At 50.8% G+C, this 70,688-nt stretch overlaps 1 protein-coding gene across 1 annotated transcript; it reads right to left on the bottom strand.

Annotated features, from left to right (window-relative positions):
- Nucleotides 1–14,138: 14,138 nt before the first annotated feature.
- Nucleotides 14,139–46,664, bottom strand: RSPO4 (R-spondin 4). The gene is made up of 5 exons (XM_027623869.1): nt 46,580–46,664; nt 17,530–17,718; nt 16,683–16,823; nt 15,113–15,298; nt 14,139–14,239 (listed from the first exon to the last, which is right to left on the bottom strand). The coding sequence occupies exons 1-5, from the start codon at nt 46,656–46,658 to the stop codon at nt 14,139–14,141; spliced, it is 696 nt and encodes a 231-aa protein (XP_027479670.1). The 5' UTR covers nt 46,659–46,664.
- Nucleotides 46,665–70,688: the final 24,024 nt, after the last annotated feature.

The raw sequence follows: 70,688 nt of genomic DNA, 5'->3' as shown, positions 1-70,688 counted from the left end.
TGATGAGGAACAGATGCACACAGAGTCGGGGGCCCCACCCACCCCTCCTCTGCAGCCCAGGATGAGGGGCGGCAATAGCTTCCAGATGGGCCTGGCTCTGAGCAGCACCTCGAGCGATCCCATCTGGTTTCCCCATGGGGCGGCGCTACGGGTCTCCCTCCTCCCTGGCTCTCAGCCCCTCTGGTCCTGGCAGGTGACCTGGGGAACATCCGTTTTGCTCAGAGGTTCAGTTTCCCCATCTGAGAAACCAGCATTCTCCATCAGCCTGGTCCGGCAGAGCTGTTGCATACTGAGAAAGCTGAGGAGGAGCAGGAGAGGATTTCCCAAACTGTGGAGGGCTGTGCACTTGGGACCGAATCTCCCAGATCAGGCACCCCTGGAAAGGTGGGGCTTTTTAAGTTGATTTTACTTTTCTATTTGTATTTGTTTTCAGACTTTGCAATACATAGCCATAGTACAAAATCTCAAAGGTACAAAAGGGGACATAATGAAAAGTGAGTCTCTCTCCTACCCCTGTCCAACCAGACACCCAGACCCACCCCCTTCCCTGAGGCAACTCTTGTCACTAATTCCTTGTGAATCTGTCCAGAGATATTTTATGTGCATGCTGGAAATACACATCGGAATTTTTTACCCAATGATGGCAAACGTCACACCCTATTCTGTACTCTTTTTGTTATTTAATAATACACTTTAGAGATCGTTCTACTTCACTCCATAAAGAGTGCTGCCTTCTTTCTGACGCCCATCCGAGATGAGAGCCAAACATCAGACAACTGCTCAGCATGGACACCGACCAATCAGGATGGATCCCAGCGGTGGCACGGCGCGTGTTTGCATTGCACGAATGTGCCGACTCGTACTTCACCAGTCTTCGAGTGATGGCATGTGGGCTGTTTCCAATGTTTTACTTTTTTCAATCAGGGTTGCAAGGAATACCCATTTTGCACGCTTGTAGGAGGATAGAAGGTAGGAGGATTTTCTAGAAGTGAAATGGCATTCTACATCCATATGTTAAAAAAAATTATTTTAGCTCATATCTCACACCATACATAAGAATTAACTCGAAAAGGACCATAGAGCTAAATGTCAAACCGAAAACCGTAAAACATCCAGACAAAAACCTTAGATCAGGCAAAGATATTTTAGATAAGACACAAAAAGCCCAAACCATGAGAGACACAAGAAGTCTGAACCATGAAAGAAAAAAAAATGATACATTTGACTTTATCGAAATGTAAAACTTCTTCTCTTCTCATGGCACTCTTAAGAAAATGACAAGACAAGCCACGGATCGGGAGAAAATATTTGCAAAGGTCATGCCTGATAAAAGACTCATGTCCAGAATATATATAAAGAACTTCCACTACTCAATAAGAAGACAGATAATCCAATAAGAAGTGAGCGAAAGATTTAAGAAGACACTTCACCAAAAAATAGATACGGCTAATGAGCACAGGAAAAGATATTTAACAGTTACCAGGAAAACAGCTGATAATACCCAGTGCCGGGGAAGGGTGCACGGCAACCGGAACTTAGGAAACAATTTGGCAATGTAGAAAGTTAAACATGTCGGTTAAAGCGTCTGCCTTCGGCTCGGGTCATGATCCCAGGATCCTGGGATCGAGTCCCGCATCGGGCTCCCTGCTCCGCGGGGAGCCTGCTTTTCCCTCTGCCTCTGCATTTCTCTCTCTGTCTCTCATGAATAAATAAATAAAATCTAAAAAAAAAAAAAGAAAAGAAAGTTAAACATGTACTTACCACACGACCCAGCCATCCCACACCAACGCATTTGCCCAGTCCAAACGAAAACTGTGTCCACACAAAACAATCATACGCAGATGCTTAGAGCGGCTGTTCTCATAATCACCAAACACTGTAAACAATTGTCCAGTAGGTAAATGGATACATGACGGAATACTAACTGGACAATAAAAAGAGAGGAAGTATTGATACACACAAAAATAGAGATGCATCTCAAAGGCATGGTGTGCGAGGAAAGAAGGCAGACTCAAAAGGCATCATACTGTAGGATTCCACGTACAGGACTTTCTGGAAAAGGCAAAACCATATGGACAGAGAGCAAGCCGGTTGGTGTTCCCCGGGGGCGCGTGGGGGCGTGGGGGAGACCAAGTGCAAAAGGGTGTGATGGAAAGTTTTGGGGTGACGGGATTGCTCTAGAGCATGATTGTGGGGGTGGGTACCCGGCGGTCCAGTTGACCTTGAACAACACAGGCTCGAACTGCCCAGGGCCGCTCATACATGTGGGGTTTTTTGATAAATACAGTGCAACCCTATAAGTGTATTTTCTCTCCCTTATGATTTTGTTAGTAACATTTTATTTTCTCTAGCTTTATTGTAAGAATACAGTATACTATATACACTGTCTATAAAATACAAAGTAGGTGTTAACTGTTTATGTTATCCGTAAGGCTTCTGATCAACTGTAGGCTATTAGTAATTAAGGAGATATTTTACTGCACGACCATCATCGCCCTAAACCCCAAGTTCTTCAAGGTCAATTGTATATGTTTGTCAAAACACAATGAGCTTTACATCTCGAAGGGATGGGTTTTATCTACTGTAGTAAATTATATTTCAATAAGCCTTATATTTAAGAAAACCACATGTATGTCTGTAAATATGATAACTATTTCCAAATGCCCCACAGAGGTAGAGGCTGTATGGGTCCATTTGTCCACCCTCATAGTATGAGAGTGAGGGCCAGGCTTTGAAGGACCAGCAGGGAGTGGGGGGATGGGGCTGTCTGCTGGGGCCTTGAGGGCAGTGGTTGCTTTTGCCAGCTAACACCAGATCTCACTCCCAGCCAGAGCCACCTTGGGGTCATTCATTCATCCCTTCAACAGTGGCTCGGTCCCAAACTTGTGCCAGACTGTGACTGGGCCCTGGGACCCAGAGATGAGTCAGATCCAGGCCTTAGCCTCACAGGGCCCTGATCTGGGCAAGACACACATACGGAGTCAGGGACAGCACAGTCGTGTTGGCACAGAGCTCATGGAAGAGGCCCCTGGCCTGCCTGGGGGGCTGTCAAGGAAGTCTTCCAGGAGGAGGCAGAATCAGAGCTGAAACCTCTAAGGTGGTCGGGTTCGTCAGGTGAAGAGGGGAAGAAGGGGGCCTCATGTGGAGAGCACAGCTGTGTGAAGGAGGTGAGGGGTATGGTCAGGGTGGGGGAGTCCCTGGGGATGGTTTACACACTGCAACCATGGGCCTCTCGTGTGCAGCCAGTTTCCTCATCGGAAGAATGGGGCCATAACTTCAACCTCCCGAAGTGATTGAGATGATTCAAGATAATGTGTATCAAGTTGCTAATGCACAGTTAGGTCTGCAACAATGACAGGAAGAAGGGAGGGGGAAGAATATTTGGGGGCCTGGAGGAGGGGGCGATCAGGAAGGTCTGGTGGCAGCCCCTTTGAAACTGGGTCAGACCCAAAAAGGAGGTCCTCGTGCTCTCATCTTCCTCAAAGGAAACAAAGGTCTATTATCAGTCCTTTCCTTACTTCTTAGTGTGAATTTTCACACCCCTTCTCCCACCAGTATTTCTTCTAGTTGGGATCTGCATTTTTTTTTTTTAATAGGCTCCACGCCCAGCGTGGAGCCCAATGCGGGGCTGGAACTCATGACCCTGAGATCAAGACCTGAGCTGAGATCAAGAGTCAGACACTTAATTGACTGAGCCACCCAGGTGCCCCTGCATTTTAAGTTGGGTCTCTGACCAGGAGATAAAATGTTTGTCTCTTGAGGTCAGCCCAACTCCCATTGCCACTTGCTACCTCCCAGCCAGGTAATTAGTTCTGGACGATGAAATGCAAGCAGAAGTCTGCTATGTGTGTGAGGTGGGGGTGGGGAGTGAGAGAGAGAAGAGGGAGCAGGGAGTTTTCTGGGAAAGCTTTCTTGGCACATATATAGCCTCTTTATGCTGTTGCCTCTTTCTTCCTGCCTTGAATGTGTGTGCAGAGGCATCCATCTTGCAACTATGAGGAGACGTTCAAGAGAATCACATTCCTGACATAACTGGATCACTGAACCAACACCAGCTGCCACCTACCTCCAGACTTTTATATTTTGCGTGAAAAGCAAACCATTATTTGCAGGGGGTGATTTGTAAACATTGAACAATTGGCATGACCATACATGTGTGTGCTGGGTGCATATTCATCTTGCTTATTTGCTGACACCTCTATGAGTTTGGGTTTTTCAGTGCTTACAGTCAAATCATTCTCCATTTAACAGAATCTTAAACAATTAGGGGCTTATTTTCCCCATGTAATGGAGGTTTGGAGGCCAGTGGCAACTGATAACGTTTCAGTGGTTCAACAAAGTCAGGGCTGGCAGCTTTACTCTCTTAGTCTTTCCCTCAATCTTGTCACCTCATGGACACAAGATGGTTGCTGCAGCTCCAGACATTGCATCTACATTTAAGGCAGGAGTTAAGCGAGGCAGGAAAGAATAGTTCCATCTACTTCCTCTTAAGCAGACCTCCACTGAGGCCTCATTGGCCAGAATTGTATCAGTTGGCCACTTCTGCTACCCTGGAGGCTGGGAAACTGAGCATCTGGGAAAGCCAAGAAGAAAATTGTGTTCAGTTAGCAAGGCAGAAGTGGGGAATGGTGTTTGGTAGATTGTGCCCAGTATCTGTCACTCTAGTGTCAGGAGCGGATGGAGAGAGACTGTAGAAGGTATCCTAGAATTCATTAATTTTTTAAACAGAAGTGTAATTTATATACAGTGAAATACATGGAATTTAACTGTACAGTTGGCTGAGCCTAGACAAATGCATCCTCCTGTGGCACTGCCAACTGAGACAAGTTATAGGACATTTTCATCACCTCCCACCAAATTCCCTCATGTCCTTGGAGAAGGAGAGGTGGGGAGGTATTCGAGATGAAGAGCCTTTGCAAGCAGCCACAAGACTCAGGAGGAGTGGCTCTTTTGTTTGAAGAGAGGAAACCCTGCTGGCAGCGGGCAGGGATACAGGGTGCCAGGGTGGATAGGGAGCTATAGTTGGGACAAGGGGCCTTCCTAGCACACAACGGAAAGTACAAGAAACTGTTAAAATGTGCAGGTTAAAACTCAAGCTCCCACCCCCAAGCTGTGTGACCTCAAGCAAGGGATGGAATCTCTCTGTGCCTCAGTTATCTCCTCTGTAAAATGGGCACACTGACGATCCCTTCTCTACAAGGCTATTTGCAGAGTGAACAGCTCCTGGCACAGAGGAAGCACTCAGAATGTGAGGGATCTGGTACCCCCTCGACGCCTTCCTTCCTTCCCTCTTTCATTCAGTCCACAAATATCGATTGACCGGCTGCTCTTCTGAGTGCGTGGGGGCTGGTGGTGCTCGAGGCCGATGCGGCCCCTGTGCATCGTCTGGTGCGGAAGACAAACACAGGTGAGGGGGGCAGACATAAAGAGGTCAAGACTTAGACAAACAATATCATTTTCTTTTATTCTTTGTTTTTCTCTTTTAGAAAGGCAGATTGCCACACACGGCATCTCATTCAGATGTGTCTGGAGTCCTGGAAACTTGACTAGCCTACCTTCTCCTACAAATGGACCTCGAGAGCTTGTTTGGAGCTTCTAGCAGGGGAGTGCAGTTACTCCTATACCCTTGATGGAAGAATGCTCTTCCTCCGTCGGGGGGAAGGTCATCCTCTTAGACCCAGCGAGCAGCTTCCAGAGGGGAGGGGAGCAGTGAGGGAGGAAGGGGACACTGGCTAGGTCAGCCAAATCAACCCTTGTGATCAAAGGGGTGACAGATGTCACAGCTGGATGGCCCTCTTATCCAAACAAGATCATTTTAAATCACAATAAAGGCTACAAAGGAACATTTAAACAGGCACTAAGCAGAGAACGCCTTGGGCACCCCCCCCCCCACAGGCTATTTAGAAAAGATTGTTGGGGAAGCCTCTGTGAAAAGGTGACATTTGAACGAAGACTTAGAAATAGAGAAGGAAGGGGGTGCCTGTGTGGCTCAGTCAGTTAAGCATCTGCCTTCAGCTCAGGTTGGGGAGGCTGCTTCTCTCTCTCCCTCTGCTGCTCCCCCTGCTTGTGCTCTCATTCTCTCTGTCAAATAAATAAATAAATAAATAAAATCTTTTAAAAAAAAGAAAGAGAAGGAAGAAGCCATGTGGAGATCTAGATCTAGAGGGAAAGCATTCTGGGCAGAAGGTTAGGGATAGCAAGTGCAAAGGCCCTGAGGCCAGAATGAGATTCGGTGAGTTTCAGGAACAGATGAGGCCAGTGTAGCTGGAGGGGGGCAAGGAAGACAGGTCAGAAGATAAGGTCAGAGAAGGAGTGGGGGCTGATTTAAGACCTTGTGGCCATGAGGAGTATGGATTTTATTCGAGGACTGGAGAAATATCTAGCTTGCCCCAGTCCTGACATAGTGCAAGATGCCGTCCAGATCCTTGTTCCTGCTGTGTCCTGGCCTCCTGCTTCCTCCTCTGTGTTCATCAATATCACTGGGCAGCTTGGCCATCCTGATTTCTCCTGATGCCCCTCTACCTGCCCTGGCCCATCTAGCAATGAGGCCCACCCTTCCCGAACCCCCTTTACACGGGTTCCCAAGTCCTCACCCTGTTCCTCTTGCATGTCGTTGGGTTAACAAAGCCACTGCCCTTGACCACAGGCCCCCTGAGATCATGAAGGAAACAGCAAAGTCATTAACCGAGTGGAAAATGAATGCATTACTGTTGTTGTTAGAGGGGCAGGCCAAGGTGGGGGCTCATATCTCCTACTACCGGGGCCTGAGCCTCGGTGGTAGCACGGTAAAATGGGAGAGAACGTCACAAACAAAAGTGTGAATCGATGCTCCTATACCCTCAGTGGTCATCAGAGAAATGGGAGTTAACAGTGAAGAGGCACACCTCCTTTCCCGCACCCACTGGGCGGGCAAAAATGAGAAAACCAGGAACTTCCTGGTGTTAGCAAGGGTGTGGCAGTCCGTGTTCTGCTGGGCGCTTGGCCCAGGGCAGGACCCAGGGACGGTGAGCAGGAGGATACTAGTGGCCCAGCCACCCTCGCCCTGTGTGTGTCTGTCCAGAGAAATTCTCCCGCAGGCCCTGGAGGGGGCCCTAAGAGGTAACGACGACTGTGACACGGTTGGAGGAAGGGAGCCATGCCTAATGCCAGGGTGAGTGAGCCGCAGTGGGTGCAGGAGCAATCCGAAACACCAGGTGGATGGGGCGGGGGCGGGGGGGGGAAGGAGACAGGAGGGAAAACCATTTCTGTGGCACAAAACCGTTTCTGTAAATAAAAACACGCAAACCCAAGGATTCACGCACATGAAAGGACACGGGACAAACTTGTGAGAGGGGGTACCTGGGTGGGAGGGGAGTGGGGAGGAGCAGGGTGCATCAAGAGGAAAATTAAATAAAGCAAGAGAGGGGTTGGCCTGAATTGAGAATGGTTAACTCCACTCTCTAGACAGCCACAGTCTTAAAAAAAAAAAGGGAAAAGAAGATAAAATGGGGATGGTAGAAGGCAGGCAGCAGGGTAGGGCCTTCCTCCAGTGAGCTAAAGTAAGCAGAGCGCTCAGAGTGATGTCTGGCACACAGTAGGGCTTCATCGTTACCAGCCCTGCTGCAGTGGTGTCCAGCCCGGCTCCTCAGACGTCCTGGGCAGTGCTGCCCTCTTCTGGCCAAAAAAGTTAGAGCACCCAGGCCATTCCCCAGGGTATCAGACAAAGGGTGTGAAAGACAGAGGAAGACTGAGTCGCACAAGGAAGGGAACTCCCACTGGGAAGAAACAGTGGATCAGGCAAAGCTTCCTGGAGGAGGAGCTTTGATTGATCCCCATATGATTTTTTTAAAAAGATTTTATTTATTTGAGAGAGAGAGCGAGCGCATGAGCAGGGGGTGGGGAGGGGAGGCAGAAGGAGAAATAGGATCCCCGTCCGGGTCTTGAACCCAGGACTCCGGGATCATGACCAGAGCCGAAGACAGATGCTTAACCCACTGGACCACCCAGGGGCCCCTGGACAAATATGCTTTGGAGTCAAGGAGATTGATGAGCAAATGAAGGGATGAATGGAGTGACAGTATCACAACCTACGACTGCGAAGCCCTACTATGTGCCAGGGCTTTACATACCCCCTACCATTTCATCTTCCACCACCCCTGGAAATGAGTGCTATTGCCTTCTGCCGCATTTACAGTTGCAGAAAGGGAGACTCAGGGGGTGGGGGGGGGCGTAAAGTGACACGCCCGCCCCTGTGTTCTATATCCCCTATTTTGCCCCGGACCAAGGAACCCCCATGAGCTCGGGCACGATTCACCCCTGCATCTTGGTGTCTGGACCATGTCTCAGCAGAACGTCATGCCAGGTTTTCATAGGGAGTGGACATGGAACCTGCGTGAACAGGAGAAAGCTCACTGTGGGACCCTGCGCAGGGTCCCTGCTCTTTGTCAGCTAGGACACCCCACTTGGGGATCAAAAGTGGACCTCCCTTCTCGAGCTCGGGGCCGTGTCTCCAAGACCCGTTCTGAAAAATGTTTCATTTTGGAGTTTATGCAAAGCCATTTGAATCTTTCTTAAGGGTCTTTAAAGTCCCATTTGCAAAATGTCTCCAAAGTATTTCATTTTTATTTTTTGGACTTGGTAGTACTTTCCCATGTCTTAATAGTCAAAAGGAGCAAAAGGGGACAGCAAGTCTCCTTCCCCCTGCTCCAATCCCAGCCCCAACACAGACTGCACATGGTTCTGCAGCTTGCTTTTCTCCGTGAATCATGCATCTTGGAAAATGCTCCGTGTCTGTACACCAAACACTTTCTCGGGACCCCTTCTCAGCTGCGTGGCGTTCCATGGAGCGCTCTGCTATTATATCTGAAACGGGTCTCCTACAGAGGTTTAGAATGTTTCCAGTTTTTTGTGATCAAAAACACCGGCTGCAGGGAACAGTTGTGTGCCACACACACTTATTCTGCACGTGGGTGAGACTAATCAGAGAATTAAATCCTTGAAAGTGGCTGGCTGAGCCCGGGGAGGAATGTATTTTCATTTTGATACATGTCATAACTCCTCTTCTATAGGGATTGGGCTATGTCCCTCCCCTAGGAAGGCAGGAGGGAGCACCAGCTCACCCACAGCCTGGCCAAGTCCCCGTGGCTTCAAAATCTGGCTCTCTGCTGCTCAGGTAGGTCAAACACGGTAGTTCTGTGTGATTTTATTGTCATTTAATTTGAGAGAGGTGGACTGTCTTATCTGTTGTGTGCGTAAGAGCCATTTGGAGTTCCTTTTCCAGATGAAGCTTTTTTGCTGTCCGGGAGCAACCCCGAGCGGAGGAAGCAGATGCAGATGAGGGGGTGCATCTCTTGCATGTTGCGCGTCTCCCTGGGAGGAGTGGGATGTGCTCCACGGGGGCCATGCGGGAAGCGGCCGCCTGGTGGAAGGTGAGGTTTTGAGTTCCCACTCCTGCTTCCTTTCTCAGCCTTGGGTTCCTCTTCTGTTAACAGTAGGCATAATAATAAAATCTACTTCTGAGGGCGGGATGGAGGATGAATTTAGGTTTGTAACTTGAAATGCCCGATAGAGTTCCAGGCTCCGACTTAGCGCTTAAGAAATGGTTGTTGAATGAATGAATGAAATAGATCTTACAGTAAAAACCTTTACTGAGCTCTTACTGTGTCTAAACTCTCATGTATTATTAAAACTGAATTAAACCTCACAGAGACACCATGGGAGATACTCTTCTTATCCCCTTTTACAGATGAGGCGCACAGAGACGTACAGGACTTCGGCTAAGGGCTCAGAGCTGGTCACTGGTGGAGATGATGTTTGTGCCCTTGCTGTGTGGCTCTTCCCTGCCTCTTCCCTGCCCTCCACGCTAGGAGAGGGTGCCGTTATCAACCCCCATTCCAGTTGTCCATCGTTGCGAAACTAACCTCCCCAACCTCAGGGACATAAAGCAACACCCATTTTATTATGTGTGTGGGTTCTGAGGACCAGGAGTTCAGGCAGGGCAGAGTGGGGCCAGCTTTTCTCCACTGGGGCCTGAGCTAGGAAGACTCTGCAGCTGAGGGAGGCGGATTTGCTGTCCCTCCTCCCAGATCCTCTCCTCTGCAGGCAGCCTTCTTGCACCTTGTAATTGACTTGAGTACAGACCGAAAGCTCCAGGGACAAGGCGGAGGTGTTTATCACCAGCACCTAGCACAGTCCCAAGCACACAGCAGCTCCTTTGTGCGTATTTACTGAATAGATAATGAGATGAGACGGGTGGATTTTGAAAGGCTTTAACTTGAGCCTCGGTTTCCTCTTCTGTAAGTGAGCTTGCAGGCAAAGCTGCCGCAAACTTCGGGAGATGAAGGGTGGGACAAGGCCCACACGCAGGTGGAAGTGAGTGTGGAAGGGAGAAAAGCAAAGGAAATGAGCTACTGCCCCTAAAGCACCTAGCCAGCTCAGTACATTTAAGACATTCTTATTATTGATCATCATGATCATTACTATTATTTTGTTATTACAAGAATGCACATTTCCTGAGTCTGATGGACCACACAGGGTGGTTTGAAATGTTCCTATAAGTGAAAAACGGACAAATATAGCTCCACGAGTCACTGGGGGCCGGGAGCCAGGATGTCTTGGCAGGAGGTCAGGAACTGCTGCAGTCATGGTGACTGGCTGTGGGATGTGGGGTTCGGAGCCTCCTCCGAATCCATGTCCCCTCTGTGCCAGGGAGGGCCTGAGTCGTGGACCCTCGCTGCTGTAAATGCCACTCGGCAGAAGCCACCATCACAACGGTTGTTGTTCAGCCTGAGGCGGGAGGCAGTCTCCCCTTGTCTTCCCTACCCCCACTCGCCCTGGTGGGAGAGAAAAGCCAGGAGCCCCCCTATTTCTGAAAAGTGCCTGGTTACTAGCCCTGCCGCTGCACCTGTCCTGGTTGGGCAGTGCCCTCTAGGGACAGGAGGTGGGAAGGACATGCAGGGTGGGGGTGTGCAAGCGTCAGGCAGAAATGGAGACAGAGCAAGCTCTGGGGTGGGGTGTCTGCATGCAGAGGGGGACCTCGCGTGGCCCCTGGAGCCAGGGTGGGAGGCAGGGGGAGGGTTGAGCAGGGAGCTCTCAGCACACGCCAAGCCGTGTTTTCTTCCTCTGGAATAGCATCTGGCTGGCAACAAGCGTCCCTCTGGGCTCTGTCCCTCTTTGGCTGGGTGACCCTGGCCAGTTTCGGAGATTCTCTCTGAGCTTCACCTGTAAGAGGCACTTAGATGGGAGAGCCTCCTTCCCAGTCAGGCAGCCCAATCCTCCGGAGAATGTGGGAGAGGCTGGGATGAGAAAGGATTAGGAGCTGGATGGGACAGAAAGTCTGAGATCCAAAGTTTATAGGAGGAGCCTAGGCCCTCAAGAAACTTTCTCTCCTCATTTGAAACCGTTAAAAAAAAAAAAAAAAAAAAGACAACCTTGTCCACAGCCCTCATCTGGAGACAGAGGACCAGGTCCCTGAGGGAAAGAAGATGGCCAGGGCATTGCAGGACAGGCAGCTTCCACTCCCATCTTGATTTCTTAGAATGGTGGACTTTAGAACCTCCAGCATCCTAGAATTCAAATCTCACCAGAAAACAAAATAGAGAAGAGATACACACATGAAACTCTACAGAATCAGACTGTGGAGGCTTGCGGTCAGAAGCAGAAAAGCGGATGCCTCAGACTTAGGCCCGGAGCACTCTGCAGCTGCAAGTCACCCGAGAGAGTCACCCGAGAGAGTCACCCTCTCCACTGAGCTTGTCCTGGAATGAGCAGTTAGCTCTCTCTGTCTGCCCCCAAACTTGTTCGCAATTAGTAGGCCTGGGGTAGGACGCTGAAGTCTGAATTTTTAAAAAGAGCCCCAGAGGATGCTGTTGGGTCACTCAGATTTGTGCAACGGATATCATCTAGTCACGCCTCCTCATCATCCATCAGATTGGGAGAGACTGAGGCCCAGAAAGAAAAAGTGACTTGGCCTAGAGCCCGCAGACAGCTGGTGCCAGGCTGGGGCCCTAACCTGGGCCCCCTGTGCCGAGGCCACGTTCACCAGCAGCCCGGGGGATTCAGATGGCTCCTTGGGACGGTGACTCCTCTTCAGTGTCCCTGGCCCCTCAGACATGTCATCCAGAGCACAGATGGGTTCCTGTGGCCACTTCTGTGATTCATGGGGCCGAGAGGCACTGGGGGTGGGGAGCACAGCTCTGCTGTCTTCTGCCTATGGCTAAGCCCCCTTCTTGAGCGGAGCCTGGCTGTGGGGGCTGAGGGTCCCTCCTCTTTTTTCAGCACCCCCTTTGTCCCCAACCCTCCCCTCGTCCGCTCAGCCCTGAGCATTCCAGGGAAAACCGCCCCACATGGTTTAGATTCACTTATTCCGAACTCATCAGCGTCATGGTTTTATAACACCCGCCCGATGCCCAAGAAGCACTGGCAAATTTCTTTTTTCTTTTCTCTTTATTAAAAAAAAAAAATTGGGGCCTTGAAACAACAACAATAGAGCATTTCAGAGGCACAAACTTTTGCAGAGGAGAAGCTGGTGGTCTGGCCAGGCGAGGAAGGGCTGCAGCTGTCCCCAGGGAGGCGAAGGGGGAGTGGGAACGAGGGTGGGCCTTGGCGGGGGTGGGGGGGGAGGGAAGGTGTCCAAGGGATTGTGTGAGAGAGAGGGAAGCCTGAGGGTGGGCACTTTCTTGGAGGGGGGGGTGCTCCCTTCATCACCTTTAGCCTCTCTTCCAGCCTGCAGACAACCCTTCCCCAAGCCACCCCGGGCCCCCTGGGCCTCGGCCTCTCAATGCTCCTAGCTGCTAGACCTTCTGGGTTCAGGCCAGCCCATCATGCCAAGGCAAATTGGGAGCATCCCTTCCTGGGGACGCAGGGAGGCCAAGGAGGAGGGGCTAGGTACCATGATGGTGGAATGACAGGCAGTGAGAACAAACAGACTTCTGAGCTAAGTATTACTTGAGACTCCCCGATGTTCTTCCCCCTCTGGTGCGGGGGTGTCACAGTGAAATGCAAGTGCTCAGGGTTCAGTGGTGGCGTGTGGGAGTGGAGAAATCTTCCCTTGTTCTGACCCTTCCCTTGCTCCTTCCTTCCTCACCTCCCCAAAGGCCCCCAGAGTGTCCTGTGGATCTGCTGCGCTGGGCAGTCAATAAGTAGAAAGCGTAGCACCTGGATTTTCTGGGTGACCTTGGGCAAGGGGCCCCAGTTTCCCCAGGGGTACAAGGGGCAGGAGGCTCCAGGGTCGGGAACAGAGCTGCTCGGATAATCTCAAAATTCCTTTCAGCTGTGATGGCCTCTTCTGGGCTGGGCCCGTGGTTCCCCCAGGGATGACAGTCCCATCGGATGCAGTGCTTGGGCCCCCAAAGTACATGGGAGTACAGTCAGCTTGGGAAGTAGGGGGCAGGGAACCACGAGGGAGGGCAGTCACGGAGCACTGAGGGCAGACTCTGTGGCCACAGGCAGGCTCAGGGCTGGCTGTCCAGCCAGAGGCCACATCTGTGTCCACACAGGGCACGGGGAGCCCCCAGAGCCTCTTCTAGGGGGTTCCCACAGGAACCGGGGACGGAGGGCTGCAGAGATGGCCACCAGGGATTGGTCTGAGCAGGGGGCACTGGCAGCCCCGGGGTCCCGGGTCTCCTCTGGAGCAGAAGCAGGGTGGTCAGGACTCTGGCAGCCTGCCTGGATCATGGCCTGGGCCCCGCCCGTGGAAACCCCTTCTCTGCGAACGTGGGGTCAGGACAGGGTCAGGGAAAGCCCTAGAGAAAGATGTTTGCTTTCTTTAAGAAGTAGAGAGAGCAGCTGCGGAGCGAGACACAGAGGGTTGGTCTCTCAAAGTGTGCGTGATAGAGCGTGCGTGTGCGCGTGCGCGTGTGAGAGAGAGACGGAGAGAGCGGGACAGGGAAGAACAGGAAGGAAAACAGGAGAAAAGGAAAAGAAAGGCAGGCAGATAAAAGGTTTAAAGAGAAGGAAGGGAAAGGACGGGAGGGAGGAGACACAGAAGAAAGAGCAGGAATAAAGGCGAGAGCAGGAAAGGCAGGACACAGGGAGGAAGCGGAGGGTGGGGGGAGAGAGAAGGACACAGTCCCAGCGGAGGCAGGAGCGGGTGGTGTGGGGCAGAGGCTGCAGGGGGCGGAGAGGGGGGAGCTGCAGGTTTGGGGTGGGGGGGGGCCTCCTCAGGCTGGTGGGCGGGGCCTCACGTCCAGCGTGCCCTCCAGCCTCCTGTCCTTGCGCGGGCGCCGGTCTCTGCGGCCCTTCTTCTGGCCGGGGTTCCTCTCTGCACCGAGAGCACAGGGCATTGTTCAGCGCGGCCCGGGGAAGCCCCTCCAGCCACGCGCCTTTGAACACTCGCCCGTCACTGAACATCCCCAGGCTGCCGGCGTGGGGCCCATCACACGGTTTACTTGGGCTTTCCTAAGAGTTGGTCCCCTCTTGGGAAGTCGCGTCTCTGTGCTCCGACCAACCGACCGTAGCCCTCACTTTTGCCCCGACTCAGCTAAGTGTTCGCAATGTGTGTTGAGCCCAAGCATGGCCACGTGGGGAAGTTTCTTTTATTTCTCTTTTATATGACAGGGCACTCTACTGATTTTTTTTTTTTTTTAATGACCTATGCAAGGGGATTACGTTATCCGTGAATTCTGGAGTCGTAAAGAGGGCGCTCCGAAATCCTTGTTATTAAAAGGGAGGCGGGGCGCCTGGGTGGCTCAGTTGGTTAAGCGACTGCCTTCGGCTCAGGTCATGATCCTGGAGTCCCGGGATCAAGTCCCACATCCGGCTCCCTGCTCAGCAGGAAGTCTGCTTCTCCCTCTGACCCTCTTCCCTCTCATGCTCTCTGTCTCTTATTCTCTCTCTCTCAAATAAATAAATAAAATCTTTAAAAAGGGGGGGGGGAGGCGGTCATTCTGAAAGGGCAGAGAAGTCTTAATGAAGGCAGGCACATATCTGTCCCATAGCTGGGACTGACCCCCGGCAGGGAAGCCTGCCTTTGAAAGGACACCAGGGAGGGCAGGACTTAACCCACAGGGAGGTATGGTTGATCTTGGATTTTCAGCCGCCTTACGGGTGTTATTTGGGTAGGCGATGTCCCCAGCCCCCCAGCATCCTCCGGGGGTCCTGCCTGCTGCAGCCCCGAACGCCGCCTGGGGCTCACCTGCTGGGCAGGGCCTCTGGATGGGACATTTCCTTGACTCGGACAGCACCTGGCAGGTTGCCAGCTCCTCCTGCCCGGCCCTGCCAGCCTCCCGCACCCGGGTCTCCAGGCCCCAGGCCGAGCCGCACGTCTTCCCGTTGTGCACGCAGGGGCTCCAGCTGCCCCAGGGGCCCAGCTCACATTCTTCTGTTAGGTGGAGAGAGACAGACAGACATACAGACAGATTGGGTCAGCTGGCAGAGAATGTCCTTCAAGGGCAGGTTTGGAGTGGTCCCTGTCCCCGAAGGCACCAGCTCTCACGAGGAGCAGAGGGGAGACACTTGACTCTCTATTTATGAGGGCCCGGGATGGGCGCCGTACTAAAGCATGCCCGGGCCAGAAGCAGGAGTGACCGTTGGCTTTAGAGGGGAAGGCGTCCCTGAGGAGGTGACAGAGGAGCTAAAGGGAGAGGAGGAGATCCAGTGGAGTCGGAAGAAAGCAGGATGCAGGCAGGTGTGCAGAGCCCCGGCGCCTGGCAAACATGTCCGAGGGAGGGCAGCTAGAGTGGGGGCAGGGGGAAGGCTGGGAGGAGGAGGGGCAGGCTGGGAGGCCCTCAGGGCCAGGACATCGCTTTGACCTTGATCCTGTGCCTCTGATGAGCTGTGGAAGGCGGAAGCTATGCAGGGCTATTGTGAGGGAAAAATGAGGTCACGGGACAAGAAAGTTCTCAGTAGGGAACAATTTCAAAAATACACACAAAAAATATAGTCTTTCACATTTGATTCTTTCAAGAGTCCCTGAGAGGTAGGCAAAGAAGAGGGCAGCTATTAATACCCCCATTTTGCAGATTAGGCCACTGAGGCCTAGAGCAGGTAGGGGGCCTGCTAAGGGAACAGAGAAGGGGCTCCATGTCAGGACATGGCAAGTGTTTAAGACCCGGTCTGGCCCAGAAACCAGGTCTCCAGACCTGAGAACAGTGGTCCTTCTGCTAGATGTGTTCCTTTGATGAGCAGGGACTGAGCACCTATTGCATGCTTTGTGCTGTGCTGTGCACTGATTGGCAGAGGGCACAAGACAGACCTGGCTCTGACTCCCAGAGTTCACCACCCAGAAACGTCAGGCTGGAAGGGCAGGGTGCTTGTGCTGTAATGGGGGAAACACAGGCAGCTGCTGGAGCCCAGAAGAGGCATGGGTCCCAGGGGCGTGAGGGACCCGGAAGGCTTCCTGGAGGTGGAGACTCTTGACCTGAAGCTTGAAGTAGGGGTGGGGAGATTAGCCAGGCTCAGGGAGGGGCAGAAGGGAGCCTGAAAAGGATCTGAACCCAGGTCTGTCTTATTCTAGAATCAGTGCTTTTCTTGTGACCTCTGGGGCCTCCCTTGGTGATAGCAATGAAGCTGGTGTTGGTTGTGATAGTGATCGTAATAATGGTGCTCATGATGGCGTTGTGTATTGAAGGGTCCCTGTGTGTACCTGACATCACCTGTTGGGCCTCCCAGCACCATGTGACATTCTCCTATGTTCTTCCAGGTCTCCTGACACCCCTCACCAGCCCCTGAAGGGAAGGAGGCAGGACGAGGAGGCCCCCACTCACCCTGGCACTCCCGTGTGCTGGGCTGGGCCATGGTGCCCAGCGGGCAGGTGGGCAGACACTTCCCCTTGTACAGGAAAAACCGCCTCTTGCACTGGATGCAGAAGTCCTGGCTGAAGCAGCTCTCGCACGTGGCCCCACATTCTGCAAGAGAGCCAGGGCCACCCGTGGTGAGGGTGACTGCCCAGAAGGGGGCCCTCTGGGCCTGCCTGAAGTGGAAGCGCTTTGAGCAGCCCAAGCTCTGCAGCACTGGGGGCAGGATTCAGTCTCCTTTGAAGCCCAGACCCGTGCGGGAACTGCATTCAAGAACTCCCTTCCTCATCTGCACTGAGGCTCATGGGGGCAGGTGACACGTCCAAGGTAATGTGGTTATTTGGATTTAAAGGTCAAGATTCCCTTTCTCATTTGAGCCAGGGCTCAGAGAGGGCAAGTGGCTTGTCTAAAGTCACATAGCAAATGTGGGCTGTGCGTGAGGACTTCCTGCTGCATTTCCATCAAAGCTCAAACGTGGTCATGATTTGTCCCCGATCACGATGAAAATTAGAATTAGGAGTTAGGACTCCTTTTGCCATTTGAGCTAGGCCCAGAGAGCGTGAGTAAACATGCCTGAGGCCACACAGCAAACTAAGATAGAGAGAGGTGAAGTTTTCCTGCTCTATTAGTGCTGAGCCCAGCCAGGGCACTGACTTGCTTAGGGCTTCTGAGCCAGCCTGAAACCAAACAAGTATCTCAGGGTCTGGGCTCAGGCACACACCACCTGCCCTGTGGCTGTGTTGGGGTGAGAGGTGGGGTGTGGGCCAGAGGTCTCAGGAGCCCAGCGCTAGTGCAGGATGAGGGAGGAGCCACGTACTTTTGCACCTGTTGACCTCCTGGCCGCGGACGCCGAAGTAGCCGGGGGGACAGTCGTGCACGCACTTGCCGTACTGGCGGATACCTTCCCGGCGGATGAATAGGAAGAGTCTCTGCTGGCAGGTGGAGCAGCCATTTTCCTCTGAGCAGATGACACAGCCTGTGCAGTTGCCCCCAAAACCGGTGCCCACTGCCAGCCAGACCAGGGTGGAAGGTGGGGGAAAAGGGGAGAGAAATAGTCAAACCATATATGTGAGCAGCTCGGACTGTCTCATGGGGCATAGTAACTGAACACATGGCCACCCAGACAAACCACTACATTTCCCAGACAACTAGATACAGTCATGAGACCCCAGTCTGGCCAAGGGGTATAAGCTAAAGCAATGTGTACAACTTCTAAGAAGCTGCCTTAAAGGGCAGGGGCGTGCCCTTTGTCATCCCCTTCATCCTTCCTTCCTGTTGGGTGGAATGTGAACACGATGGCTGGAACACAGACAGCTACTTTGGATCATGGAGTGGGAACCATGTGTTGAGAATGATAGAGAAATAAGAAAAAAGAGCGCAGGTCCCCAAGGAAGGTGGAACCACTATAGCAGCCCTGGGCTGCCCGTGTAGACTTACAGGACGGAGAAATCACTGTCTGTTTCATTTAAACCACTGTTCTTTGGATTTTTCTATAAGTCACAGGCAAACTTAGCCTTCATGGAAATAGTGTGTATTTTTCAGTGTGTGTAGGGGGGTGCGCATGCATGTGGGGGTGGGGGAGACCTGTCTCCTGCTGTGTTTCTGAACAAGACTCCCTTCCTCCCTGTCACCGTCATCAAGCACTCCCAGCATCATCAAGTGTAGTGAGTCGAGGGAAGGAAACTTTTGTTGCCTCGGAGTCACCAACCAGGAACCAAAGCTGGGAAGAAGGAGGCAGAGAATATTCTAGAAAGAGCCTCTCCAATGCTCATAGGGGGTTGCTGCTATCCTGACCATCACCTGATTAAGCCGACCATTTAGAGAGAGGGGCTCATGGGAATTCGGAGTTGTCTGCCTGGGGCAGGGGTGGGTGCCTGTGGCTTTCCCTCTGTTCCCAACCCCCAAAACCAATGGAGAAGAGAGGCAGGGTGCCCCTCACAGAGACGGGGTGCCTGCAACAAGGGGTGGCCAGCTTCTTATGCCCCAGGTTGGGCATTCACTTCTGTGGCAGCCCTGCAGATCTGCCCCTTCCCATGGCTCTCTGAGCAGAGAAAAAAGGGCAGGGGAGAGACGGGCAGAGCTGGGAGGAGAGGCAGCAGCTGAAGACGGCATCCTTCACGGCAAGCACGAGGGGCTTCTCGGTGGCGAGGGCCCCTTAGAAGTAGCCGGGCTTAGATGCTAAGGCTGCGGCCTCACCCAAGCAGGCTGGTTGCTGGCAAGTGTCCCAGCCAGAGACAGCAGGGAAAACCACTGGAGGTAGGGGCTGGGGAGAGTCAGAAAGTGACCGGGGGTGGGGAAGGACCGAGCAGCTTCTTAGAGGCAACTGGGGACACATGAAATGGTTCCATGTTTATACCCAATTAAGGTCAGACTGTTTAATAAGCCAGTTACATACCTTGGCTCCCCTGAGCCCACGGCCACCCAGCATGGGACATTCTCGACTCTCCAGGTCTGCTCCCCAACTTTCTATTTGTGCCTCATCTGCCTTTTAGAGGAATTGCCCGTTGTGTGAGGACCTGGAGAAGGGCAAATCCTGGTGCCCCTCCCCCAGAACAGAAACCAGGGAAGTTCATACCTTCTTCAAGTTGGCAGTGATGGGCCTTGACCAATCAGATACTCATTCCTGTGACCCTGAGTCCTGGGAGTTGGACAAAATGAGTGAGGGGCTATGTGGGGATGAGGGTCACGGTGAGGTCTGTGCAGACCAGTCTGGGGCCTTTTCTGCCTCCCCTCCCTCCTGCTCTGGGATGGGTCCTGCCATTTCTCCAAGCCTGGTCTCCAGCTGCCTGGATCCTGTGAGCCCCCCCACATCCTGCTGATAACTCCCATTACTGTTGCTTACACCCAAGAACCTTGACTGATCCAGCGGGCTCGCTAATGCCCCTGGGAAGAGAAACGGCCACAGAAGAGCAGAGGAAAGGTTTGTGTGTTTCCAAAGCTGTAGCCCCTCAGGGATCTGAGGGCAGAGAGAGAGCGTGATGTCGTAAGAGGGATCCCCAGGGCCAGAGAGAGAACATCAGCTGAGAAGTTAACAGAGCCAAGACCAATGGGAAAAAACAGGTTAAATTCTAATAATACAGAGGGGCTGGCAAGGAGGAGAGGAAACTTTCCCTTCTGATAGGAGTGTAAATAAACCCTGGGGAAAAAATCCAGCAACATCTAGTAAATCTGAGGATGCGTCTTTTTCTGAACATAGCAATTCAGCTTGTGGTCGAAACCCTAGAGCAGTGCTTCTCAAACTCTTGTGCCAGCCTCTCCTACAGGTCTTGTTACAACACACAGCGCTGAGTTCCACCCCGAGTGTCCGCCTGTCCAGCTGAGTGGACCTGAGACTCTGCATTTCTAACAGGTTCCAGGTGATGCTGCTGCTACTGATCCGTTGACCATGCTCTCAGAGCCACCGGCACAAACTCTTGTGTCTGTGCCCAGAGGAACATGAGCAAAGACGTTCGCTGCAGTATCATTTAATAGCAAACAAGTATAAAAACCTGTCTATCAAAAGAAGAGAGAAGCTCACTGGGGTGCAGTCCCGTACCCCAGCCATAGCCACATATACAACCCACGATACATGACTGAGGCGGAGGTGCAGCTGACCTCGTGGATACATCTCAAAGACAAGGCTGACAGCGAAAATGCAAATTGCACAATGAAATCATAGAGGAAGAAGCCATTGGTATAGAGTTCAAAACCCTGCAAAACGATACTCTGGGACATGTATGATACTTAAATTTGTATTAAGAGTAAAAGACATAAGGGACTGATAAACACCGAATTCAGGATGTGGTTCCTCCGAGGCAAGAAGTAGGCAAAAAGGGATTCAGGAAGAAGTCCTCTTGAATCTGTAATATTTCGTCTCTTAAAATCTGAAGCAAATATTAAGATGGCAAGATTTCAGCAGGTGGCTGGCAGATATGCAAATGTTCATTGTATTTTTTATTCTTGACTGTAGGTTTGAAATATTTTACGATAAAAATATATTTACAAATATATCTAGCCTCTATTGTGTGTGTGGCTTGGGGGAGGGATTAGGAAGGGGAGGGGACTATCTTCTACTTCTACCCCTTCTACTGCTTGCCCCAAGCCCCGGCCCATCCTCAAGCTGGGGTTTTGGGCAGGAGAAGGTGAGAGAAGTTCTGAGAGCAGTGGAGACCTGCAGCCATGAGCACTATGTTAGTTATACCCCTAGGTCTGTTCTCTCCTCAGTAAGGGAACCCTTAGGTTTAGCGGAAGGCATGCCTTCCAAGAACAAAGACTACACTTTCCAGGCCCCTTTGCAGAGGTATAGGGTGTGGTGCCTAAGTCCTGACCAGTAGGCTTCAAGTGGGAATGTCCTGTGCCACACTCAGGGAATGACCTTTAAAGAAGGGCAGCTCGGGTGCCTGGGTGGCTCAGTTGGTTAAGCAACTGCCTTCGGCTCAGGTCATGATCCTGGAGTCCCTGGATCGAGTCCCGCATCGGGCTCCCTGCTTGGTGGAGAGCCTGCTTCTCCCTCTCCCTCTGCCTGCCTCTCTGCCTACTTGTGCTCTCTCTCTATCTCTGTCAAATAAATAAATAAAATCTTTAAAAAAAAATAAGGAAGGGCAGCTCTATTCTCCTCCCCTTCTTCCTTTGCCTGCAGGATTGTGGACTCAGAAGACAGAGCCAGGGCCGATGCAGGGGGCAGAGGGACCTGGCAGAGAGGACGGCCATGCTAACCCAGGGCTGTCTACCTCAGATTCTTGTATAGGAGAGGGAGGAAAGTGCCACCCCTCTTGTTTAGGTCACTGGGCCTTTCTGACAGGTACTGAGGACAGCATGAGAATGACTGATGCTGTGGGGTCTTCAGCCTCACAGGTGGGCACAGAGAGATGTCGGTGGAGACCAGGGTACCTCTCCTCAGTGCCTTGGTGCTATGTAATCCTGGGGGACCTGAGATGTGGCCCCACAACAAAGGGCAAAGGGACCCTCAGTTGGCTTGAGATGATCTCTGCCACTTGGCAGAATAGGAGTTCAAAGTAGAAATTACGTTCAGTTACAGAAAAAATAGTATTTCCTGCAAACTGAGTGTGTGGACAGAGACTCACCCCCAACACGGGTGTCCTTGCCTACTTTGCAGCCGAGGAGACAGGCTCAAGGAGGTGAGATGCGCTCCCAGGATCCTGCAGCATCAGTGGAGGCGGCCCCCCGTCGGCCAGCCCCCACTGCCCTCGCGGAGCATTTGTTCAGGGCTCCTCTGTGTCAGGCAGAGCCCGGGGCGGCGGGGATGAGCCGCGCACGGCCCCTGCCATCATGGGACCTCACAGCTGGTGGGAGGGCTGAAGCCCACAGGAGTGGCTGAATGGTAACCCACATGGGACAAAGCAAACTCTTTCTAACCGGTCTCTGGGAAGAGCTTCGGAATCACTCAGCCTGACCCCTGCAGTTGCACTGGGGATCCTGAGGCCAGAAGGGGTGGAGCCTTCCCCACCGTCAGGTGGCCAAACAGCAATTAGAGCTACAGCATTATTTGTAGAGTGATATTTCGACATGCTGAAGACAAAAGAACCTGATAAGGACCCTCCCCTGACCTCGGATGGTGTCCGTGTGTGTGTGTGTGTGTGTGTGTGTGTGTGTGTGTGTGTGTACACATGGGTGTGCATGCAGGGGATGGATCTCAAGTGTCTTCTTTCAAACCCAAGTTTTGAAGAGTTCGCCTCCTGCTGCGCCCTTGGTCCTGGTGGTGGGCTAGGGTGCCCTCTAGTGCCTCTATGTTGTAATGGCACTCCTGACATAATTCTGACGGCCTCGCCCTGGCTTTTCATCACATCTCTGTAACTTGTTGGACAGAGCAATGCTATTTCTCTCCTCCCCAAGGTCATGGGTGTAGAGACTTGAATGATAATTCTATGAATAATAAGTGATGACAACTAGAGTTTGTACAATGCTGCTTTAGAAAGATCCAAATGTGATAGTTCTTAAACTTGACTGTGTGTAAGAATCCCCAGGGAGGCTTGTAAAGTGTTGGGTTCAGGCCCAGGAATGTGCATTATAATAAGTCCGAGATAAATGTAATAGGCATTTTGGATGTGTCTTCCTTGCTCACCATCTCCTTTCCCTGACAATCAGACCTGGCAACCGTGCTTGAATTGCATGACCCTGTCCCCTGGCCAATGGTGGACAGACTGAACTAGGGACTGATGGCTCTTCCTGGCTGGGCCAATTAGACCATCTTTCTTGAGAATTTTGACTTTGGGCCAACAGACAATGGTCTGGGTTGGCCTCTTGATCTAAGGACATTTGCAGGAGGGCAGGGTAGTGCCCATGTGTGAGAAGCTTAGTGGGCACTAGCATCTGTGGCCCCTCTCTTTGCTAACAGAGACCCCATCCGTCTGCACTCTCTGACTTTGAGGTTCATGTGGAGTCTCTCCAGCCAGATGCACTTCACCCCAGGTCCCCTTGACCATAGTGGCTGGTTCAAATATAGGCACATGTCTCAGCAAGAGCAAGACTTAAGACTGGGGGGGGGGGGGTTTAACAGGTGTGTGTGTGTGTGTGTGTGTGTGTGTGTGTGTGTGTGTGTGCGCGCGCGCGCACATGCACGTACATGTATTTTCTTTTCCACTCTGCTTGGATTTGGGAGGATGCAGACAGAGCTGGTGGGCACCACATGATGGGAGGGTGCCTGAGAATGGAGACCACAAAGCAGCAGCGGCACCAAGAGATTGTGTTTGCACCTGGATGCACCCCTGGGAGGCCCATAAATTCTCTTCTTTCCTCAAGTCACTTTGAGTTAGGTTTCCTGTCACTTGCAACCAGAGACTCCTGACTAATATACAGAAGCACAGAGAGAAAGAAACACATCATATGCAGAGGGAGTAAAGCAACAGGAAACCTCATGGGCCCCAAAAGATAGAGTTTCTGACCATCATCTAAGCCCAGGCTCCAGTTCCCTCAAGGCCAAGGGGCTTGGAGCCCCAGCCACCCACCCTGCCTACCATGGCTCCCCAACGGGCCCTGGGTTTTAGGGAGCATGCTTTGAAAGCCCCTGGCTTCTTTTACACCCCAACTGTCTCCTGGCCTTCATCACTGGCCTCTCCCCAGCTCAGATGCACATTTCTAAATGAAAGCATTTGAGCTCTACTTACAACCCCCTGGGTTTTCAGGGGGCATCAGAGGGGATGGCACTCCATGTGATTTCCTTTATCAATTGTCTCCCATGATCACCATCATCCTTCCCCACTCAAAATACCAGGCCCCAAATACATGGCCCTGTTTTACTCCAGCATTTGGATGGGTTTGGAATGACATCTGAGTCACTTCCTTTTTCCCCAAGAAATGACAGTGGAACGGATCACATCAGGCTTGGCAGTTTCCAAAGGGACGCAGGCTTATAACAACTCTGAATGCATGCTCTAGCCCGGGGTTGAGTGATCCATTCATTCATCCATCCATGCATCCAACAAATACTACTCTGTGCCAGGTCCAGTGCGAGGGGCTCTATGAGCTTTGGGGGGCAGCTGTGTGATCATGGTCAAAGTGCTTTAGCTCTCTGGGCTCACTCTAGTGTAAAAGGGAGTGGTAAGGCTTATCTTGCAGGGTTATTATAATTAAAGGAGACGGTTCCTGAAAATCTCTTGATTTTGAGCCCAGCACAAAGCAGGCCCCTGATACTCTGTGGCTGTTGTTGTCATATTGAAGTGATGATCTGTTCTGTGCCCTCAAAAATCTAAGGACATGTGTTACGGTACAGGTGCCCAGGTTCCAATCCTGGCTCCACCACTCATGGAGTGACCTTGGACAAGTATCCTCATCTCTGTGGGCCTCAGTTTCCCCATCTGAAAATCTGTGGCAGCAACTCCTACCCTCATGGGCCTTGATATGAGGTGTGTGCAAACAAATTAGCAAGTGCCTGGCACATAGTAAGTACGTGCTTCTTTATAAATGTAAGTTCAAGTTCCTTTCCTGTTCCCTCACTGCTACGGCCCATGATGGGGTGTCAGTCCACACTTGGACCCTCTTCCCTTTCACAGGTGAGCAAACAGAGACCAGAGGTGCTGGTGGACAGCAGGGCCCAGGGAGATGGTCTTCAGGCAGGCATGAGGAGGCCGCTTTGGTCTTGGGTGAAGGGCAGGTTTATCCTTTCTGTTGGGATCAGGGAATGACCTGTGTCTTCCTACAAGGGTTCCCAACCTTAAGGTGACCCATATCTTGAGAACAACCGCAGGCACCTCATTGCAATAGGAGCCAATGGCTCAACGTTTGCAAGGGATTTCCATATTTTTTCCATTTGGGAATTTTGAGTGGATTCAGGGTCATCTCTGTGATATCATGTCTCCCACCCACCTTCAGCCTGCAGAGCTTTCCTAGAGGGGGTCCAAAGGCATAGGGTGACATCTAAGACCCTGAAGATCACATGTTCTCTCACAGGTTCATGTCCTCAGCAGCCCACAGCAAGTCTGTCACTGAAAAATCCTTAATACCCAAGTCGAGACATCCAGCCCCACACTTAAACAAACAAACAAACAAAAAACAAGATACAAACAAAAAACCCTAATTTGGATAGATTGCTAACATTTACCAAAAAACAGATTTCACATAAAAAGATGGAATTTGGACCTCTCTGGAAAAAATCAGAGTATCTACCAACACTGGGCCTGCATTTCCATAAGGCAATAATTGATTGAAGTTACATAGATGGGGCACAGTCTCGCCAGGCTCCCCCACCATTCCCTTTAATGATCCCTGACACCGAGGGCGAAGGTCAATTGCCCTGAATTATCATCCTTGAGCCTCCTTTTATCTCACACCCACTTCATTCGCTGGTGTTAGGAGGCAATGGAGAGCAGGGGTTCTCAAATGTGGGGGGCATGCATCAGATTCGCCTTGGACTTGTTAAAACACAGCTAGCTGGGTCTCCCCCACAAGCTGGTGATTCGGTGGATTTGGGCCAGGCCTGAGAACGTGCATTGCTAACAGGTTCCCAGGTATTGCTGGTCCTGGGACCACACTTGAAGACTGGAGTAGGGTTAAGAGCCGGACTGTGTGGGTTCAAATCCCAGTTCTGCCCTTTATCCTTGCCCATGGGACCTTGAACTCATGCCTTAACCTCTCTGGGCTTCAGTTTTCCCACGTGTTAAACAAGCATCATACTGGCTGAACTTCCAGTGGATGTTGTGAGGACCTGAGCAGGCCTGACACCGATGAGGGGCTCAGGATCATTCCTATCGCCACCTGCCATGCGTCTGTGGGAGTCTGTGATTTGGGACTTGCTTGGGCAATCAGTGCAGAACTTTTTATTTTGATGTTGACATTTTTGGGAGGTGGAGTTTCTTCCTAATTGGGGTGTGTCCAGGGAAGTGTGCCTTGCATGAGAACATCATGTGTCATGGTTGACTGAGGATTTAACACAGCTGTCCCGAAGGCCTCCCTGGGGGGGTGCGAAGGATGGGGAGGGAGAGAGATTACTGCCCCTTGCCCCAAGGCCATGCAACCTGAGGAGGGCCAGTCCCTGCCCTAAGTCCTGCTCTGTCCCTGGGGAGGATCCAGAACCATCGTGGGGGTGTGGGGGGGGCATGCAGATAGTGCTGGGCAGTGCATCCTCAGATCCTTGCCTGGCAGTGGGGGACACATGTCACCGATGACCAAAGGAAATAAACAACATCTGGGCTCCCGCCTGTCCGCTCAGGCCACCACATGTGGGAGGCAGTCGCTGCCCCTAGAAGCTGGCTCAGAGGAGCCCCGCGGCACATCCCTGCCTGGGGGGCAGATTGCACCATCCCCAGCAAGGGATGGGCCCTGGAAATGACTCCCAGCTTGTAGTCTCCCACGGGGTGCAGGGCTAAAGGTCTCCAGCACCCCCCACTCCCCAGCCTCTTCTCAGTACCCAGGGGGGAACCTAGAGGGTCTCACGTTCGGCAGAATGTTGAGGTGGTCTTGGTTTTGGAGCCTGAAAAACCACCACTTCCTGGCCGGGTGAGCTCAGATAAACGGGCTTCACTACTCTGAACCTCAGTCTCCTCTTCTGCAAAATGGGGACAATAGCAGCAACCAGCTCCTAGGCACTTGTCTGAATGACATGAGCTCATCCATGCAAAGTGCTTAGCACAACTCATGGCAGACAAATGGGCATTATTTTATTACTTGATTTCTGTGAGATGCATGGGAGGCACCCCAAAGTGCTCCCTCGAGGGCCAGGGTGCAGTTTGGAGTGTTCTTCAAGTTTCCATAGCTTTGCGCTTTGTCCTCGGAGAGCTGCTGCTGGGGTGGGAGGGCCAGGCTCATATACTGCAAAGGAAGTTGATGATGTCCCTTTTCCGCCACTGGAGGGTGAGCCACAGGAGGGCAGGGAGAAACCACAGCACCCCACACAGACGAGTCAGCACCTTGCTTTTGCTCATCCAAATTATCCTGGCAAATACTGCGCTCACGGCCTCATTCTTTTCCAGAGCCGCTCACCATCCCACGTGGGGATGCTGCAAAGTTCATTTAAGTACTATCGTCATACCCACTTCAGAGACAAGGAAACTGAGGTTCAGGGCAGTGCTGCTGTTTGCCCAAGGGCACATAGTAGGAGGTGGAGTGGACAGTCAGACCCGGGCGGGGTGACTGCAGAAACTGAAAGCTTCGCCTCGAGGCCACACCGCCTCCCAGGTGCCAGGGTACCCCATGCCTCGTTCAATCCTCCACACTGAATAACACGTCCCGTTGTCCTCCGACTACAGCCTTGCTGAGTTCCCAGGGCTGTGCTAAGGCCTTTGCCTCCTTCCATGCCCATCTGACCTTGACTGAGACAGGAAGTTGGCCCGGCTGTCCAGTACTGCCCGTCCGGACACTGAGCCCGCCTCCTCTGTATGTCTCCTTCCTTCTCCCCTGTGCCATGCTCAGCCCCAGGACGCAGAGCAGGTTAGCATGTGTGCATTCACGCAGGGGAGCAAACACCTGTCCCCGCTCTTATTCCTTCAGGTTTCTTCCAAACTCTCTCTCAGGGATTTTCTTGGTGCCCCCACCAGGGCTTCGGGAGGCGGGGAAGTAGGCGCTCTGCGCCGCCCGAGCCACTGCTTGGCATCCGGAAGGAATCCTTTACAGACACTGGTTTACACCACGGGGCGAGGGAGGGCGGGATGGAGGGTTGGGGGGAGCCAGAGTTCACACCCACATCTGTTCTTTCCCAGCCCATGGTGATCCTCAGATTTCAATCCACGCAGAATCACCTGGCGCTGCTTATTAAAAGCAGAGGCGGGGCGCCTGGGTAGCTCAGATGGTTGGGTGTCTGCCTTCGGCTCGGGTCGTGGTCCCGGGGTCCTGGGATCGAGTTCCACATCGGGCTCCCTGCTGGGCAGGGAGCCTGCTTCTCCCTCTGCCTCTGCCTCTCTCTCTCTCTCTCTGACTCTCATGAATAAATAAATAAAACATTAAAAAAAAAAAAAGCAGAGGCGCCACCACCTCTCAATACATGGGGTTGGTTGAAAACTTACGGTGCTGTGCCCAATGTTATATATGTATGAGCTCAGGCGATCTTCAAAAACCACTCTGCCAGGTCAGCCAGGGCTTCCCAACAGTAATGCTGCCCACAGAGTGCCCAGGGGTCTTGGGTTCAAAGGTAGATTTTGATGCTAAAGGTCTGGGGTGGGGTCTGAGATTCTGCTTTTCTACAAAGCTCCCCTGGGAGGCTGATGATACTGGTCCTTGACCTCATTTTAAGAAGCAAGGAGCTTGGTACTGTTATTACTCCTTGTTATACAGATGAGCCAACTGAGGCTCAAAGGCCAACCCCTGGACAGAGCGGAGCTAGACAGAGTCCCCAGAGAGCACCTTGCCCTGGGGCCTGATGATGGATGAGAGGCCAGGGTAATATTTGGAAGGGGCAACCCAGCTCCTCTTCCCACTCATTGGAGGGCTTTCCCAAGGAGCCCAAAGTTGGGGCAGTCCCAAGGTCAGCACGGCAGGAAGGGAGGGGGCCGGGTTTGTGTGAGCCTAAGCGTGAGCATGCCGCCGGGACAGTGGTAGGTGTGGGCTGGCTGGCAAAACCCACCTCACAAGGATTCTAGCGCTCAGGGTTGAAGCATGAAGTCTTTGCCCGGTGTTGCCCCTGCCTGGCCCTCTTGCTAGGTAGTGGGGTGGACACAGTTCAGAGCAGGCTGCTTGTGCCTGGCATACCCCCACCCTCACCAAACCAAACCTCTGCTTCCCTATCCCTTAATGAGCCACCCTGACCCCGGCAGACGCATTCTGCCCTCCGTTAACCGCTCATCAAGGGCAGTCACACTTGTGTTCCTCATGGGAGCCCTGCGGGTGCAGCCAGAAACCGCACTACTCACCCTCAGAAAATCATCATTTTTTTGTAAAAAAGGATTGTCGTCGGATCCCTCGTCATTGAGCAAGCTACACATGGCATAGGAGCGGAGACTGGGACCGGTGGCCTCTCTGGGACCCATCGCTCCAGAGTTCAGCTCCCTGTTATCCATGAACATAGAATCATCATGCAGTTGTCCTGAGTGTAAAACCGCCAGAAAATCAATCTGCCTATAGCCTTGTCACAAAACCGTCTTGCGTGTGAAAGTGTCATCACGTTGTCAAGTATGTGAAATCGTCTAAGAAACTGTCTTGCAACTGTCCTACATGTAAAACGGTCACAAAGTTGTCAAGGAGATGCAGTTGCCACTCTTGAAAAAAATACTGAGAAAACAGTTCCTTTTCTTTTCCAGCGACAGGCACAGGTTTGCCGTGTGAGCGGCCCTGGACAAGTTGCCGAAATACTCTGTGCCTCAGTTTCGTCTGTATTTACCTCATAGGGCTATTCTGAGGATCAAATGTATCCTGCTCCAAACCGTGCAGAGCAGGTGCTCAAGAAATCTCCCTGTCCCTCCCGTGAATGGTGTCTCCCTGCAGCAGGTGTGTTTCTGGCAGACTAGGTGCCTGGTACACAGTAGGTGCTCAGTGAGGACTTGTTGGCTGGGAGTGGACTCAGGTTCTGGCTCCTTCCAGTTCTGGCTCTCTGTGGTTTGCTGTGTGACCCTGGGCAGGTCTCTTTCTTCTCTGATCCTCTCTAAACCTACTTGCCTTCTGTGAAGTACCCTGAGACCTGCGTATAAAGTACCTGGCAGTGCTGGGGTTCAGCCAACACTAGCTACTGATTCCCATTCCTTCCCCTACGGCGCTTATGATTCCCCATTGCTCTTTATTTGTGGAGGCCTCTCCTGGCTCTTTGGGAGGCTGTAAAACTTCAGCTCTGGCTGAATAGGAGGACTTTTGCAGCAGTTAGGACCCTGCTGGGATTATGTCCAGCTAATCTGGAGCCCCTCTGCCATCTGCCGTGGGAGGGGGGCCGTGCCCACTGGTCTAAACCAGGAGGCTCCCACAAGCCCTGGGGAGGATGTGAGTGCCAGGATTCCAGGGAAGGTAGGGGAAGCTTTTACTTTTTTTATTATTTAAATTCAATTAGCCAACATATAGTACATCCTTAGTCTCAGATGTAGGGGAAACTTTCTAAGACGAACTGAAAAGCCCAGATTCTGAAGATTAATCTGAGAAAGGTACCAGGTTTGACAGCTCTATATGCAACCTCCTTTCCTTTGTCCTGTTGAAATCCTGTGCTTGACAGAGCGCAGGGCTAGGGACCAGGACGGTGGTACCTGTCTCGGCTTGGACTCAAGACTCCTTGTATGATCTTGGCAGAGTTCCGCATCGTCCCATGCCTCAGTTTCCCCAGCAGAAAAACAAAGGATTGGTCCTGATAAAGGGCTTTCAAAATATTTTCAGCCAAGGAAGCCTTCTTTTTCCCGTAATGAGATGGGATATGGGTGCTGAGTTAATAAGGCAGGTAAAGATGGAGCTGCTTTGGCTGAAACCTGGCTGGGTGTGAGGGTGAGGATCTTGAGCCCGATCCTTTTGGTTCCTGTCTCCCACTTCTGGAGGCAGCCCCTGAGGGCTTGGATCATCTCTAGGACCCCTCAAGCCCCGAAGGCCCACAATGCCAATGTTAGGAGGAGGGACAACGAAGCAGTTAGCAGCACTGGCTGGAGACAGACAGCCTGGGTTCAAACCTCAACCTCACCTCTCTGAGCCTCAGTTTCCCCATCTATAAAATGGGGATACTGTCTTCTTATGTTGTTGTGAAGGTTCAGTTAGTTGGTGTGTGACACAATTAGAACAGGGTCTAGCAGGAGGTAGGTGTGAGCAGTGTGGAGCTCCTACATGGCCAGACTCTGTCGCAACAACCCTATGAGGCAGGTAAAGATGGATGTCCTCTTATAGACAAAGAAGTTAAGGCACAGAGAAGGTAAGTAAGTTGCCCAGGATCACACAGCTGATAAGTGGCGAGCTGAGATTTAAAGGCAGGTAGTCTTAGGAACTGGTGGTTATTATTAAGTATTAGGGAGAATCTAGTCCTCAGAACAGGCCCAACATAAACACCCTCCTCACCTCATAAAATTAAGCCCAAGGAAGCTTTGGGTATATGATCAGTGCTCAGCCCAGAGAAATATTGGGGCCCCACTGCCAGTAAGTATCAGGGAAGGGGACTGGGTCTAAAAGTCAGGGCTGGTCCTCATACCAGACCCTGTCAGTGTTCAGGGACAGCCCCAGCCCCTCTCAGGCAGCACCCTGGGGACCAGGAGGCTCTGAGGGATGACAGAGTCGAGAATCCAGCTGGGCCTCCAGGCATGGGCTAGGCATCTTCATGGACCTGATTCTGGGTCTGGCCTCTTCCCACAGGCTCCCTTCCCCTCTCAAATCTTGGCAGAAGGGAGAGAGGCCCAGATGTGGACTCTTGTCTCAGATCTTTGGGCCTTAGGGCAAGTTCCTCCCTGTCTCTGAGCCTTAGTTTCTCCATCTGTCAAAACCCATTGCGTGTAAGGGTTCAATATTCATTTATCCATCCGTCCATCAGATGGCAATGTACCAGGCCCTTTTCTAGACTCCAGGAACATAAGGGTGAAAACAAGAAACAAAACAAGACAAACAAACAAAAAAAACCCCTCTCACTTGCTTTTATTTGATTTATCAGACAAAGTTAAAAGACAAATCACAGACCCGTTGAAACATTTTAGAAAGATGCACAATACGATTCTAGATTGGAAGGTAAATTTCCCAGGCTCTCTGTCTTTTTCAGCCCTCCTCCCAGTGCCATGCACAGTGCTGGGTATGCTGGGTGCTCTGGAAATGTGTGTTGGACGAATGAACGAACAGGACTTATCTCGCTGCTCCAAAACTGGTGACAAAGGGTGGAAACAGTCTCTGCGTCCTCCCTCCCCTGCCACCGTGTTCTAAAGAGAGCTGCTTCATGAGTATGAAATTGGGGCCTGATACCCGCTCCAGGGCTTAGTGAGGGGGGCCAACTATCTTGGGGGGGCAACCATCTCCTCCCCAGCCTGTGTAAGTGGATTTCTGAAGAGGATCCCAAAAAATTGTCCTGGAGCGGCTGGGGCAGGGCTGGACACTTCCCCATCTCCCTAAACCCAGCTGGGGTGGCAAGAGAAGCACTCATCGTTTAGAGGGGACCTGAAGACCATGGAAATAGCATTTCATCCCCTGATGGATACACATTTGCTGACTCTCCCCATGTCTATTAGGGAGAAGGGGGAACGAGTGAGAGCTGCCAAAGGGGCCAGAGCAGGCCTGGGGAAGCCCGCACTAACGCCATTTGGCCAATTCTCTGCCAAAGGGACTGAAGAAGGCAGCTGATCTTGATCCAAGCTGCAGATTCCCAACTCAAAGAGGCAAGAGGCTGTGGGGGCTCCAAGGGGTGGAGAGGGAGCTAGGAAGATAGGAAGAAGTAGAGCCCATGCTCCTTCCCCGATAAATCACACCCCTGCCGCAGTGACCCCACCTGCGGGGTCGGGGAGCGTGAAGGGAGGCATAAGAACGTTTAGACCTGACCCGTTGCCCTCCTGCTCACTGGTGATGGGGTCCCGAGTTTATTCAGTGCTGAGTGTTGTGAGGCCACAGCAGCACCAGAGAAGTAAGAGGCCACTGTCCCTGTCCCCATCCCTCTTTCTGCTCCCCAACATGCGGGGCGGGGGGGGAAAGAGGGAGAAAGCATGACGCATCTCTCCACAGGGCAGAGAATGGAGTCAGGAGCCAGGTCAGGGAAGAAGAGAGCTTGGAATTAGACCTTTGTGTTTAAAATTTAGCACTGGGCTGGGCTTTTTAAAACCAGAAAGCTTGGAGATCTGTCCAAATAATTAAGGACTGGGTTTTAGAGATAAAACAGAGAATAAGAGAGAGGGAGAAAAAAAAAAAAAGCACATGTCACGTTTGCAACCCTCTGCTACATGTTCAGTCTGATCATTAAGCCACTTACACACAAAGTAGGCCAAAGATTGTCATTCTTAATATACAAAGAGCTCCTAGATATCAATAAGAAAAACAGGAATAACCCAAGGTGGGAAAATGGGCAAAGATATTACAAGTAGAAAAAAGAAGAAGACAAATGGGCCAGAAACCACATGAAGAGCTGTCCCACCTCACTAATCATTTTCAAAACGAAGATTAAAACAAGAAGGAAAAACTACTTGTGACCTATGGGATATGGAAACTGTGTAAGGCTGAACCCATCCAGACCTCCCTTTTGAGAAGGGAATTCGGGTGGTGTCTATTAAAGTTTAAAATCTGTAGGATGAGGGTAGTAATGTCATTTTAGAGATGGTGCCCTGATGCCCAGAGAGAGGGGGGCACCTGTTTGGAGCCCCCCAGTTGGTCACCAGAGGACAGGGCTGCAACCCTGGTAACTGGATAGGTGCCTTTAGCGCTTTATCTCTAGCCAGTTGATCCTCTCCCTCTGGCCTTATGTATAATCTGGCCCCTGGCACCTGACTTGGGAGGCTAGGCCTGCTCTGCCCCCCACTGCCCTGGGGCTGAGGATGGCTGGGGCCTTGCTGTTGCAGGTGACACCCCTTCCCCACCATATATGAGGTTCCCCATCCGTCCTGCTCAGTGGTGAGGTGCACAGGATGGAGGTAGGAACCCAAGATTTGGAATCAGACAAACCTGCTCTCAAATTCCAGCTCCACACTTACTCGCTGGGACCATTATTTAACCTCAGTGTGCTCACTTGTAAAATGGAGACAATCATCCACTCACTGGGAAGCTTGTTCCTTCCTATCAGAGGCCTCTCTGTGCCAGGCATTGTTCTAGGCACTGGGAACGCATCAGGGATCAAGAGGGTCCTTCCCCTCATGAAGTCTGCTGCCTGAAGGAGAGAGCGATTATCTGCGGTAGTGACAGGGAGTGAATGAAAGTTAAGAGAGTGATGGGAGGAGGGTCTCCTCCAAGAATGGCCTCACTGAGACATAGAGGAGAAGTATTCTTGGCATTAGGGACCAGCAAGCACGGAGGCCCAGAGGCTGGAAAGAGCTTGTTATGGAAGAGGGCAGTGGCGGGGCGGGGCGGGGTGGGAGGTTAGCTGTGGCAGGTGAGGTCAGAAGGGCGGACGGGCCAGCCGGGGGGGGCTCGGAAGCGGTTTGCATGGTGCTGGATCTTCCTAGAAGCAGATGAGGGTCTGCGTGTGCTCCAGCGGTGCTGAGGGGGAGGGGGCAGGGGGCAGGAGCGGGAGCCGGCTGGGGTGAGGCTGGCGGTCGTCCGGGCGGTCCGGACGAGGCTAGCGGCTGTGGAAGCAGGCAGGGGGGACAGACACGCTCTGTGTGTGGGCTATCGCAAGGTACGTGGCCCAGGCCTGGTGTGGCGCGTGGTTGGTGCTTACTGATCCGTTACCCAGCCTCAGATCTAAGGAGACCTAATCTGAGAATCCCAGGGCTGCGTCTAGCCCACAGTCTCCTCCGTAAATGCCCAAATCGCTTCCGCTTCCCCTTGCCATCACTTCCGGTTAGGCCTCCTTGCGCTACTCTTGACTGCCACAGGCCGCCAGGACCAGGTCCCTGTCCTGGGTCCCCTCTGGCTGTGAGGCAGCCTCGCTGCTCAGTTGTGCTCCCTACCTCTGTTGCACAGGCACCACCCTCCAGATGCCGTGAACCCTGAGGCCCCGACAGGGTGGCTTCCTGAGTCAGGCTCCAAGTTGAGATTAGGTGGTGAGTCACAGTGACACCTGCCGGGGCCAGGCCCCCAGACCAGCTGCCCAGCAGCAGGAAATGGGGAGGGGGGAGGCAGCTCCGGGCAGGTGGGAGCCCAGGCCACACACCCGTGCGTTTGGATCCCAGCTTTGCCACCTTGACCCACAAAGGCCCTTCGACCTCTCTGAGCCTCAGTGTCTCATCTGCAAAATAGAATGATGCCATCCAAGGTGGCCTGGAGGGTAAAGGGGGGTAATAACCCGCAGAGCACCTGGCCATGTGCCCGGTGTATGTGCCAAAAGCACTCACCAAACGGGAGCCAGACGTAGCCTTATGCTTTGCTCTGGGTTTAGCTAACCAATTCCTGGCACAGTGAAAAGGAGCTCTTTGGAGCCCCAGGCTGTGTTCCAACCCAGATTCTGTCAGGGCTGTGGGAACCTGGGTAACTGACTTCCCCATCTGGGTCCTCCTTTCCCCTTCTGTAAAATGGGTACCAATCTCCAAGTTTGTAATGAACACAAAGCATCTGGCCCATAGTGGGTGCTCGATCAATGGTATGACGCCAGGGGGGAGGGACTGAATGGAAGAAGGGGAAACAGGCACAGCATGAGGTGGGGGTAGCCAGAACCCAGGGAAATGGGGACATTGATGATCTTGGCTCTAACCCCCTCCTGGCCCTGAGGCACTGTCTCCGCCAAGCTGAAACCCAGGCAGTCAGACCATCGGGGCTTGCACAGGCCTGAAAATTTAACATCCACTGTCAGTGGGCCTCAGTTTCCTTATCTGCAAAATGGAACCATCCTTCTTGCCCAGTTAAAACCAGGACAGAGGTTTGGAGCCAAGATGGGCAGCGTGGAGCCAGAGATGCTGGTCACTGTGAGCTCTGGCAGGTCCTCGAAGGGACCAGGACTGCGAGTGGGCACAGCCCGGCTAATGCTGGCTGAGCCTCTGCAGCTTGCAGGAACCCGTGTCACCCCAGTCCTTGTGCTAGATCGTTTCACACACACCACAGTTCTACAAGGCTGGGGTTACACATTTCCCATTTTCACGGAGGAGAAAACTGAGGCCCAGGGAGATGAAGTGGTCGACCCATGAACTCACAGCCAGGAGTCAGGTGGATGCAAACCTGAGTCCAAGCTCCGAACTGCGGGGGCTCCCACCTCCCGCATGGCTGCGGACTCCTGCCCCGTGGCCCTCCAAAAGCAGAGGAAAGCCCTTGAAAGCCATATGTCTCTCAGGGCCCAAGGTCAACCCAAGGGGGCCCTGAGCTGTTTGTGAGGACAGATGAGAGGAGGACTGACTCCAGGCAGAAGAGCGGACCTTCAGTGAAGTCAGCTGTGCACACAGATGTCCCGAGTGCTCGTATTCTTTCTTCTTTTGGTGGTGGTGGTGGGGTAGGGGGTGGATGGAGGAGAACGAGATAGATCCACAAACTGTGGCCCTTCCGCCAAAGCAGCCCTGGGAGCACGGCAGCCTCGGGTTGGGGCTCTCAGCCCACGGGGAGGACTCTGAGCCCCTCAGGATGCCCTGCAAGCCAACCTCACTGTCTCCAGGAGCAGGGGCTCCAGCTGCCGTCCCTCCTGCTTATATGTTAAAACCCACTCTGACTGTGGGTCAGAGTGGGTGGGCCCATCACCTCCCCCAGTCCAGGGGCCCCAAGGACAGGGTCGGTCCAGCTAACAGCATGTGCTGGCTGGAATGCAGGGACCAAGGGGACACGCAGGGACAAGGGTGAATGGAGAGGTACCACCTGCATTTGAGACTTCCAGAAACGTCCTTGGGAGGGGCTGAGGCCTGCTGTACCAGGACTGTCAGCCTTGTCAAGGAAGCTCGGCTCATGGGAAGGGGGTTCCGCTGGAGGGACGGAGAACCAGAGGCTCACACCCTTCTAATGAGACCTTCTTATAAGGACACTTTCTTTCTTTCTTTTTTAAAGATTTTATTTTTAAGTCATCTCTACACCTAATGTAGGGTTCAAACTCACAACCCCAAGATCAAAAATTGCACACTCCACCAACCAAGCCCTCCAGGCACTCCTTATAAGGACATTTCCTAAGATCAAAAAGCCAAGACCATAAGGCAGAAGGAAATCCCCTCCCCCAAAAAGCTCATATGGGATTTGACCACATGAACAGTATCCTAAGTAGTGATTTCTATTCTCCAAAGGACATACAGAGTTAGCGGATGGGTGTCAGACTGAAGGAAGATATTTTCAATGTCAAAACCAACAGGGGGTCAGTATGCAGGTAACACAAGGAAGTCCTATAAATTGACAAGAAAAATTCAGGAAATGCAATAAAAAAGTGGACAAAATAAAAATAAAATATAATAAAATTTGAAAAAAATAAATGAAAATAAGGGGAAAGAAAATCAAATAAAAATAAAATTGACAAAATATAAAATAAGTAGCATTTTAAAGCTAAAACAATAAAATAAAAATAATTTAGAAAAGCAAAAGGTAAGAGTAAAATTAAATATGCATTTATAATGTAAACTTAAATGCATTAAAATTTTTAATTACAAGTCAACATTAAACTACTAATAATGAAAACTTTAAAAATAAAATTTAAAGACTTACATAAAATAAAAAAGAACGAATTTTAAATAAGTGAAACAAATTTAAGAATAAAAAGAGGTTGGCAATTCGTAACAATTTAAAAAAGAAAGAAAGGAAAATAAAATACAAAATAAGAGCAGGATTTTGCACGACGGGTGCTGATAATGTGCTATGAATTAAGGAGGCTGATTGACTCAAATGCCTGCCAGAAGGGGGGCAGGGGGGAGGAGGAAGGGAAAGCATGTCCAAAAGACAGCATCTGACTGGGTTTTTCCAGCCTGCTGTGGGCAGAGGGTAGGACGTCAGGCCCCACGACGGCCTCATCCACAAATAGCTGTCACATCATTTATACATTTATAATGCGCCAGCACCACGCACACATACCACACACATCTTTCCATCCTCACTGCTGTCCTCTGAGGTCTGGTTTCATAGAGGAGTGAACAGAGGCTCAGAGAGAGAGTAATCATGTGCCACAGTCTACCCTCTGAACGTGGGCTCCTTAGAGTAACCTTCTTTTGACAAGTTAGGTCTCCTGAGGACTTCCAAACGCAGGCAGGGACATGTCTGTCATCAGGCTAGAATGTTCTGGATGCTAGAAAGAGCCAATCTCCCATGGCACATGACAGTTACCTCCATTAATTGAACACCTACGATCTCTCAGGTAGGTTACATGCATAATCTTGATCCTCAAGACAACCATATGATGTAGATGCTATGATTGTCCCCATGGTACTGACAGACGACACTGAGATTCAGCAGTGGAATATTTGCAGCCAAGCATGGCAGTAGCAGAGGTGGGAGCTGAGCCTACGCATCTCACAGCCCAAATCCCACCCTCCCCGCCTGGCGCCGGAACTCTTGAGAGCAGCCCCTATTTGCTAGAAATGTCCTATTTTGCAAGTTAGCCAATGGAGGAACAGAAAGGAGAGATAACCTGCCCAAGGTCACTCAGCTGGTGAGTGGCAGAGCCCACGGCCTTCGTGACAGCCTGCTGACCTCCCACTGCTCATCTGGGACTTGCTAGAGACAGCCGTGCCCACTTGCCAACACCAGGGCAGGCTCTGGAAGGGCAGCCGTGACATTCCTTCTCTGCGAGTCTCCACCCCTGCGGATGTGGGCACCGCTGTCGGGCTTCAGGGAAAGTGGAGGCTTCTGGCAAAAGGGAGTGGTTTTCTCCATGTGGTCTGCGTCCCCCAGGCTTGGGAATGCCTTTCTTTTGAGCTGGTGAAACAGAACCCCCACCACAATGGCGCACTGGAGCCCCCACCGTGGACCGCAGAGCAGGGGCCCTATGAATCACGTGGCATGACTCCAAGAAATCATCCCAGGGCAGGCGGTGGTGGCCCAGCCTGAGGCAGCCGTGCCTGAGAGGAGTGCCTCACCCATCCGCGATGGGAACCAGACCATTCACTGTGGGACCTGGAGGGATCCCCGAGGTTGGGGCTGAAGGCATGCGTCCGAATAGCACTGCCTGCTGCACAGGCCCATGGAGACCCGGAGGCATATCCCAACTTCCCCCCGTCCCGGCTCTGCGCCCTTGGCAAGTCAACTGCCCTCTCTGAGCTTGGAGGGCCTCCTCTGTAGAATAACAGGATCACACCACCTCCTGGGCTACTCTGCGGCTGAATTGGGAGAAGGCCTGACGGTGTGGTTATGCACCCCAGCTTTGGAATTATTGTCTGGGTTTAAATCCTGGCTTTGCCAAACTTACTCTGCCAAGCTATTGGGCTGAAGCACATGAAATTGCTAATATTGGGCTATTTTTCTGACCTATAAAAATGGCAATTTCATATACTTTCAACTAATGTCCCTTTCTCTTAAATCAGTTTCCTCCTCTGTAGAATATGGATAATAGTCCTCACAGCAACCTATGAGGATTAAATAAGGCTGGGAGGCAACTGAGCTCAGTAGAGCTCGGGCTCTGGGACCAGGCAGGATTTGAACCTTGGCTGTGTGACTTTGGGTAAGTTACTTAACCTCTCTGTGCCTCAGTCTTCTCATCTGTAGAACAGGGATACTAGGTTTATTAAGAACATTTAACCAGTTCATCTGTATAAAGCACTTAGAACAGTGCCTGATGTTGTTACATAAGATAAAATAACACAGGTAACAGCATCTGGCATAGAGTAAACGTTCAACTGTAAAACCAAATCAAAAACAGACTTTTAAAAACCTTTGATGCCAGGAAAAGTTAAGTATTTTTAAAGACAAAAATGTATGTTTTTAGGAACATACATGTGTGTGGAAATGGAGGTGAGGAACACGCTCCTGGGTATCCACCGCGCCTGGGGCCTTCTGTGTCGGCCAGGGTCCACAGCCCGTGGTTCTAAGGGAAGGACTGGCCTCGTGGCCATGATGGCTCTGAGTCTGGCCCAGGCCTCAGCCTGCTCCCTCTCTTGGAAGCACACAGCCAAGCCACGGAGCCTGTGGGCCACACAGGTCATTCCAGGGGCCCATTCGAGGCTCCCAAGCCTGGGCTGGTCTCTTGTTCTTAAGAAACTTCTGGCAGCTATGGATGCCCTCTTTGTCAAATGTCATCCCCCTTGTCTGACATTTATCCTAGACCTGGGACGGAGGCACAGCAGACCCAGCGCAGCTGAGTCATCCAGGGAAACTGAGGCTCTCAAGGGCCCAACACCAGGACTTTTAGGCTCTGGAGCCAGCTACCTTCCTCTACCTCTCCAAAGTGGCCCTCCCTTGCTCCCCAGTCTTGGCTGCACCCTCGCTTCCACCCATTGCCCGGTGCCGGGGGGCTGAGGTCCTGCCCTGCTTGAGCCTCCCTTTGAGCAAGCTTTGGTCTCAAAGGTCTCAACTGGCCTTTTCAGCCCTGCATTCCATTATTCTATAAAAAAGGAAAGCGGAACCCTTCCGCAAACTGTAAAGAGCTGTGTAAACCAGAGGGCAGTTCATGGCATTGGATGGGTTTTCCAGAGAAGTCTCTGGTAGGCAGGATTTCCTCCTGTGGGTCTGGAACCTGGAAGACCCAGGCCACACAACCATTTCCTCTGTGACCTGGAACAAAACAGGTCCCCTCTCTGAACCAACCTTCCTCTTCTGGAAGGGCAGAGGGAGGACCCATGTCCACCAGGCAGGATCAGTGCAAAAGGCCCACACGATGTCTTGCGCCCATCGGCTGCTCAGGGGTGTCTGATGCAGGAGGATATTAAGGCCTCTGACTGATCACTCCACCTTCTGGGGCTAAAAGCCCCATGCCTTGGGAAGGACGTGGCCACCAGACTCAGGGCCACCAAAAATAGGCAGACGACTTGCAAAATGTGCCAGGGGCGGTCGCTGCTCATTGAGGCAATATGGTGTAGCACGTGGAGCTCTGCAGCCAGACTCCCTGGGTTCTCATGCCTCCTGCTCTGGGGCTCACAGGGCCTCAGTCTCCCCATCTGCGGTACAGGGACCCTCCTACGACCTGTCTCTGAGAGATTTATGAGGACGTTATTGGGCTCAGCTGATCCAGCAGCCTCCACACTTCCTTGACAGAGGTAAAAATTCCAGTTTTATATCACTTCACACACAGCATGCAGAATACACACATCAGTACAAACACACACACTCTCACACATCCCCATCTATGTGCACACACAAGGGCATGCACACTCACTTACTCATACACACACTCACATATATGTGTAAATGGAAACACATTTCTCAAAATAATGTTTAATCTTAAGACTTGCAATACATTCTGATATTTTCTAAAAAGGAGGTTAGCTAATTCTAGGCTGTGGGCCAAATCCGGCCCTTGGCCTTGTTGTATGGCCTACGAACTGAGAAGGGTTTACAACAGCAGCAAAGAAGAATACAGGACAGGTCATATGTGGCCCACAAAGCTGAAAATATCTACTATCTGGCCCTCTACAAAAAAAGTTTCCTGACCCCCGCCCTCCCCCCCATTTTATTCTATCCTATACTGTCGTGTTCTGTTCCATTGCACTGTATTCCACTTCATTCAAAATTGCCGTACTTGCTAAGTTTAGTTCCCCGATCCGTTGATGGGTTGCAAACCTCAGTTTGAAAACTTTGCATTCATACAAGCGTCAGTTTTTTTACTAGATGGAAAAGTGGATGAATAAACAGTGAACTGATAGACGGACACAGAGACACAGGAGAACAATACAGATAAGGTCACCTTTGCCAAGCAACGTCCCCTCGCTGAGCGTCAGATTGCTCAGTTGAGACCAGGAGCGCCCCTGACCTGCCACTGAGGGCTGTGTGGAGGGGCAGTGGGGTCCTGTCCACGTCAGTCTTTCTGATGGGTCTGTAACTGACATCTCAAGGAGACACTGAGCCCTTTGACAGGTGGGAAGTGGAGCGCATCTCTACCGTCCTTGTGAACACCTAGTCAGAGCCTGGCCTAGAGGAGGGGCTCAACGCATATTTCTTTGGGATAAAGGTGACATGCAAGTGGCATCCAAGGCCCCTCTGTGACTGGACTCTCACCCTGTCTTGCAATCGGACCTCTACTTCCTCTGGCCACGCAGCCCTTTCCACCTGACCAGACCCTCCCTTCCTCCTGCTGGAGTCCCCCATCCCCGTCCCTGCTACCACCTTGCCTGACAAAATCCCTGTGATAAGGCTCCTCTCAGATGCCTCCACCTTGCAGCCCCTGGCAAGTCATCAACAGGACCCATGTGTATTTCTATGCACAGGCTTTGAAGCCTCCAAAATGCTGGGTCCATGTCCCCAAAGTTGGGAGTTCCTGGCCAGGTCACTCGCCCTTTCTGAGCCTCAGTTCCCTTGTCTGAAAAATGGGTGTCCACCAGGCAGCGTCAGAGTGAGGATTCCCACTGTGCAGAGCTCCTGGCACATGGCCAGCCCTCATTAAGTGGCCTCAAGGCTCTCCTTTGGTGACTGGGCGGGGGCTGGGTGGCTTCCATCCCTGGAGAGGGAGGTGGGTTCCCCCAAGGGTGGGGGCATGTGAGGTGAAGCAGCATCTCCTTTGAGCCCAAGCTTGGTTCCAGAACTGCCCACAGAGGGAGAAGGCATGGGAGCAGAGACAAGTTTATTGAGTACTTACTGTGCACCAAACATACTGCTTTCCTTTTCTCAACCAGCCATATTTTATGAAGAAACCCAGACCCAAAGGGGCCAAAATACCTTGCCTAAGGTAGCATTCTACTGGCACATGATGCCTTTCCTGGGCCCCCCAGGTGCAGTTAAACCCCTCACTCCATCCTCTAGCAGTTGGTTTTCCTTCCAGAGCTGCCCCTGACATGCATCTTGACCTGGTGCCACCCGGAGGCCAGCACTGAGGGGGATGCACCTTGTTCTGGGCCCACCCGGCCCTGGCCCAGCCCTGCAGACAAGAAACCTGGGTCCTTCCCCATCTCTGCCACTGCCTTGGGCACCTGCTTGCTGGGGCTCAGCTTCCCCGCTACAGGCAGGGGACAGTGCTGCCTGTCCGGCGGTTACAGAGAATGATCACACTCACCCCACCCAAGGGAGGCGCCGTTCATTGAGCAGATGAAGAATGAAGAGGCTCACCGAGGGGATAGGGCAGAAGTCAGGTTCAACCCACACGAAACCCCCCAGTCCAGAGAGCACCCCAGCCTGCTGTAAAATGGGAGAGAGAAGTGGTAGAATCTTTATAAAGCACCTACTCTATGCTTCCAGACACCTTCCCTCCGGGACTGTGGTGAATCTTCCCAACTATCAGAGGGGTAGATAAAACTGTTCCCATTTCACAGACGTGGAACCACAGACTGGAGAAGGCATGTGGCCTGCCCAAGGTCACACACCTAGGGCAGGAGAGGGTTCAGGATTTGAATTCAGGGCTATCTGAATTCCAGAGCTGAACTCCCCAAATTTCCTCTGTCCCTTGCTGCCTCGGGTCTAGAAGGATCTGAAATCACCACGTGAATGTGGGGGGACTCTTGCCTCCACCAGGGCCCCTCTCCAGCCTTGAACGTCAGGGAAGTCCGTCACAGCCTGTCTTCTCCTCATCGCCTAAATGAAGCTCCATATCAGGGGTTGGGGGTTGCAGACCAGAGCTCCCTCACACTCCCTGCCTGTCCCTTTGCCAGGACACCCCAGCATGTCTCAAGAGAAATGTTTCCATCTGGTTCTGATTCATTTACACTTAATTAATCAACATGTTTTGTAAGAGACAGTTGAGATCCAAGAATCTTTCTCAAGTTTTTTCTTTCATTCTTTCTTGTCTTAGAAACAGAAAAATTGAAAAAAAAAAAAAAAGAAAGAAACAGAAAAATTGAAAGAAAAAAAAAAGAAACAGAAAAATTGGGTTTCATCAGAAAACAGTGACGCCAGAGCTTGAGGAAGCATGGGTCTGCGGATGCCAGGCCCTGAGGGGGACAGCTCAGCCTGGGCAGCTGCTAGGCCTTGCAGAGCAGGCCGAAGACTGAGGCCCGGGACTCGGGCATGGAGGGGAGGCTGGGGAAATCAGGGAAGGGCATCCCTCCACCCTGGTAGCTGCTCGAGAGTAGGCCCCGGGTCTGTGCACCTTGGCATCTCCAAGTTTCCCAGCACAAAGCCTGGCACAGAGGATGCCCTGTAGCTGTTGTTGAATGAACAAGTGAAGAGATGGATACATGGAGCACGGCCAGGGCTCAGGTGCCTTCAGGACACATTCTCCTTCTACAGTGACAGCAAAATGTCAAAGCTGGTAAGACCCTCAGGGATGTCGTGTGGAGTTTCCCAAGCAGCCGTCTCATGAAAAATGGCCCTCTGCTGCATAATTAGTTTGGGAAAGGTCCTGCTCTCTAGCCCCACCGCTTCACCATGAATGCTCTGATAAGTCCTGCAGTCAAGAAATCTGCCAAACCGAGCATTTCCCAAACCTATTTGGCCAGGATGCCTATGACCACTTTGCAGACTATGCTACAGGAAGGGGTTTCCTACCCCTCCACCCCCACCCCGGGGCCAATGGGGAAACTGAGCCTGTTGGCAGGAGCTGAGGAGTCCACTCACCCGAAGTCACACAGTACAAAGGGGCCTGGGGTGGGACTGAAATCCAAGACTCTCTCCATTGCACCTGACTGATAAGTGGAGCTATAAGCTTCTCCAGAGACACTGGATGGGCATGTTTACGTCCCATAAACAAGGCATCAACTACGGTGGGGAGGGGTGCTGAGAGCCCCCTTGCCAAACTGGGGCAGCATTGGGAGCAGCCATGCCCAAGCTCCTCACCGAGCAACTGGGGATGGCGAAAGGGATTAGAAGTTTTCTTTTTCTTTAATCTTTGTGTGTGTGTGTGTGTGTGTGTGTGTGTGTGTGTGTCTTTTTAGAACTGTGAAGCATCTTAAAGATCTCCTCAACCAGCTCCTCTTCAGATGGGGAACGGAGACTCTGGGAAGGGAAAGCCAACACAGCTCAGGAGTCATCCTGACAGATGGAGTGGGATTCCAGCCTGCCTTGCTACTCACCTGCTGTGCAACTTTGGACAAATCAGTTTCCCTCTCTGAATCCTCATCCAGATCATAAGCAGCCCTCCCCCCGCCCCCCGACAAGGCTGTTGTGAGTAGCCAGGGACACCATGCACAGGAAATGAAGACGACTGGTACGTACAAGTGCCCACTAGGAGCCTGTGTACTTGGCTACTCACTTAACAAACACACTAAATTCAGTCTTGCCCATATCTGCCTTGTGAGTTGGATACTTCAGATTATTATTCCTCTTGTTAAAGAGGAGTCAGTGAGGAGAAAGTTTTTATTTTTATTTCTTTGGTCTGTTTTAAAACTGAGAAAAATCTGGGTGCCTGGGTGGCTCAGTCGGTTAAGCGACTGTCATGATCCCAGCGTCCTGGGATCGAGCCCCACATCGGGCTCCCTGCTCAGCGGGAAGCCTGCTTGCTTCTCCCTCTCCCACTCCCCCTGCTTGTGCTCCCTCTCTCGCTGTCTCTCTCTGTCAATTAAATAAATAAAATCTTAAAAAAATAATAAAAATAAATAAAACTGAGAAAAATCTTAGAGATGTTCTAAAAGAGCCTTAGATGGGTAAACCCAGGCGCAGAGAGGCAAAGTGACTTCCCCAAGGTCATTCAGCTGGTTACTGGGGAAGCTGACTCCAGAGACTATACACTCAGCCCCTGTACATGGGACATTCACAGAGGAGCATCCCCATGAAGTCCCAAGTTTGGACCCCAGGGGCCCAGCTCACCTGAAGCCCACCCACTGCTCAGACCCCTGGTCCCTCCATCCAGTCACACAGGGGATTGGAGCCCTTTGGGCCAGTCACCCCCACCCAATCCTAACTCCGCATTCTCCCATAGCCCCTCTTGGCTTCCTGCTCCAGTCCAGGAGTGAGTGTGTCCATGCAGGGCTTTTCACTCAAATGGGACTAGAAGCTCCTAGAGGGCAGACTCTTTCTTATTCCCATGTAGCCTTGTTCAGACCTAACACCACAGCTGGAAAGAAAGAAGACACTGGGTCTTCCGCTGACCTGCTGGACAATTTAGCAAAGTTACCTAACCTGTCGAGCCTCGGCACCTGGCTTTATAAAATGGGATAAGTGCTGTTATGGGGATGCCGTGGGGATTCCCTTGGCATAGTGGCTGGCATTCCAAGGTTGGTTCTCAGACTGGTACCAGCTCAGGAGACTTGCTCGCCTGCTTGCCCTCCTCAGCCCCACGGGCTCTGCCGACCCCCACACTGCAGCGACAGCCTCAAACCCACTTCTTGAGGACATTCTGACTCTCACAGTGAGTGGCTGTGACATAGGACCCTGAGGGTGCAAGGGGCCCCTCTGCGCCCCGGGTCCATTTACAGTCTGAACCTTGCTTTACCTTCCGAGTGTTCCCAGGAGGTCCAGATGGAAAAACTGAGGGGCTCTGGGACTTCTTCCAGGTCATCTCAGAATAAATGGACGTGAATTCAGGTCTCAGGTCTCCCTGAATTCACAAAGCTCATGTCCTTGCCAGAGGGGGTCCACTAAGGAATACCGCCTTCCTGAAGGTGACGTGGTGAGTCACAGTCAATGATGGGGCTGAGACTGGGTCATCTGGACTCCCAGCCTGGGGCTGTGTATGTCTTCTCCCAGCTCAGCATGGACACTTGGCATGGCTTCTAAGTCACTAATTCTGTCCCCTAGTCCCAGTGTCCTCCGGCCTGGCACCTGGGGCTTCCTGTCTCTGCACAGAGCCACCCTCCTTCTCAGCAATGCTGCTACTATAGGGAGTGGGTCAGTGAGAGAGGCCTACCAGCCCCTTCCTTCCGTGGAGAGCCTCCTTGGCCAGCTTGCTAGACAGGTGCCCCCCAGGCCTCAGTCTCCCCGTCTGTAAAGTGGGCCTGATGGCTATCTGCAGGAGTTCCAGGGGCCAAACCCCTGTCTGCCCCGCTGTGCCTGCCCTGCCACCCAGCCCGCTGCCCTCCTCGTACCTTGCTTCTTCCTTCGGTTCAGGGGGAGCATGTCCACGGCGTGGGCGACGAGCAGCAAGAGGCAAAGTGGCGCCCGCATCTGGGCAGCCTGGTCGGCGCGGGCGCGCGGGGGTTCCCCGGGAGGCCCGATGGCTGCTCCGGGCGCACGGGCGCATCCGCGGGGCGCGGGCTCGGTCCGCCGCCAGGGACGCGCCGTCTGCGCAGGGGCCGGCCGCCAGGTCGAGTGAGGGCGTCGGCGGAGCGGGGACACTGCCCCGGCGGGGAGGAGCCCGGCGCGCGAGGCGGCGCGTTAACCCGCTCGGGCGGCGCGCGCGGCGGGGGGCGGGGGTCGCCCGGCGGGGGGCCCGGAGGTCTGTGGGTCCCGCAGTCCGCCGTCTGGCGTCGTTCCGCCCCCTGCACTGCAGCACTCACAGACCCGCCGCCGCCGCCGCCGGCCCGCCAGACGCAGGTACACAGGCGCGGCCGCCAAGTGACCCTCCCCATCCTGGCGCTCTCGCCACCTCCCGACCCCCCACTCCCCGCCTGCCTCCGATTTTCTCCCTTCTCCTCCGTCGCTCCCGGCTCCTGCGCCTGGCCCTTCGGGACCACTCCTGCACTTCCTCTGGTCCTCTCTCTGCCTCACCGTCCCCTACTCTGCTGCCTGACCGTCTGCTCTGCCTTGTTCTTTCAAGAGTCCCCCATGCCCTCTGGCCATGGCCCCTGCGTGTTTCCTGCGCAGCCTGCGGGGAGCCCCTAATCTTTGATTCCAAGTGACCGGCACCTCATAAATTCGCTGGACTGTGTTTCCTCCGACCTTATCTACTGGATGGGGAGCAGCTGGGGCCGTTTTAACGCTTTCACAGCCAGACCCTTCCTCCTATCCAGCAGACAGCGCACTCAGAGAGGCCAGTGACTTGCCCAAGGCCACACACAGCAGGTCAGCTCCCTGTCTGCATCCAGCGCCTGCCCTCTGGGCCACTACTCAGGACACAGAGGAGCTTAACTTGGACAGCCTCTTGCTGAACAACTGTCCTTTCTTTTTCCTGTGTGTGTGGCTTGTCTCCTTCAGCCCCTTCTCTCCATCCTCAATGAGTCCCCAGTGCAATGAGGACGTTTGAAGGCATGTCCAGCGGCAGGAGACACACAGGGAGGCAGCTCTGGCCTGGGCATTCTTCTGTAGGGCTCCACGAACACACCCGCAGACAAGATTCTGGCATCTTGGTGGCACGTCAGAGCTAGTCCACCCAAATGGCTCCATTTCACAGATGGGGTCACTGAGGCTTCAGGATTTGGGTTCTTAGCTCAGGCAGCCCAGCAAGTCTAGGACAGAGGCGGGATGGGTGTCCAGGGCTTCCAGCATGGATCCCCTCTCTCTCTGCCTACAAAGCCTTCTTGTTCTGACCCCTTTGCTCTCAGCCTTCCCCATCACCCCACCCCTCACACCGTTGATCCCAGAGAGCTATCTCAACCCCTTGCAGTTTTTGACAGACACCTCCAGGCCCTCCACACCTCTGAGCCTTTCCTGTGTGGCCTCTTTGTGGAATATCAGCCAACATCCCACCCCCCTTCTTCTCTGACTCGTTTCAGGACCCTGCCCTCAATATGCCCCTCATCCAGGAAGCCCTCCTGGATTCTCAGGGCAGGTTCAGTGCCTCTTCTGGGCTCCCACAATCTCTTTATCACAGCTTGGCACTAGGTGGTCACTATCGATGTCTCTGTCCCTCTCTCTACATTGTCAACATTGGAGAGCAGAGATGAGGTCATATCTGGGTCCCTGGAGCACTAGCCCACACTGGACACAGAGCAGGAGCTCAGCATGTTGTAGGATGCATGAACGAATGAGTTCTCTGGATGTCGGAGTCTCCTGGTTTTTACATGGAATTCACATGCTGGGAGAAATGAGGTAACCCCAGAAGATCGAACATTAGGAAGTTGGAAAGTCAGCCCCTATCCATCCATCCCCAGTCCTAAAGGCTCCAGAGTCCAGAGCAGGACAGCTCCCGAGTGAGCAGGGCTGGGAAGAGCAATGTGCATGCGGGGGGCGGGGGGGGGGGGGGGCGTGCCAAGGCCGTGACTACTGGACAGACACACAGCTCTGCGGGCTGTAGCCTCTCAGCCGTTCTCTTTCCACCCCTTCTGCTCCGGCTTCCCAGCCTCTGTTTCTCAGACTCTGCCGTGTGCCTTCAGTGGGGCTTTTTGCTGTTCCTGCCGTCTGGAAAATCCTTCCTGAGGTATCTTCAGGGCCTGTCTCGGCTCAAGGTTACTTCCTCAAAGACGGCCCCTCTGACCACTCCAGATAAAGCAGAACACCCATTTCCTTTATCCCCTACCTTGCTTTATTCTCCACAGTACCAAGTACATAGTCCTGTGTGTTTGCAATTTGCTTGTTTCTAAGTTCCATGAGGGCTGGAATCCTCTATTTTATCTGTGTGCCTAACACACAAAGTGCTTAATAAATATCTGTGGAATGAATAAAAGAATGGATGAATGAGGGCTCACTCACCCACTGATTTACTGTAGGACCTCAGGCACCTCCTGCTCTCTTGGGCTCAGTTTTCCCATCTGTTCAGTGGCACAGATGGGATTTTGTGTCTTCTGAGAGTCTTACAATCCTTTCAGAATCCACTATTTCTAGGATTCTGTGAGCCAGAACTAAGACCTCTACCCGGCTCTGAGATGCACAGAGGGTCTTGGGGTCTCTGTAGCTACAGGGGGCTGTCTGGGAATCCTGCCTGCCTGCCATCTGGTCAACCTCCCCCAAGACAAGCATCCAGAGAGCACATCTAGGCCAGTGGTGCTGACGGCATCCCAGGAGGTGTGCACACCAGGGGCATCAGTTAAGGAACCACAGGACACTGTCACAGATAGATGAAGACTGTTATAAGGGCTACAACACATTACAGTCCTATTGGTATTCCAGATCAGCAAATCCTTCCCCTCCATTGACAGCCGGGTCTCAGGTTCCTTTCAGCTTGTGCTCTGCTCTCTCTGTACATGGCTTAAAGCTTGCTGTGGTTGGGGCAAGTCATGGAAGATCACCTATGGGAGGTACAGATGTCCTCCCACCTCCCACTGGCCAAAATTCAGTCCCATAGCCACACCTACCTGCAAGGGTAGCTGGGAAATGTAGTCTAGCCATGTACTCAGGAAGAAAACCAAAAGAGTGGTGAACCGCAGGCCATTCTATCACACTGGACCCCTCTCATTCTTGCCATAATGATGCAGTAGTTCTTGCCTGTGTTGGTTCTGACCCCTACCAGTTCTTTTTCCTAAGTAGCCAGAGGACCTGGATTTTCTTCCAGGTGAAATCCAAAATTTTTCTCGGGGCTGCAAGGGCTACAGGATGGCCCTTACTAGAGTGATCAGTTGTCCCAGTTTGCCAGGGATTGAAGAGTTTCCTGGGATGCAATTTTATCTCATGTACAGCTTTGTGTAACCACCACCACATCAGGCTACTTAACTGCACCAGCACAAAACTCCCTCATTACCCCTTTATGATTGCACACACCCCCTCCCCTATACCTTAACCCCAAACAACCACTAATCTGTTCCCCATTCCTACAGTTGTGCCGTTACACAGATATTAGATAATGGAATTATGTCTTTTGTATCCTCTTGAAATAGGCTTTCTTTATTCAGCATAATTTCTTGAGATTTGTTCAAGTTGTTGCATGATTAACAGTTGCATTTTAGGGGCGCCTGGGTGGCTCAGTCAGTTAAGTGTCTGCCTTAGGCTCAGGTCATGATTCCAGGGTCCTGGGATCAAGCTGTACATTGGGCTCTGGGCCCCGTGCTCAGTGCAGAGCCTGCTTCTTCTTTTGCCTGCCACTCTCCCTGCTTGTGTTCTCTCTCTGTCAAATAAATAAATAAATAAATAAATTAATTAATTAATTAATTAAAATCTTTGAAAGAAAAACAGTTGCATTTTACTGCTGAGTAGTATTCCATGGTATGAATGTACTAGAGTTTTTTTAGCCATTCACTCATTGAAAGACATTTAGATAATTTCCAGTTTTTCGTTATTAAGTACAAAGCTACTATGGATATTTGTGTACAAGTTTCTGTATATCCTCTTTAGCAAAATGTCTGTGCATGTTTTTTGCGCTTTTTGATTGGAATTTTTTAGTTTTACTGTTGCATTTTAAGAGTTTGTTATTCCATACAGAAGTCCTTTGTTGGATATGTGATTTGTTAGCATTTTCTCCTAGTCTGTAATTTGTCCCTTCATCTTCTTTCCAGCATCTTTCACAGAATGAAGGTATTTAATTTTGATAAGGTTCACTTTATCAATTTTTCCTTTTATGGATCACACTTTTGGTGTCAAATCTAAGAATATTTGCCTATTCTCAAGTCTCAAAGATTTTCTTCTGTTTTTTTTCTAGAAGTTATATCATTTTACATTTAAGTTCATGATCCATTTTGAATTAATTTTTGCATAAAGAATGAGGTTTATATCAAGTTTCATTTTTTGCCTGTGGATGTTCAAATGCTCCATCCAGTGTGATTTATTGGATAGGCTGTCCTACCTTAACTGAATTGCTTTTGTTCCTTTGTCAAAAATTAATTGGTTATATTTGTGTGAATCTATTTCTGGGTTACCTGTTCAGTTCTGCAGACTATGTGTTTTTCTGTCTGCCAATACCTCACTGTCCTGATCACTGAAATCTTGAAGTTGGGTAGTCTGATCTCATCCACCTTATTCTTTCTCAAAATTGTTTTAGCTATTCTAGTTCTTTTGCCTTTCAATATAAATTTTATAATAATTTTGTCTATACCTACAAAAAATCTTGCTGGGAATTTGATCAGAATTGCATTAAACATGTATATCAATTTGGAGAGAATTAACATCTTGACTATATTGAGTCTTCCAATCCATGAACATGGTATATCTCTCCCTTTATTTAAGTCTCTGATTTTTTTTTAAGAATCAGTGTTTTGCCATTTTCAAGTCCTAAAAAGTTTTATTTGATTTATACCTAAGAATTTTTCTTTCCTTTTTTAAAAAGAATTGCAAACTGAATTGTATTTTCAATTTTGTTGCCCTATGTGTTCATCCCTAGTATATAGAAATACAACTGATTTTTATGTATTGATTTTGTATTCTAACACCTTGCTGAACTTATTAGTTTTAGGAGTATTTTTGCAGATTTCTAGGGTTTTCCAACAAAGATAACATGGCACCTGTAAATAGGGGCAGTATTCTTTCTTTCTTTCTGATTTATGTTCCTTTTATTTCCCTTTCCTGCTTTATTGCATTGGCTAGCACTTCTAGCACTGTACTGAATAAGAGTGATGGGAGCAGACATTCTTGCCTTGTTCCCAGTCTTAGTGGGAAAGCATTCAGTCTTTCATCGTTAAGTATGATGTTGGCTGTAGGGTTGTTTTGGGATGCTCTTAACAAGTTGAGGGCGTTCTCTCTATTGCTATTTTTCTGAGAGTTTTCGATCAGAAACGGTGTTGAATTTTGTCACCAATTTTTTTTGCATCTATTAGTGATACAATCATGTGATTTTTCTTCTTTAGCCTGTTGATGTAGTGCATTGATTGATTTTTGAATATTGAACTAGCTTTCCCTCCCTGGAATAAACCCCATTTGGCCATGGTGTAGAATTCTTTTTATATGTTGCTGAATTCTACGTGGTAATATTTTATTAAGGACTTTCACATCTATATTCATGAAAGATATTGACCTGTATGTAATTTTTATACTGTCTTTGTCTGGTTTTGGTATCAAGCTAATACTAACCCCAGTAGCACCAGAAGAACAAAGCAGACCAGAATAGAAATGCAAAGTTTCTGGAAACTAAATGGTCATTGCAACTCCAGCCTCCAAAAGCAGATGAGAACCTACATGCTACACCTAAAAATGAGACTGCCTGCTAAAATAAAAGACTTAAATAGGACCTGAAGTTTCCTAATATATTAGCCCAAATGTCCACGATATATAGAAAATTAGCTGTCATGCTGAGAACCAGAAAACCACAGTTTGAATGAGACAAGACAATCCACTAATGCTAAAACCAGGATGATGCAGATGTTGGGATCGTCTGACAAGGACTTTAAAGCAGCCATCCAAAAAGTGCTTTGGCGAGAAATTATACATTCTTTTGAAATGAGTGAAGACAGAGAAAATCTCAACAAAGAAACAGAAGTTATTTTAGAAAAAACAAATAGAAGGTATAAAACTGAACAATACAATAATTGGAAAAAAGAAAAAAGAAAACATTGCTGATGGACTCAGTGGAAGGGTAGTGATAACCAGTGATGGACAATGAGCCCAAATTCCTCCTTCAACAGGTGGGATAGCCTAGGCTTGTTCTTTGCTGTTTCTCAGAACTCCCCAGCAGGGTTGAGCTCCAGATGTCCCCAGCGGTGCCTGTCTTGATGGCCTACCCTTCATGGGCTGGCCTCCCACTCTGTTTCACAATTTACTCCCAGCCCTGCATTTCCCAGGGTCAATTCCCAAATAAACCTCTTGAACTCCAATTTTGTCTCAGTGTTTGCTTCACAGCAACCCCAAATGAAGACAGCATCTTAACTGTCATGACCTTGCATGGGGTAGTGCAGGTAAAAATAATATCTAATCCAGAATAAGTTCTCACTAGCAATTCTCATTATTTGTGTCTCAGTTTCACCTTCTATAAAAGACAGGCATTGAATCCTCCACCTTCCTCTGCCAAACTTCATCTTGTTCTCCTGTTAAACCACAACCTCCGCCTCATCCCGTCTTCATTCTTCACCTCGTCTGGCTTTTCCCAAGGGAGGGCAAGCAGCGTCGTCCCTGGGTTGTTCAGGCAAACAAAGGAGCTGCTTTAGTCCAGCCACCCCTCCCTCGCCAACCCCAGTGGAATCCCAGCCTCCGTGGTGGGTTGGGTTGTCGTTTTTAATACCAGTGTGAAATAAATTGAGAAATTACCCATAAAATACAGGTTTTCAGCAGCTGGCCTGAAATTTCTTCCCATAAACAAACAAGTTTAAAGAGATGTCTTAATGCCACCCGCCAACTCCTCCCCCAGCCTTTTATGTCCCCTTGTGGGAGTGGGGTCTGCTAAGAGACAGCCTCCTGGGGAAAGGCAGCTGCTGGGGGCCACGGGTCATTGCTCGGCCTGCCGCTGACTTGCACCTCTCACCCCTGTCTGTCTGCTCCAGGAAGAATCCCCCGGGCTCATCTCCCACCCCCAGTGCCTACACTCAGCAGGGACTTGGGAACCAAAGAGCCTAGGTTCGGATCAGAGATTTTCTACATATTAAGTGTGACTTTAAGCAAATTACTTAACCTATCTCTGCCTCAGTTTCCCCATCTGAACATAGGGATAAAGTCAGTACCTACTTCATGGACTGTTTGAAGATTAAATTAAATATCCATGAAGTTCTGAGGGAGAACAGTGCTTAAGACAAGGCCATGCTGTGTAACTGTTAGCTATTATTAGTTTTACAGGGCAGAAGAGAAACTAGGATAGAAGGTGGAGTAGGAGGCTTAGTGACATTTGGACTTTTCCACGATCAGCCTTCTTTGGGGTTTCTCCTGGGGTGTTTATATAAACATCTGTCCAACACCCTGCAGTTTGCAAAAGCTTGCTGACATCCGCTATTTCATTTGGCCTGACATTTAACTATGGAAGTATTCAGGTTGGGGGTTATAATTATCCCCAGCTCACAGAAGAGGAAACTGAGGCCTAGAAGGTGAACTGACTCACCTGTGGTGTCAGGACTTTCTTTTTTGGGGGGTTTGAAGACCCAAGATGCATCCTGATCCTGGTCACACATAGAACCCTGACTCTCATTGTAGACTGAGTCCTGCTCCTTCATCACACACTGAAACTTGACCCTGATCCTAGACCAAATATAATCCTGGGCCTAGGTGGGGTTCTGATCCCATTCTTGATATGGCCTGAGCCCCAGACTAGCCACATCTCGGTTTCAGTCAGACCCTGAATGTTGTTTCCTGCTAGGCCTTGACTCTAGCTTCAGACTGAGCCCTGGTCCTGAGCTTAGATGGAGCCCTGACCCTGTGGTAGACTGAGCCCTGATCTTTGTTATAGACTGAGTTATATTCCTGTTTCCATGCTGACTCATGATACTGGTTTTGTAGTGAGCCCTAGCTCTGGCCCCGCCCCACATGGAGCTCTCAGTGGGGTCTCTAACCCGGAACTCCACCTGTAGCCCCATTCTGGATCTGCCATCGGAACCCAATTGCCCATTTTCCCAGGCTCCAGTCCGTCACCCAGGAAATGACAGAGAGGAGAACTTCTCTCAGTACGCTTAGGAGAAGGCCCCAGCATCAGAGCAGGATTGGTACCCTATTACAGAAGCAAGAACCCCATCTCCTCTGTTTGCAAAGCCCCGAATCCCATCAAGGGGACAGCCTCAAAGAACCATGTCCTCCTGACGCCAGAACTCTAAGGAGTTCCATTGTTAGGGTGGTTTTCAGTTTTGATTATTTAATATAGTCATTTCTGGTTTTACATTTGCAGCCCTGGCCCTCTGGGGTAAGGTTTTTCTTCCCCCTGCGGTTGGAGCTATAGCACTCTTTCAAACAAAGGAAAAAATTTTAAAAAACAGTGAAAATATTTCCAAAATATATCCACAATCAAGTTGATCTCTCAGTCATTGGCTGGGGAGAGAGGGAAGGACAAAGAGAAGGTTTTTGTAACGAAATGCCTGGCAGGTCTCTGGTGGGCTCGGGGGCGGGGTGTGGGGCCCGCCTTGGCTCTGGGTCAACACAGAGGTGGCCGTGGGGCTGAGAGATAGAGAACGGAGTGCAGAAAGGTGGAGGAGAAAAGCCAAGGTCCAGGCTTCCAGACGTTCCCACTCTGGTAGAAGGCAAGACCCGGAGCCTTTTACTTGCTATGCGGCCTTAACTCCGAGCCTCAGTTTTTTCGCCTATGAAATGGAGGCAATACCACTCGCCCAAGGAGGACTCTGGATATCAAAAGAGCAGGCGACTGCAGAGCAGCCAGCCCTCGTCTGACACTGAGCAGGTGTGCGTAATAGCAGTTGCTACCTTTGTGATTATACGTGTGTATTGTGTGTCAGCTGAGAGGCGGTAGAGGCTGGTGGCACACGGAGGCCAGAGTCAAACTGCCCGGGTTCGGGTCTCATCCTACTACTTACTACCTGCGTGACCTTGCGCAAGTTGCTGAACTCCTCTGAGCCTGTTTCCTTATCTGCAAAATGGGGGTGGTAATCAAGTTATGCGAGGATTAAATGAGTTACCCCATGCAAAGCGCTTAGAACTCTGCCTGGCACAGAGTAAGTGCCTAGTAAGTGGGAGCTATTAGCAACTGTTCAAAAAATATTTCATGCATTCCTACCATGTGCAGGTCGTAGCGATAGAAAAATTACTTCCCATGAAGAGCAGTGAGGGATACTGGACCCCTAAATTTTCTTGCTGCATATTTCCCATCTTGATTCTGACCGTTAGCAGTGGATAATTGATGAATCGATGGGCTCATCGTGACCAATCACCAACCGTACACAAGGGAGCAGTGAGAGTTAAAGACATGAGACCCTCGTGGCCTGGTGGGGAGACAGAGAAAAAGCAAAAATCACGACCAACTCGGGGGACTTCTCAAATCCAGGCATGTGCGAGGGGTTGCGGGAGCTCAGACAAGGTGCCAGAAAGGTGCCTGCAGGAGCTGATGTCTGAGCTGAGTCCTGAGCGGCTCGCAGGACTTAAACAGTCACTCACTGAACTCATGTTTACTGAGGGATGGTCCACGTGCCAGGACTCAACCAACAGTACAAGAGGTCCAGATCTGGCCCTCCTGGAGCTTCTGGCCCAGGAGGGAGACTGGGAGCCATAACCACGTACATGTGGAAGGTGACCTTGGTGATGGTGAGTGCAGTGAAGAAACCTGGAGTTGAACCAGGGCGGGGCAGGGAAGGCTGCTCTGAGAGGGCACACAGAAGAGACCTGAATGAGGTGAGGGAGTGAGCTGTGTGCAGAGCATTCCAGGCAGCGGGAACAGCAGATGCAAAGGCCTGGGGGCAGGAACGAACTTGGGGCCAAGGCAGTGAGGGGAAGCAGAGCGGCTGTAGCAGAGGGAGCGAGGGATGTGTGGGAAGGGGAGCAGAGCCGTCGCAGGGGTGGTGGGGTTGGGGGGCGGGGCCTTGTCCGAGTGTCTTCTCCCTTAATCCTCACAACAAACCTTTTCACAGGTGGGGAAAAGGAGGCCCAAGGACACAGATTTGAGAGGGCACAGATCTGACTGCCTCCAGCTCGCCCACCTTCTCTGGCCTCTGCTTCCCAGCCCAAGGACCCTCCAGACCCACAGTCACCCCCAGCCCACCAAGTCCTTAGCCACTTTATCTCCAGCAGCTCAGCCGACACTGGACCAAGGAGGAAGTGATAGGCACTGCCCCTCTGGTCTTCCTCAGCCCCTGAATCCCAGGACCACCCTCCCAATTACCCTGAGGCTCCCATTACCCACTCCAATCCCTCTCGACGTATCGGTTCTGCTCCCGAGAGGCCCTGGCCAAAGTATTCACTTCCAAGTCTCTCCCTTGCCACTTCTCTAGCCCCTTCAGTGGCTGCCCTGCACATACCAGCTTGGCATTCACCATTCAGGTACTTGCTGGCCGGAACCCAGGAGCAACCACCCTCCTGGGGACTGGGAGTGCTGGTGAGTTCACGCCCTGAGGAAAAACTCTGGATCCGGGGTGCTGGGAGGGCGTGGATAAGCCCCCAGCTCCTGGCCATTTGTAAAATGGGGTTTGTGCTCTTACTGCTTGTGCCCCTGAAAGCAGGGACCTGGTCTGCACATGCTGGGCCTCTCGCCCCGGGGCCCTGTGCTGGCCTCAGTGTTTAGCTGTGAGTTTGGTGACGTCCCCGCCCTCTGGGAGGGAACCGTCTGGCTGGTCGGGGGTTGGGGAGGAAGGCAGATGATGGGTCAGTTATGGAAAATGCCTGGGGGTCGGGGGAGAACTGGGAGAGAGGGACCCCTGTCCTCCAGCCGGGAAGCCAGGCTCACTTGGGTGGCTAGATTCTGTATAAGACCAGAGAGCCGGGATAGGAATGATTTCAATGAGGTGCAGCTCCCTCAGCTGCCCAGATGTGAGTAATGCTGCCGGTGGAAAGTCTCCACGGTACCAGCTCATTTCACATGGTAGATCCATGGCTCCTTGGGGGCTGCCTGAGATAGCCCCCAACACATCCATATTCCAGCCAGTGTGGTTGGGACATGGCCATGTCCAGTGCCAAGGGATGCTGGGAAATGTAATATTCCACAGGGCAGCCACGGGCTCAGCTAAAACTCAGGGGAAATGTTATTACCCAAGAGAAAGGGAGATTGGACATGGGGGATGCCTGGCGGCCCTTGCCTCAGGTGTCAGCCACTGGCCCCCACTTCCTGTTCTCTGCATGCCCCTAATTGGTCCTTGTTGGTGTGAGGTGGAAGGAAGGATGGCTGCTCATGGTCCTGAGCGAGGCTGAACCCCCACCTGTGAGCCCCCACACCCTCCCGCAGGGCCCCAGCCTGCCCCGCCCCCCATCCCCGGGCTCCGTCGGCCTGCAGTCTGTCCTCTCTGTCCACCTTTGCTCCAACCTTCGTTCCACTTCTCCCTTCTCACGAAACGTCTCAGGAGCTCTGCCCACGCCTGTGGTGGCTGTGCTCCCGCTCTCTTCTCTCTCCACCCCGTCTGGAGGCTTGGCCTCTCTAGTTCCTGCTCCTAGGTGTACCTTAGCCACTCTTCTCCCCGATCTCTGCCCTGCTGGACAACTTCCAGATGTTCTCTGGGACACTTCACACCCAATGGAAACAGAATGTGTGCTCTGCATTCAGGCAGAACAGGAGCAAGGTCACTGCACCTCCCTGAGCCTCTGTTACTCCATCTGTAAAATGGGGTTAAGAACATCCCCTAACTAATTTAACAATTTTTTACTTGCAGCCACATCTCACCAGGCATTTACATAAACCCATATAAATGCATCTGAAAGGGGGATAACAAAGCCAATAACTCCACCACCAAGTGCTTGAGAGTCCATGCTAAGTCTTTGACAGGCATCAGCTCAGAATGCCGCCCTCCCCAATCTGTTTGCACTCTTTCTTCCTCCCTTGCAAATTCGTCTTGCCCTTCCAGCTCCGTGCTGCACGACTTGTTGCATTTCTGAGTCCGTTTGGGCTGTGTTCTCCCTCCATCTGCGATCTGACGGCTCCAAGGGAGGTCCTGTGGGCACCTCAAGCCCAGGACGTCTGGGGCCGGACTCTGTCTCTTCCTCTCCTGGCTTCCCGCCCATCCACCCACTCGCTGGGTCTGTGCAGCCGAGCTGGCCCTCAGTTCCCCCTTTTCCAGTCCGGCCCCCGCAGGAGGGCCCAGTGTCTGCAGTCACTTCCCCGCGTCTTGGGTTCTGAGTGCTCCTCCTGCCCTCTGTGCCCGTCCCACCCCAAGCGCTCAAGCACTCTCCTTAACCCGCTACTTTGTGTCACCCTACCTATTGCACTTGCTGTCATTGCTCCCTCAGTACTCACCTTTCCACACCCAAGGAGCCTCTTGCAAACACCTGCAGCTCTCCATCGAGGCCAGAGGTGCGGGGGAATTAACAGAGCCAAGCACCCCCAGCCAGCGACCAATGGGAGTTCGTAGATACATGCCCAGCTTCCCGCCCTAGGTTGGGATACTGCCGAGGTATGTTCTTCACTGTCTCCCGGAGGTCCCCAGCTGAGATCCAGGTGGGATGGAGCTCCCATAACCCACGTCGTCTGCAACCTACATGATTATGCATCATTTGGGCTGCCTTTCCTTCCAGGCCTCGCTTCCCTGTGTTTCCCTGAGTCACCTCCCATATTAACCACTTGCTTGATTCCTCATCTGGATGTCTGCTTTGTGGGGAACTCAAACCAAGATGTCTCCCTCTTCTGTTTAAAATAAAACATAAAAAAATAAAATAAAATAAAACATAAATCTTCAGCTTACTCTAGTGTCTTCATTGTCTCTTGGTCATGGAATTTTATGAAAGTCACAGCTTCTCTCCCTAGAGCCCCTCATTAAAGCCCATTTGCCTCTGTTTGCGAGGTTCTGGTCCCCAGGATGACAGCCAAGCCCCTTACCGGGCAATCAAGTCGTGCATGCACTGACCTTTCCACCCTGTGCCTGCCCTTCCATCTTTTGTTCATGCTGTTCCCTCTGGTGTGACATGATTGTCCTTGTGCTTAATGTCCATCTGAATTATACCTACCATCCAAGGTTCAGCTCAAGTCCTCCTCCTTCAGGAAGACTTCCAGATCACATTAATCCTCAGAGTATTTCCACAGCCCCAGGAGTCAGCTCCCCTCTTATGGCACAAATACTATCTTGAGTTTTACTTAGTTTATTCTTCCAGAAAACAGGTTAGCATTTTCTTTGTGCATGGGTCTGAGAGCTGGTAGAGGCAGAGACATGGAGGTGAGTCAACATAGAGCCTGCCCTGAGGTCCAAGCAATCCAACGGAGATGTACAGGAGATGGGGTTGGTGTTCCGGACAAGACTCTCAATTCCACAAAGAAAGGAACTATTTTTTACACTATGAGAAAGGCATGAATCATTTATATTAGTGGCTTAAAACAGAGATTGGCAAACCATGGACCCAACTGGGTCCACCATTTGTTTTTATAAATAAACTTTTACTGGAACACGGTCACATTTTTTTCTGTATTGCCTATGGCCAACTTTTTGCTACAGTGACAGGGTAGTTTCAACAGAGACCACACGACCTGCAAAGACTAAAATATTTGCTATCTGAACTTTTACAGAAAAAGTTCACTGACCTCTGGCATACGACACCAATGATTATGTATTATCTCACACAGCTTCTGGGGGCCAGGAACTTGGGAATGGCTTAGCGGGGTGGTTGTAGCTTGGGGGGGGGGTCCCTCAGGACGTGGCAGTGCTGATGTTGGCTGGGACTGCACACATGTAGGGTCTGGCTGGGAGTGGAGGACCTGCCTCCAAGGTGGCTCACTGACACGGCCAATGAGCTACTGCTGCCTGCTGGCTGGGATCTCATTTCCTCGCCACAAGGTCGCTTGAGTCCCCTCACAGTGTGGCGGCTGGTTTCCTGTATTACCTGTGCTCTTTATACAGAGCCTCATCGAATCCTCACAACATTCTTGGGGGACAGAAATGACTTCCATCTACATTTCTCAGCTGAGGAAATTAGAGCTCAGAGAGAGGAAACAACATGCCCGAGTCAGAGACAGACCTACCTCGCACTTGACCACCGGTCCCTCTGGTTCCAAAGCCCTGTTCCTAACTACTGGGCTGCCTCTCTGAATCATCACACAGTTCCAGTGGATGATCTGTGGCTGGGGAGCCAGGATGATTTTGGCTTGATGTAGACCTCCCCTTGCTGGGGGAAGTGGTCCCACCCTCCCTCCAGTTACCAGATCCATGTGTAGGCTCCACCCTCTCGCAGACTCTCTATCAAATAAGTCACTGGTCCTATCCAGCCTCCCTTCCCAATATTTTTGCCGCCCACCTCTCCTCTTTTCCGGCCCCATGGCTTCAGTCTTATCTAAGCCGTCTGGTCTCCCACTTGAAGATCAAGTCAGAGGAAGCAAGGCTTCCTGCTGATGTCCCTTGATTTTACCTGGCTGGTGTACCCTCAGCTCTCCTCTGGCCATCCTCTTGGAATATCAAGATGTAAAGAATGACCCCAGGGCCATAGGAAGGCCCCTGATATATTCCAAAGCACCATAAATGGTACTTCCTGGCCAAGTCCTATCCTTGATAATAAGATTAATAATGATAACATAATGTCCTTTGTTCAGCCCTTCATATTCACAAATACCTGGATCCTGATAACAGGTGAACTGCTTGGGTTCCTGCTTGGTCTTTGCTAACATGTATCCACAGTCAGGCCATGTCTTTTACTTTGGCCTCAGCCTCCTCATCTCAGGGTCGTTGAGGGGGTTAAAGGCATTTGGCATTGCACTTGGTACAGAGTAATTGCTAGACACCTGATGCAAAGAAAAAGTTTGTGTATTTTGCAGATGTGGCAACAGAGGATCAGAGAGCATGAGTAAGTCAGCTGAGGTCGCATGGGGAGTGGGGAGAGGATTGGAACAAAAACCCAGGTCTGTCTGATTCCAAGTACAATGCTCTCTTTACTCTATCCATTGAACTTGCAGCCCATTGACCCATCGAATCATGAGCCCATCCTTCCATCCATCCATTGACCCATCAACCCATCCTTCCTTCCTCCCATCTACCCCCTTCCCATCCACCAACCCATCATTTTCCCATCCACCTATCTTCTCACCTACCATCCACCTATCAACCCATCAACCCATTGACCCATTGACCCATAGACCTATTCTCCCATCCATCCATTGACCCATCAATTTTTTAAAGATTTATTTATTTATTTATTTATTTATTTATTTATTTATCTATCTATCTATCTATCAGAGAGAGAGAGCGAGCACACAAGCAGGGGGAGTGGAAGGCAGAGGGAGAAGCAGGTTCTCTGCTGAGCAAGGAACCCAACGCGGGACTCAATCCCAGGACCCTGAGATCATGACCTGAGCGAAAGGCAGATGCTTAACCAACTGAGCCACCCAGGCGCCCCATCCTATCAATTTATTATCTTATCCTCCTGTCCAACCATTGTCCCATCTACCCACCCACCATCTTCCCATTTATTTATCTCCTCATCCACCATCCACCCATCAACCCATTGACGTATTGACCCATCCTCCCATTCTCCTGGCTATCCATCCACCAATCTGTAATCACCCATCCTCCTACACTCCTATCCATCCATCCTCCAATCCATCTATTCTCCCATCCTCCTATTCACCCATCCACCCATCTACCCATTTATTCAATTGTTACTAAGAGCCTGCCATCCATCAATCACTATTCCAGGGAATGAGATACAACTTTGAGCCAGATCACATCTTGCTCTCATGGAGCTCACATTCTGGCTGTGGCGGCGGGGGGGGCAGACAACAAACAAATAAATACATACTATACATGAGATGTAAATGCTACAAAGAAAAATAGAGCAGAGGAGCAATGTTGGGAATAACCCGGGCAAGATGGCAGTCAGGGAAGTCCTCTTTGACAAGATGACATTTAAGCAGAACCCTGAAGGAAGTAAGGGAGCAAAGCCCTGTGACAACTTGGGAGAAGAGCTTTCCAGGCCAAGGGAACGGCTGTGCAAAGGCCCTGAGGACCAGCAAGGAGGTTAGTGGGGATAAATCAGGGTGAAGGAAGATGAAGAGGCCAGTTAGAGCTAGATGGCATCAGGCCCTGTTGGTCATCATAGATAGATTTTATTTCAAGTGAGCTGACCAACAGAATCTCCCCAATAATGGGGTGATTTCTCCTTTTCCAGGGAAGGGGCCGCAGAGTTCCAGGCATCAGTACTTCCTTATCTCCCCTTCATCAACCACCCAGCCCAGTGGCTTTCGTGAGTGCAATCGAAGCTGGTGCCAGGGATGGGGACTCGGGAGGCTGAGATCTGTGTACTGGCTTCCATGGGAAATGAGTTTGCCCTTTGTTAGGTAAAGGAAGGGAGGGGTCGATCACCATGAAGCACCATTCATATACCTTAGCCTGTCCTATCTTCACGACTTTTTTTTTTTAAAGATTTTATTTATTTTTTGACAGAAAGAGACATAGCAAGAGAGGGAACACAAGCAGAGGGAGTGGGAGAGGGAGAACAGGCTTCCTGAGGAGCAGGGAGCCCGATGCGGGGCTTGATCCCAGGACCCTGGGATCATGACCTGAGCCTAAGGCAGACACTTAACGACTGAACCACCCAGGCACCCCTCTTTGTGACTTTCTAAAGCTGGCATCATCAGCTCCATTTTATAGAAGAGGAATTTGAGGCTCAGTGTGGTCATGAGCTTGCTGGGGGACACATGGCCAGGAGGCAGCACCAGATTGGCCCTGCCTTTTCACTCTACTCAGTTAAATCTCTCAAAAGATTTTTAGAGTTGCTATTGGGTGCTGGACTCAGAGTGAGAGACACTTGTAGTCTCACAGCCAATTCCAGAAGGACCAACCTGGCGCAGCCCACCAGTTTACTGGTCGGGGGGACAGAGACTCTGAGAGGGTTCATCCTTTAGATCACCCAGATTAAAGAAGAGGAAGCTGGGATATTCAAACTCAGCTTTTTTTTTTTTTTTTTTTTTTAACCTCCAACTCTACAAGGAAGGAAAGGGAAAGAGCCCATATTTTTCTCCACAGTTTTAGTGGCTTGATTTGGAGCTTGACAACAGATGTGTTCTCAGACTGTTGGCTGTAAAACAGAGCAAGTTACCCCCCTGATTGTCACTGTGTTTTGTGGGATGGAGCCTAGGGCTTTGCTGTGTGCACTTTGGGTCAATAACTGCCCCAAACAAGCATATCTGGTAAAAGTGGGAATTTATTAAATTCATCAACAGCCTTCTTAATTGATTGATCAACGGATTTCTATGTCCCTATTACACAAAGGGTTCCTTAGGAAGGAAGGCCAAGGGTAGAAATTGGTCATCTTCTGGCTTCTGGCATTTCACTCATGGAGAGCATCAAGAAATAAAAAAAAAAAAAAAAAAAAAAAAAACAACCCAGCTGCGCCATAGCTGGAGAACAAATTTTTGGTATGGAAGCAATTCTAAGGCTAGCCTCCTCAGAGTACATTCCAAATGCTTTTCCTATTTTCAAATTTAATTAGGAGACGTTTCTGTAGTGTGAGTCATCACTTAATAATGGGGGGTAGTTTATTAGGGAATGGGTGGAAAGAAGACAAGACAATTGGACAATTCAAATCTGGCTTCTGCAAGTCTTTCACTGGCTGTATGATCTTGGGAGGCCACTTTGCCTCTCTGAATACCAGTTTCCTTGTCTGCATATTAATATTTACCTGGCAGAGATGTGGGAAGGTCCAAACACATAAAAACCTGCCACACATTCACTGCCTTCTCTTCCTATGTCTCTTTCTCTTCTCATTTAGTCTCCTAAACAACCCCGCGGACCACTGTAAGAGTGTTGTTTGCTTTCTCCAGCATAAACTCCAGCCTTGGAGAAGCCATTCAGCCACCTCTCTGAAATGGCATTTCAGGTCAAAGCTGGTGCACCTTCTTACACTGGCATACTTTTGTCTCTCCCCATGGAGCTGAGCACACAGTCGTTACTGTAAAAATGTCTTCAGATGGTGTGGCAAGTTCAGAAGGGGGAGACATTCCTCAGAAGGGTTGGGGGCTCCAAGGAGGAAGTGCTGGGATTTGGCTAGGAGGCAAGAAAGGGGCATTCAGGAGGTGGAAACAGCAAAAGCCTGCGTATGCCATCAGGACTGACATGAAAGATGTTGTGGTTGGCAATGATGATGGTATATCAGCCCCAAAGCCATGGAGAGCTCAAGAGCAGGAGGGAAAAAGATGAGTTTCCATTAAATCAAGACAAGTCACTCGTGGGCTAATTTATTCTTGGGGCAAGCATCTCTTCCCTCCTCCATGGGGAGATCTGTTTCCCTGGGACAAAAGGCATGGGTCCGTGCAGACTTCGTTTTTCCCTTTCCTCCGTCTCTGGGGAACTCTCTCCAGTTCCAGGAGCCTGGAAGGCCTGTCAGTCAAGATACCTGCCACTCTGGCCACAAGAGAAGGGCTTTCCAGGTGGGGCCGGTTGGAATCTTTTTTTTCCGTTGAGGCTCTAGGGGAGGGTGTCCCTCTTCAGGCTCTCCGAACACAGTCTTGGAGTTGCTGGTGTCATATTTACGCGGCATGGAATGAAGCTGACTGAAGCAGGAAAGGGTGATGCAACCAAGTAGAGAGACAGAGAGAAGCAAAGCCGAGTGTGGAGGGAGGCCTGTCATTATTATCTATGTGCCTGAATCCAGCCAGGTCTGCAGCCCATTGGATTGGTCCTTTTGAATTAAGAAATCCCCTTTGCTTGTTTTACAGGATTTCTGTCATAGGCAACTGAAAGAATTCTGATTAATACAGTTGGCAAGTCAGACAAGGCTCCTCTTCAGAAACAAACAGAACAGGGAAGGAGCCCAGACATGGGGAAGCTGACTGTGAGTCTGGCCTTCTCTGATGACTCAATGCAGCCTTGGCTCAAGTGGCTGGCCCTCTCTGGGCCTCAGTTTCGTCATCTGTGAATTGGGCTGCCATAAGCAGAAAGTAAAGTCATTTATTTATGCCCCACCTGGAAGCCCATGTTTTCCTGGAAGAAAAATCTGAAATAAATTTTCTGTGGTTCTCCACCATTAATTAGGACTTTCTGAAACACCAGAGCAAAGATAAAAGATAAGTAACAGGTTGGAGAAAATAGTTGCAACATACATGTCAGAAGATTAGAATACATAATAAATTGAGAGCTCCTATAAATCAACAAGAAAAAGATAAAGCAGTCCCTCATAAAATGGGCAAAGGAGAATCTCATCACCTGACATATCATGTATTTATGTGTTTATCTGTTTGGAGCTGTTGTCTGACCAGACTGCTAGTTCCATGAGGGTGAGGACTATCTTCTGTTCACTGCTGAATTCCCAGCACAGGGAAGGTGCTCAGTAAATATTTATCATGCATATGAGTGAGTGAAAAAAATGAACATGTATGTAAATTGGTGTAGCAGTTTTTTTTGGTAGGTGATTTGGCAACATTCATTAGAATTTTAAGTGCACATTTATGGATTCAGAAATTTCTCCTTTGGCCACCTTCTCAATAGCAATATACAAATTCCCAAAGGACTGGGTAGAAGGGCATTCCTTACTGCATTGTTTAAATGGCAAAAGTTGGAAATAACCTACCTGCCCAACAGCACTGCACTGATTAAGTAAGCTGTGGTATATCCTCACTATGGAATACTCTGTACTTCTTAAAAAGAACAAGATCAGATCTCTGATCATGATATGATTCGATCTCTAAGACATATTACTAAAAGGAGATAGCCAGTCACAGAAAAACAGTGTATAATATCCATGGGAAAAACAAGAACTCTAGCTAGCTATCATCTATCTATCTATGCATCCATTTATCATCTATCAGTCTATCAATATAAACAAATGGAAAAATATTTTGGAAGGAAGCACCAAACTTAACAGTGGTGACTTCTGAAGGAGAGAACAAAATGGGGTGGTATGCAAAACGTTACCTTTACTTTGAAATTCTATCTGTGCTTGGATCGTCTATGTGCCTGGATCTAGTATAACACACAATTAAAATGCACACAGAGGGGCCCCTGGGTGGCTCAGGCGGCTGGGTGTCCGACTCTTGCTTTTGGCTCAGGTCATGATCTCAGAGTCCTGAGATCGAGCCCCACCTCCAGTTCCGTGCTCAGGGTGGAGTCTCCTCAGGATTCTCTCTCCCTCTGCCCTGCCTTCCGGCTCTCTCCCTCTCAAAATAAATACATAAATCTTTAAAAAATGAAACTGCACACGGATAAGTGTAAAAGTTGGTAAATTTTTCACAGACTGTGCTCATCCCTGTCATCAGCATTCAGATGAAGAAAGAGAACGTGGCCAGGCAGGCGTCCCAGGAGCCCTGACTGCTATCCTCTCAAGGATAGTGATCTCTCTCCTTCTTTATTATCTCAAGTGCATCTTGCCAATTTCTGAACTTTATATAAACGGCATCAGAAGGTGGATGCAATTTTGCGCTTGGCTGTTTTCATGCAATGCTCTGTTTATGTGTTTCATTATTTTTACTCGGTTATTGATACGTTTTAACTATTTTCCAACAGAATGTATCACTTGTATTCTACATTGTGAGTTGGAGAATTACAATTTATTTAATAGAATGAATCAACACAGGGAGTGTGTTCCCCAAGTACCACATGGAGTTTCACAGGTTAAGACCAGAGAACAGGATTGCTGAGCACGTTGCAGGCAGCTCTTTCAGACCGCTCACCCCAGAGCGGGCGGCAGGAATCCTGGAACCTGTTTTGTGAGGTTTCCTTGGGCTTTGGCTGAGGCTTTGATGGGAGCTGGAGGTTTGGCAGATGGTGTTCATTTTCCATGATAACAGCAACTTCCACGTGGTGAGCCCCACCTTGCTAAGCATTTGCAGGCACCAGCTCACTCCTGCACAGTGGCCCAGGGAGGAGACGTGACTTGGGCACTGGGGGCTGAACTCAGGTCTGTCTCAGCTTCAGATTCTGAGCCAGTATTTTACAACTTGGTGGTGAAATGGGCAGCCAAGAAAAAAGACGAAAGCATGCCAAGCAAGAGACATGTGGCTGCACAGAAATCCACACCCAGGAGGTGTGAGAGGGGAGAGAATGGGATGGTGGGAGGTCGGGGATGCCGATGCAAAATGCAGAAGAAAGGTCCGCACACTGCGGGGGCAGGGGTTGGGGGGGTGCCGTTGGGCGTCAGGAGCCCTGGGGGCTTATCCTAGACCTCCCGGGCCTCTGTGTCCTTCCCTGGGGTGAGGGGGCCAAGTCTCCACTTAGGGTCAGTGGGAGACGGATTGTACGGCCCCCTCTCAGCTCTTGTCTGTGATTACTTTAATGTATTTCCAACAGTGTGCCAACACAATGGGTGTAAGCTGACAATCCCTTCAAATTCTTCTTAAGATTTCTTTCTTCTTTCTTTTTCTTTCTTTCTTTCCTCCCTCCCTCCCTTCTTTCTTTCTTTCTTTCTCTCTCTTCTTTCTTTCTTTCTTTCTTTTTCTTTCTTTCTTTCTTTCTTCCTTCCTTCCTTCCTTCCTTCATTACTACCTCCCTCCTTTCTTTCTTTTTATCTTTCTTTCTTTTTCTTTCTTTCTTTCTTTCATTCTTTCTTTATTTATTTATTTTCTTTATTTCTTTCTTTCTTTCTTTCTTTCTTTCTTTCTTTCTTTCTTTCTTTCTTTCTTCCTTCCTTCATTCTTTCCTTCCTTCCTTCCTTCCTTCCTTCCTTCCTTCCTTCCTTCCTTCCTTCCTTTCTTTCTTTCTTCCTTCCTCCCTCCCTCCTCCCTCCTTCCTCCCTCCCTCCCTCCTCCCTCCTTCCTCCCTCCCTCCCTCCTCCCTCCCTCCTCCCTCCCTCCTCCCTCCCTTCCTCCCTCCCTCCCTCCTTTCTTTCTTTCTTTCTTTCTTTCTCTTTCTCTTTCTTTCTTCCTTCCTTCCTTCCTTCCTTCCTTCCTTTCCTCCCTTCCTCCCTCCCTTCCTTCCTCTCTCCCTTCCTTCCTCCCTCCCTCCCTTCCTTCCTTCCTCCCTCCCTCCCTTCCTTCCTCCCTCCCTCCCTTCCTCCCTTCCTCCCTCCCTCCCTTCCTTCCTTCCTCCCTCCCTCCCTTCCTTCCTCCCTCCCTCCCTTCCTTCCTTCCTCCCTCTCTCCCTTCCTTCCTCCCTCCTGCTCTCCCTTCCTCCCTTCCTCCCTCCCTCCCTCCCTTCCTCCCTTCCTCCCTCCCTCCCTCCCTTCCTCCCTTCCTCCCTCTCTCCCTTCCTTCCTCCCTCCTGCTCTCCCTTCCTCCCTCCCTCCCTCTCTTCCTCCCTCCCTTCCTTTCTCCCTCCCTTCCTCCCTTCCTCCTTCCCTCCCTCCCTTCCTTTCTCCCGCCCTCCCATCCTTCCTTCCTCCCTCCCTCTCTTCCTCCCTCCCTTCCTTTCTCCCTCCCTTCCTCCCTTCCTCCTTCCCTCCCTCCCTTCCTTTCTCCTGCCCTCCCATCCTTCCTTCCTCCCTCCCTCTCTTCCTCCCTCCCTTCCTTTCTCCCTCCCTTCCTCCCTTCCTCCTTCCCTCCCTCCCTCCCTTCCTTCCTCCCTCCCTTCCTTCCTCCCTCCCTCCCTCCCTTCCTCCCTCCCTCCCTCCCTCCCTCCCTTCCTCCCTCCCTCCTTCCCTCCCTTCCTCCCTCCCTCCCTTCCTCCCTCCCTTCCTTCCTTCCTCTTCCCCTTCCCTTTCTCCTACTTCTTCCTCCTCCTCCTCCTCTTCTTTCTCCTTCTTTTGTCTTCTTTTCTGAACAGATACTAGACGTGTGTTGTACAAACACAAACAGTAAAAAAGCATATCCTGGGGAAAGGAATTCTCCGTCCCACATGTCCCCAGACACCCAGTTCCCCTTCCCGGAAGCCAGAAGTGTTTTCAGTTTCTTCCCTGGGTTTCCACTCAGGCGTGCTTATGCACGTACGAGCACAGGCACATGCGTCCTCTCCTCCCTTTTGCCTTCACCAAATGGTAGCACAGGACGAAGTGTTCTGCACCTCGCTTCTGCAGCACGTCCCGGACATCATTCTCCATCAGTACTTGGAGAACTGCCTCTTTCTTTTCCACAACTGCGTGAATTCTGTGGTTGAGGTGCACCAGCAACTTATTTAACTGGTGCCCTATTAATGGATGTTTAGGTTGTTTCCTGCCGTTTGCTGTCACCACAAGGCTGCAATGCCTGTCCTTATGCCGATGTCATTTGCAAATATGTCATGCGCAGAATAAACTCCTAGAAGTGGAATTGGGGAGGGGGGCAGAGGGGATTCGTGTTTGTACCTGGATAGATATTGCCAAATGGCCCGTCACTCTAACCCGTGCAGTGGAGTGCCTGTCCCCCACTGGCCGACCAGCCCATACTTTCTATCTGATCTGCAGTCTATATTCCAATTTTGTCAACTGTCCTGATAATATCCTTTATAGAATGTTTTTCCCAGTGCAGGATGCAGCTCGGGCTCACATACCGCATTAGGTATTGTCCTTATTTATTCTGCTTTAATCTGGAACAGTTCCTGACTTTTCTTTGTCCTTCGTGACATTGCCATTTTTGAAGAACATAGTTATGTTGTTGTATAGAATATCATATCCTTCGATTTGGGTTTGTGCAATGTTTCTTCATAATTAGACTCAGGTTATGCTTTTTTTTTGCCAGGAATACCCCGAAGTGACGCCATGTCCTTCTTGGTGCGTTGCATCAGAAAGCACATGATATCAACCTTGTCCCTTTGTGTTAAATATGATCACTTGGTTAAGGTGGCATCCAGTTTCTCCTCTATAAAGTCATTACTTTTCCTTTTGTAATTAATTTTTAAATTTTAGGGATATACTTTAATATCTGTATTAAATATCTCTCCTTGTCAAACCCTTTGTACCTTTAAAATCTGAATTTCTTAGTTGGGAGTGATGGGGGGCATTTGCTCCTGTGTTTAAGAACCATTGGGTTTTCTTTTTATTGTATTTTAATAATGATTTTCTTTTCTTAAATTTGGAAGTTCATTTTTTTTAACCTGAATGCTTTAAGCTTAGCCCTGTAGCTCTTGATCCATGATG

The sequence above is a fragment of the Zalophus californianus genome, chromosome 8 (assembly GCF_009762305.2).
Source record: "Zalophus californianus isolate mZalCal1 chromosome 8, mZalCal1.pri.v2, whole genome shotgun sequence".
Lineage (NCBI taxonomy): Eukaryota > Metazoa > Chordata > Mammalia > Carnivora > Otariidae > Zalophus > Zalophus californianus.
The sequence above is the reverse complement of the archived record's forward strand: the minus strand, read 5'-3'. Positions and strand labels throughout refer to the sequence as shown.

Bases quoted from the DNA above. Each gene is read 5' to 3' on its own strand.
- RSPO4 (XM_027623869.1), bottom strand. From the start codon at position 46,658: ATGCGGGCGCCACTTTGCCTCTTGCTGCTCGTCGCCCACGCCGTGGAC. The intron at 16,824-17,529 runs GTACGTGGCTCC...GCTCTCTTGCAG, and splicing joins GGAGGTCAACAGGTGCAAAA to AATGTGGGGCCACGTGCGAG. The intron at 15,299-16,682 runs GTGAGTGGGGGC...TCCACCTAACAG, and splicing joins CAGCACACGGGAGTGCCAGG to AAGAATGTGAGCTGGGCCCC.